We start from the raw sequence: 72,089 nt of genomic DNA on the forward strand, positions 1-72,089 counted from the left end.
CATGTGGACATGGGGTCAGCTCTATGATATGATGCAGGCCATGACCTGGTGCATGGTGCGTGATTGCATGGCCTATGAGATGCCTAGAGTGGTGCCACTGGTCCTCTGGAATGAGCCAGTGGCAAAGAAATGCAGGGCAGCCAGGAGAGCCAGGGCAGCCAGGAGCTTCACATGTATCCTGATGGCATATGAACGCATGGTGGTGGGGTGAAAATCACCCTCCCATTCCTGCAACATGTCCAGGATGAAGCAATACCTTCTGTATATCTGAAGACCCGCTCCTTCCGTCTCCTCCTCCTTTCGTCTCCTCCTCGGCTGATGTACGGCAGCAGCTGAAGCAGCAGCATCGTACCATTCCTGCACATAGAGTGCTATTGTCAAGTCACATGGGAAACATTTCCTGAGAAGGAAGGCATGGGGTGGTGCTTGTTGTGTTGGCAGGGGGTGCCTGGGGCCCCAGCCGTCGTTCACACGTGCGCTCACACACTCACACAATGAGCCACGACGGAGACGTGTGATTTGCTCGGGTCCCCGGCGGCAACTGCCAGCGGACCGTCTTTATTATCAACTGCGCATGCGCGAGCCTCGATCCCGCCCGCGCATGCGTAAATTGGCGTATTCACTACGCAACAGTGCTGTGTGCCTTTATATCAGTACATGTGGTGTCATGATGTGCGTGTTGATGTGTATTTGTTGATTTATACATGTTTGTGTGGGATTTGGATAAAGAACTGTGAATCTAAAACATGTATCCTTGTGAATAGCCCAGAAGAAGCTACAGGGCTGAGGAGCCAAAAAGGAAGGCAAGTAGAATAAGAAGAAATTGCAAGTGGTAGCAGTCTGCAGCAGGCCACTATCTCTACTGCATTGGAAATACTGTTGGTCTATCAGTCTCTAAATTGTTGTGTTACAGTAGCAAGAACACTTTTCCTTAAACAGAAGGGGACACTGTGTAGAGCGAGAAGAGATCCACCTCCTTGCTTGTCATTAAAATCATGCGGAAGCCGCCAAGGGGCAGCAAAGTCGAGTGTAAGTGAAAGCAGTCCGCAGTCAGCAGGATGCCGGAGAGCCGTACTGCTTCAGTATCCTTGATGGGAGAAACCTCCACATGAGTACTTTTCCATCCGCATCTCCTGTAATGAATCCAAGAACACATCACCCCATAATACGTTAGAAATGGCCCGAGACCCATTATGCCAAGATGAGGGCATGGAACTAACCTCCCTCAGTGATGAGCATACGGGGTAAAATGTAATAACTGGATGATCTCGCAAAAACTCACCGGTTGTCACAGATAAGGTTGTTACTACAGATAACTCTGCTGTGCCTGTCCGTGGGTCAAACAAGATCACCCTCCCTACTGCTGTATATACATTTGGGAAATGGACTAATAAAGGGCTACGAAAAAAACAAAAGCAACCTTCTCCTCGGTCAGTATGGAAGCCTATGGGCCTTATCCCAGCAAACCTATTGTCAAAACAACGCTTTTTCTACTGCAGATCGGATAAGAGAATGGAACTCTCTAGTGACGCTGAGGGCGTTAAAGATGGATAGAGGATCAGCGCTCCACCGCCTGATCACAGTCCGGAGAATGTCGAGGACTTGTTGGCTAGTGCCACCCCTGATAGGGGAGGAGTGTCGTAATCCAAGATGGAGGTTATCCAGGTTGCTTCTGGGAGACTGACTATACCCCCTGTCCCTAAGGACAGTGTAGGGGAATGTCCGAAGCCAGGTCGATGATAGAAATACCACCACTCGGGAGTATGTGGGTATGCCCAGTGCTTTGGAGTCTTGGGCTCTTGACATTGAAACTTCCCACAAAAGGGCAATGCTGGAAGAGCAGAGCCTGTGCCGGGCCCCATATATGAGTAATAAAAGGGCTAAATTGACATTGTAGAAAAGCCCTCAAGTAAGCCCTCCCAGCTGCCAGAGCAATAACAAGCACTCCAGATCATTGTTGACACCAGAAGCCACCACATGTCTTCTGATAAAGTTCTTTCGGATGAAGACCTCCTATTACTCATGTCAGCTGCTCAAGTGGAAGATCAGTCGCTACCGAAGCTTACGATTGATGCAGGTCTGACAGCAGCTTTTTCAATCATGATGGCGCCTTTTATGAAGCTCTATATAAATCTGATCAATGACCAGACAAATGTTGTAGTGATGCTTCACTCAACGGTTCTATTTGCTGAAGGATTCATCACAGCATTACAAGGAAATCTGCACAAAGATTCCGAACAGGGGTGGGGGGCGTGGCTAGTGAACCATGTGGGAGGACGTGCTTCCTCTGGGGCTCCTGCAGATCCCACTTTCATCCAACATAAAACCGCAAAAAAATGTACACAGATATTCATGCTGCTTAAGGACCATGCGTGTGAAGACACATGGCGCAAGAAGTTCCATTGTGGCATTGGTGATGGGAGCGGTTGATATGGAGAAAATTGAAGGAAACTGCCGGGGACCGAATGCCGCGGTGAAGAAAATGGCAGATGCCTGAGCACAAAGGGTGAAACAGCTGATCCGGGAGGATTGCGTCCCCGGCTGCAACAGACAGTAATAAGCCGCAGAGGAGGTGTATCAAGTAGGGTGCGAGACATTGTCAGAACGCGTGGCATAGAATGATTACAATCTGCCACTAGTAGCGGAGGGCAGGTGTTGTTCGGACCATGGAAGGGTTCACTTGCTGACACTGCAGCATTCGCAGCTACGAAGCCCCTGGAGCGGACGCGACTGAGGTGTAAATGGAGCCGGGCCTCGCCAGTGGAACATTGTTGCAGTGGCGGAACAAGACGAGGTGAGCGGGCTGGAATCACGACGCCTGAGCCTCAGCGAACGATTGAAGGCTGTGCAACATTTTTGATACGGTAGTATCCTTGAACACTTAATCCAAGCAGGGCTGGTACGCTGTGGGGTGTAGAACACAGTTACATGCCACGGAGAGGCAATCTGCTGCAGGTTGTGCAGGGTGTCTGCCTTGCACAGTGAGGCCCTTGAGTAACGGAAACTGCACATTGGAGAGACGGCTTGCCTGCACACGCTTACCGAACGGATGGCACTGGCAGGGGGAGAGGAATAACTTGCTAAGGTGCCCCAAACAATAACATTAACCGGAATTGCTTTACAGGCCTGGAGCATATGAGGGCACATAGAAGACCAACTCAGGAGGGCTGGCCATATAGGTGTGGTGGCAGTTGGAAGCAATACGAGCAGTGGCTTTTAGCTGATGGTCATCCATGATTGGTTCACTGGAGTATCCCCTGTGGTGTTAGGTGGCTAAAGGGAGCGGGTGAGGCCTCGAGTCCCGACGAGGCACGACAGAGCATTAAAGCCCTCACCCATTGAAAACTGAGAATTACCTGAGTGCCCCTCAACACAATCTGGCGTCCCACAGAGATGGGAAGAGGATAATGGATGCAAGGGTGACAGGTGCACTATACCCTGAAATAGGGCTGTAACAAGATACGAGAGATTCCAAATTGTAAAAGACACAGGAGAGGTGGGCACACGGAAGGTCAGACAGGCAAAGACAAGACACGTAGGGCGCGAGCCGGAGCTCGCAAGCACGACCACAGGTGAGGTCGAAGTGTACTGCAGCTGAGCTATTTCTGCCACACAAATGAGAGGTGCACCATGAGTTGACCATGATATACAAGCAGGTGGAAAGAACATCTATCTGCAGGACCTGCGAGCGACGGAAGCGGATATGGTGACTAAGATGGGCAAAGTTAAAGGTAAACAGTCAACAATGGAAGAATTTACCAAGGCCTCCCCTGCGCCAGAGGGAGCAAAGTCAAAGAAACAGGACGTGCAAGTGGAGGGTCCTCAGACATGGAAAGACCAGCGGATCCTTGATGCCATAGCAGCGCTGAAGACTTCCTGGGCAAATAGGATGGACGTGTCTGTAGCGGAACTGAAATCCTCATTGGAACAAAAAATAGAAGCAGTCTACATGGACGTGAATCTCCTGCGGCTGGATGTCAGAAAATTGGCAGAACGCACCGGGACACTTGAAAAAGACGTGGCAGTCAATACGCATACTAGTGCAGACGACGCTAAAGAAGTTGCGATACTCCGGCAACAAGTGCACAACCTGGAAAACAGGGCGGAGGAAGCAGAAGGGCGGGCACGTAGGGACAATGTCCGCATTATTGGCCTGCTGGAGGGAGTGGAGGGCTCGGACCCGACGAACTATGTAGAGACCATGCTACTGCAGGAGATTGGTGGTGGCACACTTTCTCAGGGATTCGCAGTAGAAAGGGCACACAGGGCCCTGTTCAGGTGACCGAAGCCGGGGGCCCCACCCAGGCCACTGATCGCCAAGATCCTGAACTATAGCGATCGGGAGAGGATATTGGATAATTTCCGGAAAGGTGGAACTAACAGCAGAGGGTCCGCGACCATCGCGGCCTACCCGGACTACACCTTTTTAGTACAGAGGCAACGACTGAATTACGTATTGATAAAAAGGAGGCTTTGGGATACAAGATACAAGTACATGTTGCTATACCCAGCGAAGCTGAAAGTAATACACAACAGTAAGGCACACTTCTTCGACGCCCCTGAGGAGGCAACGGCATGGTTGAATGCACGGAACTGCCCAGCAGGTGCAGATGATCAGATGGAGGGCAGAACAGACGGGTGAACATTGGAGGTCTCTCTGATACGTTGTAAATGGCGTATGGGTAGATATGCCGCTTTTCTACATAGTTAAATGTCATGGCCCAACTCTTGTAGGTCATGTTAGAGACACGTAAAGGACCATATATGTTTGACCCTTTAGATGGGAAGTGAGGCGGGTATGGGAAGTTTAATGCAGGAATGCAGTTGAAACGTTTCATCACCCCTAGTAGCTTAGGCTAGTAGGTTAGAAGTTAGGATATTAGTAGGTTAGTATCACCCTGCTGAGTTCTGAGTATCAGTGTGAACCGCAGAAAAGGGCTAGATGCAGGGGAGCCTGAGATCCAGGGATGGAGCTGGGCACTAGTTTGGGGAGTTGGGGGGGTTGAGGGTGGGGGTAGTTTTGTTCAGGGTGTGGGGGGCAGGTGTGGAAGTTGGGGATAAGGGAACAGAGACAGCCTGGACTCACGAGTCAGTTTTGGAAGCCAGGACACAGGCCTGCATTCACAAGCCATGGGGGAGGATAAGAGGTGGAGGAGTGGGGATGAAGGGAGTAGGGTATGGTTAAATGGGAGACCTAAGAATAGTGACCTGGAATGTGAGGGGGTTGAATTCCTATATCAAACGTAACAAGGTGATGATGTATTTGAGAAGGTTGAAGGTTGATGTGGCACTATTACAAGAAACTCACCTGATTAAGGAACGGATGGAGGTGGTAATAAGGAAATGGAAAGGCACGACTTTAGGAGCAACATATTCGGCTTACCCAAGGGGGGTCCTCACATGGATTGCACCACATGTCCCGTTCCGATTACTGCAGTCCACCGTAGATAGTCCACCGGCAGCCCCCTCAGCTAAGGGCCCCTTAGGCAAAGGGTGGCTCCTACGGTTCGGCTCCCTGTGTGTCTGCAGGTGTCCGCAGGGGACGCCCGGCGCCTGTACTTCTATCTCCACCTTCTCCCAGCCCACCCCTTCTTTCCTGGTCACTTCGTGCCTGCGTGCTCTTGTTTCGTCTGTCTGCCCCCCCCCACTCCCTCCTACTCCATGGTGCTCTCTATCTCGCCTATCTTCTCTAACTGCTTCTCTATTGACTATCGTGGTCTCCTCACTAAATCTGGTAGGAAGAAGTTTAAAAAGGACATCCTGGTCTCCAACCCAGGCCTCCCTATCGCTGACACCTACACTAGTGCCTGCTCCAAGGAAACTCTTACTGACATCCTCTTTTTCGTGCCTTCGCCTGACCTATGGACCCTCCATATGGTCTCTGTGCTCTCTCCTTTCTCCTCTTCTCCCATTAATGGTGGCACCGGTTGGGATGTCCTCTTGGCCTCCTTCCTCCTTCTCTAACTGCTTCTCTATTGACTATCGTGCTCTCCTCACTAAATCTGGTAGGAAGAAGTTTAAAAAGGACATCCTGGTCTCCAACCCAGGCCTCCCTATCGCTGACACCTACACTAGTGCCTGCTCCAAGGAAACTCTTACTGACATCCTCTTTTTCGTGCCTTCGCCTGACCTATGGACCCTCCATATGGTCTCTGTGCTCTCTCCTTTATCCTCTTCTCCCATTAATGGTGGCACCCGTTGGGATGTCCTCTTGGCCTCCTTCCACTCCTCTAAGGCCATCATTAATGTCTACACTAATGGGACCATCTTGGTCCAAGGTCCTCAGGCCAACCAGAGGCTAGACAGATCAGATGAGAAGGTGGGACGGCCAGCCCCTGCTGTCAAAGCTCTAATTACCCTGTTGTGTGACTTTCAGTTGGAGGATGTCTGGAGAGTACAACACCCGCAAGATAGGTGGTATTCACATTATTCTGCCCCGCAGCACCTAAGCACTAGATTAGATTATGTATTTGCTGGATCGGAGTTACTAGACGCAATGGCAAAGGCAGAATATAAAGCTTTAGTCCTCTCTGATCATGCGCCACTGATGGTGATGTGGAAGATTTCACCCCCTAGGGCGAGAGTCCCAACGTGGAAACTTAGAGCAGAGGCCTTGAAAGATACAGCGTTCAGAAAAGGCCTGAGGAAAGGCATAGTGGAATATTTTCAAATTAATACTGGGACCGTGGAATCATCTGGGACGCTGTGGGAAGCGTTCAAGGCGGTGGCAAGGGGGTCAGCTATATCGAAGGCAAATGGGATACAGGGTAGCATCATGAGTGACCTGAGTAAAGCAGAAAGAGAGCTAGAAACTACACTACTGGAGGTGGGGAAATCCCCAGAGGTAGCAGAGATATAATCCAACTACAGCAAACATGAAGAGGGCACTGGGACAGGCTATGTAATCTGAATTACAAGAAGTACATAGAGAGACAACATGCTGAAGGTGATAAACCAGGCAGTCTGCTGGCATGGTTGTACAAGAGCGAGGCCCCACGGCAGGTCATTAGGGTGGTTAGAGGAGCATATGGGCAGTTGCAAGATACCCAAGAGAAGGTGAATGAATGTTTTTATGAATATTATAGGGAACTGTATGCAGAGGTTACGGATGAGGGGGGAACCAACATGGTGGAAGCTTTGACGGAAATGACCTTGCCACTGTTGGAGGAGGCAGAAAGAGAGAGCCTAGAAGCGCCTGTGATGCTAGACGAACTTACATTATCAAGACGCTACCCACTAATAAAACCCCTGGAGCAGATGGCTTACCGAGCAAGTTCTATAAGGCATTTCTGAAGGAGTTGCTCCCTCCCTTGTTGGCCATGTTAACCAAGGCTTTCGAGGCCGCTGTACTGCCTACATCCCTTCGGGAAGCAATAATTATTCCACTGCTCAAGCCTGATAAGCCAGAGGTGGAGTGCAGGTCCTCCAGGCCGCTCTTGATGCTCAATCAAGATAGCAAAATATTGATGGCGGTGATGGCAAATAGATTGAAGCCCCTGCTACATAAACTTGTTCATCCGGACCAGACAGGTTATTTCCCGGGGAGGTGCATATCAGATAACCTTAGGCGGCTACACCATGTCATAGACCAGACTGAGGGGAGCTCGCTGGAGATAGCGATAATCTCATTAGATGCAGTGAAGGCATTTGACTCGGTCAAGTGACCTTGGCTGCTGGCAGTTCTGGAGAAATATGGGATAGGGCCAGGATACCTTAAATGGGTGAAGCTGTTATACAGCAACCCGTTGGCCTGACTCAAAACAGGGGCGACTATATCAGAATGTTGGCGATTGGGAAGGGGCACCCGACAAGGATGCCCTTGGTCCCCGATGTTATTTGTCCTGGCACTTGAGCCTCTTGCAGCGTACCTTATACAGCAGTATGGTGAGGTCGGGATCAGTACCAATGGGAGGCAGCACCTAATCTCACAGTATGCAGACAATATGCTGTTATATTTACATTACCCTGAAGATAACCTACAGTACATTCTGGAAGTCATGGAGCAGTTTGCACTGTTGTCCGGCATAACAGTAAACCCTGGGAAGTCCAGCATATTTCCTTTCGGTAGATACTAAGGGGTACCAGTGAACAGACTTCCAGTACTGCAAATCAAGTGGGAACTCGAGACATTCAGGTACCTAGGGATTAACATTTATCATAAGATCGAGGCAGAACATGAGCAGAATACGGTAAAAGCAGTGGCTAACATTAAAAACAGTATTATATTCTGTGCTAAGCTGCCATTGACCATGATGGCTAGGTTGGCACTGCTGAAAATGGTGGTACTACCTAGGTTGTTGCATTACATTGATAATATTCCATATCTGATACCAAGACTATTCTTTGTCGGTATACAGAGCATGTGTAGGTTTTTTTTATGGCTCAACGCCAGGAATAGGATTGCGCTGTGGAAGTTACAAAACCTGTATGAGAAAGGAGGGGTCCGTCTACCCAATTTTGAAGTGTATTTCTTGGCCGGCCAACTCCAATATGTGGCGAGGTGGTTAGCGGACGATACCACGTCCAAATCCAGGTTGCTTAGAGAGGAGTGTGCCCCTCACTTTTTGAATGAATGGATGTGGTTACCAAAAGGGAAGTGGAAAAGCGGGTCGAAACTGTTAGATGTGGGGAGTGAAGTATGGCAGAGAGCCTGCCAACTACTAGGTAATCCAGAGCCATGTTCCTCGCAAATGCCATTGGTAGCGTTAGATGGGATTGATCACCAGATGAGTGGGATACTTAGAAGTCAGTGGGAAACTAAAGGTATAGCGATGCTAGGAGATATATGACAAGAAGGTATAGTGATACAATTTGAGGAGCTGTTGAGAGATACTGGACTACACCGAGGTCAGTACATCACATACACCAGGTTAACAAAGATAGTTAAGAGTAAATGGACCGGGACAGTGTTGGCTCAGCAGCCCGACACTGTGGTGGAAACATTCTGTGATGTGTCAGAGGGAGGGCACGAGGTCTCTCGGATATATGAGTGATTGATGACCCGAGTGGGAAAGGAGGTAACTAAAGTAAGATGCGATTGGGAAGAGAAGGGGGGCAAATTGATGGGAGATGGGTTGTGGCACAGAGTGCAAGGGTATCATAAAAAAAGTCTCTAGGAATGTAAGGCTACAACAAATTCTGCTTTTTGTAACCCACAGGGCGTATATGACCCCCGAGAAGATCGCTAAGTTCAAAAATGCAGGACCACAGGCATGCCTGAAATGTGGAGAAGTGAACGCTGGAATGGCACATATGTTCTGGACATGCCCCAAAATCATGAGGTTCTGGAGGGAGGTGGCGCACCTACTAGCTGAGAAGGAGATAATGCTGGACGTAGACTCCCCATAGGCGGGGATGCTTGGCGGGTTCCCATGACCACGTAACCTTAAACATGTAAGCAAGCTTAAATATCTGGTGTATATACTGGCAAAACATAAAATAGCTATGAGTTGGAAATCAAAGAGGAGGCCGAGTGTGGAGGCCTGGTGGCAGGATCTCCAGAAGTGGGCAAATGCCGAAACAACAGTGTTGCAGGAAGCCACGAACAGAGGGGCGGATGAGGAGGCGCATGCATTGGTAGATTGAAGACACCTAGTAGCATCCCTGTTTGAGGGCAGAATGGATGACTCCGGGATGGAGGGCTCCTCAATTGATGACACGCCTATAAAAGTGGCTGGGAAAGATCGAAGTGAAGAGCAGGCTATGGGGGGAGAGCAGTGAGGGGTGAGAAAATGGAAAATTTGGTTATATAATGCAATTATAATGCAATGTTCTGATGTATGATGTTTGTGTTAAACCTAACAAAAATTGTTTTAAAAAAAAGATTCCGAACAGATCACTAGCATTTTACATAGCATTATTGACCCAATCATAAATGAAAAGAACAAAAGAAGGTCTCAACACGACAAACAAATCACAGAAATTGACTGAGAACCTGACAAAATAGGGAATAGCGTCCACTTAATAAACCCAGTTGTAAAGCCTGATGATATGGTGTAAGTGGATACGCTGCTGGTGAAGGTCAGGAAGGACGAGCAGGGCATGCATGTGAGGCCCTTGGCAATTACCCCTCTTAACATAACTGAGATTGACATCAGTGATGGGAGGTGTTACAAATATCGGGAAACTGATATCACAATGGCCCCAAATGACAAAAGTACATCAAGTAAGGTTACTCAAGAGCTAGGTCCTCCATATATGCCCAAGGAGCCGACTCTGGCAAATCTCTAAAATAATTTGAGGTATTTTCTAGACTGGTGGAAGGGAGGAAGACCGGCCATGAATGTGAAGAGTCCCTGCAAAGTAAGAGAGCTCATCCTTGATAAAAACTAAAACCAGGGAAATAAAGTAAAGAGGTGCATATAAAACTCAAGTGTATCCGGGTAAATGCCCATTTCAGAAACCTGACACTCCCATGAAAAAACAGGGAATCTATTCAGACACAGAATGAGAAGAAACAATTAATTGCTCTAAAAGAAGGCAAAATCAGGGGTGGTCGTTTGGGGACATGACAAGGATGTTCCGCCAAATGGAGGAAGTGAGGGAGGAAGAGGAGAATTTGGAATTCAGACATTTATCAACATACTCATTTGAGGAGGAATATGGCAACCCAGAGGAAGGGGTGATTTAGGATGGAATTGCATCACAGAGGGTGGGGTGGGAGGATCTTTCCACAGAGGAGGACATAACCATGGGAAGGATACTGACGGGGAGGCAGAGGATGAACGATTTGATGACGAGCAAGAGGAGTGTGAAGTCGTCAGACCATTTGGAAACAGGGTCTGCCTCACGGGGCAAGGAGTGGTGGGGCCCTGAGTGGGGGTGAGTATCATTCGCCGATTCTCCACTGTAACCTCTATCCAACAGGGAAAGAAAAAAAAGGAACCTGGACAAAGTGGTCTCATTCAAGATTCTTGAACAAAGGAGGAATGACTTGGTCAATCGAACCAGTGTCAAAAGATCACTCAACCCCTTGGTAAACCAAAAATGGGACAAGTGGGGGAGGCAAGAGACTTGAAGTATTAAAGAAAACAAATGTGACACGTTCAGAATGCTCTTGTAGAAAGTACAATACATAAACGATGAGCCAATTCTGAATAGAGTGAATGTACTACGTCTTTTCCATAGCATACCCAAACAAAAGGAGATCAAATCAAAGGACCTCTACCTTATCGAATTTCCTGAAGATGCTCGGTTAGACAAAGCAGTGATCTATTTATCCTCAGCAGCGATTAAACATCTATTACTATCATAGGTGGCAAAATTACTACCTATGGGCTTTCTACTAAAGAAATTTGATTTAAAAGAATATAACCTACAGAAACCACAAATGGCTGGAAGACAGAGGCTTCTATCAGCATTCAGAAGTCGGAACACAAAGTTCCATGAAAAGGGGGAGAAAACAACATTAATGGATCCTAAGTATTCCCACCACACATTGACAAAAATCTAAATTATCACATTGTGGTGGAAACCAGTGGAGCACCAAGGGACAAGAGATATATGACAGGGCAATGGCCGCAACTACTGGAGGAAGATAGATGGAGCTGGTTAGCTGGCGCCCTTGCATCTGGTCATCACGATCATAATGCTCAAAGTCAAGGGAAGAAGCAGAGCCCCACCAAATGGCCCTAGGTTGCTGGAACACCAGAGGCTTTACTCATCATTTTGGTAAAGGGGACTTGGACTTCAATCACTATGACGTTATCTGCCTTCAGGAAACATGACTAAGGGAGTCTCTGGTTTTGGAGGGCTTTACCATTCACTTAAATCCGGCTGAAAAGGCCTTAGCGGATGCCCAATGGCTGGACTCCTGATTGCAATAAAAAATGGAAGTGGTCTCAAAGTAATTTCTTACAAAACATAGGGCTGGGGGCAGGCGTGGAAAGGTGGCAATATACAATATTAAACAAAGACTGAAGAAACCACGCTATAGACAACGCAGTGTGTTGTCATTGTTCATGCTTGTTATTTTGCACATTATTGTGTGCACACAGAGGTCACATAATGTGCGAAATAACAACCATGAATAATTACAACACACTGCGTTGTCTTTATCGTGGTTTCTTCCATTTTTGTTTAATACTCAAAGTAATTTCAATCAAACATCCTACACCACTGATAAAGGTTTTGACACTAAAAGAGGGATGCCCTCAGGATCATACAACATGGACCGGGATGATACTCAATCTATATTGGAAATATGGAACATGGAAGTCAGTCAGCTTTGTAAAAACAGTCATGGACTTGATAGATGATGCTATGGGACATTGTTTTGTGCAGGTAATTTAAATGGCCACTGCTTCGACGATGAGTCAAACTTGATAAAAGACCTCTCACCTTCTGCAGCCCCTCCAGTTACGATAGGTTTACATTGAGGGAAGAACTTGCCCAGAGGAACATTAAGCTAGTCAATGGACACATTAAGGGGGATATACCACCTTCCCTGATGTGGAAGAGAGGCCAGGAGAAGAAGGTTTTAGACCACATCTTCGTCTCTGACAATCTACACAAAAAATTGCTGTGTCTGGATGTTCAAGAAACAAAGTTCAGTGATCACAACATTTTAAAGATGACTATAATAAAACAGAATATAGCCCACCCTGGAAATACTCCAGGCAAAGATCAGAGTGACATCAGGCAAAACCAAGCTAAAAATAAATCCTGAAGGTATTTTGGCCCTTACAAAGGCTTTTCATGGGAATTCCTGGGAGAATCCAACCTCTTCCTCCCAGATAAACCTCGATTATACAATCAATTTAACCGCTTATGCAAAAAAAAATACCTGTAGGCTTGAGAAGAGAATTTTCAACTTGCACAGGGTTGATGTCGAAGTGGCAACAAGAAAAAAGCTCCTCAATAGACTAGTTAGAAAATGAAAAAAAGGCTCAAACGAGGCAGCGAAAACCGTAAAAAAAATTGAAACAACAGTTCAAAAACTGGATGAAGCAGTATAAATCTAAACTGCTACAGCAAGATGCAGAGACGATGTTAAAGATTATGGCTTCAAAAAACACCTCAGAAATGTGGAGGATTTTCAATGAGATGAGTGCACCCCAACTTTCTCTGCTTTCAAATCCAGTGCCAGCTGGAGTATGGGCGGATCATTTCAACCGACTATTTGTGGCCCCAGGCAAAGCAGCATAGTGGAACAATGAAGTAACTTCTAGGCCCCGATCATTCCAGATGGAGAAAAGGGAAATCATTACCTTAATTAAGAATGTTTCCATCCCTGTCTTGATCAATACAAGTTTGTACCCCAAAATATGTCACCATTGTGTCTGAGCCTCACTTCTGCACTCTTAAATATATTGTCAGGAGTGGGACCAGACCTGGCTGATACAAAGTGGGGGACCCTTACTTTTACCAAACTTAGTGAGCATGCTAGTACTCCCTCAGTGGCCACTAAGGAATCAATATGATTTGATCTCTCCAGTAGTAGGGAAGCATATGTAGAACCTGGTAAAAGACAATTGATACTCACAGATTTAGTACTGATACCACCCTCTGGGACTTATATCAGCTTGACCTCAAAGTCAGGTCTGGCATGGAAGTATGGCTTAGATATAATGGCGGGTCTAATAGACCCAGATTTTAGACGGGATGTCAAAATACGTCTACAGAATAACAGTAAACAAACCTAGCATATTAAGCCTGGGGATAACGTAGCTCAATGTATTTTGGAAAAAGCCCTGTTCCTCAGAATAATAGAAAAACTGAACTAGAAGATATTGAGAGAGGAACAAAGGGTTTGGGAAGGCAGATATAGAACCGGTAATTATCCCTGAGGTGGGAAAGATTCCCCCCGGTGAAGATGACACCAAAATCATCCCTCATTTGGCCTTCGCACAGTGTAATGACCCCATGTTAGCAGAGGCCCTCCTCAAAGTCCTTCCTAAAGAAGAAGGAAGAACCAAAGAATGTCATTTGTTTTTTCTTACACATGGTTTACTATATAGGGGTGATGTTGGGCTAGATGGGACTCCCCGCTCTCAAACTATAGTACCATGCAGCCATAGGGGAATGGTTCTAGAAATTGCTCACACCAAACCTACAGCTGGAAATGTTGTGGCCTCTAAGACACACGCACAAATATGTATTCACTTTTACTTGCCAGAGGTATATGCAGAGGTTAGAAACGGTGTTCTGACTTGTCCACTGTGTCAGAAAACCAGTACTCATACTCCCCTACCAGTCCCTTTACAACCACTCCCCATTATTGATATCCCTTTTTCAAGAATAGCCATGGACATTGTTGGCCCTCTGAAACCTTTAAAACTGGGCAGATGATATATCTTTTTGAAAGTAAATTATGCCACCAGATATCCAGAGATGTTCCCTATGAGGTTTGACACTACACAGCACATCCTCAAACACCTCCTTCCCCTCTTGTCAAGTAGGTTTTCCTAAAAATATCCTGACTGATCAGGAAACCACTGTCATGAGCCGGTTTATGGCCTAAATAAAAGATGTATTACAGATGAAAACCCTCAGAACTTCAGTGAATCACCCACAAACTGATGGGTTAGTAGAATGATTAAATAAAACCTTGGAAACTGTCCTTAAAACGTTAGACGAAGCCGATGGGAGAAATTGGGACACTATGATACTGTGAGCTCTGTTTGCTGTTCAGGAAACCCCTCAAGACTCGCTAGGTTTCTCACCATTCGAGCTTCTTTATGGATGAAAACCTAGATATGTTCTCGATATGCTAAGAGAAACATGGTAAGAATGAGAAGAGCGCATTTTGCCCCTATCCCAGAGCACCCAACGTCTAAAGGAACATATGGCCATGGTAAGATCTCTAGTACATCCGCATCTTAGTAAATATCAAGAACATCAAAAAGCCAACTATGACCGTAGCACCTCACTTATCCTTTTCTGTTGGTCAAAAAGTATTTGTACTCCTTCCCACCTCAAAATTCTCTCCCGTTGGCAAGACCCATATGAAATTCCTGAACAAACAAGACCATGTCATTATCGGTTGTCACAACCAGATAGAAGGACCAACACACAGATCTATCATGTCAACCTGTTCAAGGATTGGAGGGAAGAACCAGATGAAGCAAGTTCTGGATTGATGGGCAGTCTCCTGGCCAATGAAGTAGATGGGATCAATTTACTTCCTGTTCATCTGTCATCCAATAAGAATCAAGACAGACAAACCCTGTTAGACCAGTTTCCAGATGTCTTTGACAGCGAACAAGGAACAGTAAAAGTTTTTTTTACTACATCCGTACTCCTCCTGATAAAGTTGTCAATTTAAAAGCCTATCGAATTCCAGAGGCCCGTAGAGAAATAGTCCAACAGGAAGATGAAAAAATGCTGCCTTCATATATAATAGAACCATTGCAGAGCCCCTGGTCCTCGCCAATAGACTTAGTAGCAAATCCGTCTGTCATGGAGATTTTGGGCCTCATTACACGGAAGGCGGTAAACCATGGCGCTATTAGCGCCATGGTTGCCGCCGGTACCTTACCGGGTCCGCCTTGGTGGATGGCGGAATTAGCGCCATATTCCAAGGTGTGTGGGGGCGCTAATTCTGCCATCCACCATTGCCCCTTCACCATTGCCAGTTAGCCCCATAGGGCTCCATGTTAATGGTGAAGGTGCTAATTACGGTACCGCAAATTGCGGTACCGTAATTAGCACCAAGGTCCCTTTGCGGGTCCCGTACTTAACGCCTGTAAAAACCAGGCGTTAGGGGAGGACCCACAAAGGGACCTCGTAATAAGGCGGTAAGGGTTTACCGGTACCGGTACCCTTACCGGTACCGGTAAACCCTTACCGCCTTCCGTGTAATGAGGCCCTTTGTATTTACTTTAGGAAGTTAAATGCATTGTCCAAGTTCAACAACTATGCCATCTCTAAGATAGACAATCCTATTGATCGACCGGGATCTGCAAGTTTTCTCTTCATGATTGATTTAACTGAAGGCTATTGGCCGGTACCAGTGAATTCACCAGGCAGGAAGGAGTCAGCATTCTCCACTCCTGTGGGGCTATTTCAGTTAAAGTTTCTACTGTTTGGCCTCCACAGGGCGCCTGCGACTGTCCAAAGATTAATGGGTCAGATCCTCGGGCCATTCTCTGAGTTTTGTTGGGCCTACTTGGATGACAGTTTTTCATAGTAGAACTTGGGATGTTACAAGGGTCCTGAGGAAAGCTGGTATTAAGGCCAACCCCAAAAAAGTGCCAGCTGGCCTAATCTGCCGGTAAGTATTTGGGGTTTTGTGTTGGCAATGGGCTTCTGCAATTCCAAACCAAAAAAGTTAGAGCAGTACAGGAGACGCAGGTACCCAAAGCAAAACGGGACCTTAGAGCCTTTCTTGGATTGGTGGGGTATTACAGGTGTTTTTATTCAAACTACTCCTCCATCACCTCCTGTCTTACTGAAAAGCTAAGAAATGCAGAACCCCAAAAACTCAAATTGAATAAAACCAATCAGCCCTGCTTTAATACCTAAAATACATCCTTTTTAGTGCACCGGTATTGTAAGTACCCAATTTCACCAAAGAATGTATTCTTCAAACAGCTTCGAAGGTTGGCCTAGGAGCTGATTTGTCCCAGGAGTATGAGCGAATAGAGCATCCAGTATTATATATCAGCAGAAATCTCTTCCCTAGAGAAATACATTTTGCAACAACCAAACTAAAGACTCTAGCCATAAAATGGGCTTTGGGGTATTTGAAGTATTATCCGACTGGTAGAATGTTCTGGTTAGTTACTGACCACTCGCCCCTCACCTGGACGAGTTTCCATGAAGACACAAACCCTATAATTATGAACTGGTTTCTTAATCTCCAACATTATTGCTTTTGTGTAGAACAATGGAAAGGTAAGGAACAGATCAAGTCAAACTTTTTGTCCCAATATCCACTTGGAGAGGAGGAAACCAGCAGCATAAGGGGATAGGTATGTGACAAATCTGAGGATGTTGTCCCTTCTTCTCGAAGGGGAGACCTTTCCCATGGGGCTAGGGCAGATAGTTCATAGTACAATAGTCGTCCTCGGGTGGTGCACAAAGGAAGTATCACATGAAGATGGAATCCTCTTATGCGATTGGGAATGACCATTGTCAGAGAACACGGTAGACACCCACTTGAATACACTCAACCCCTTCTCCAATGCCAAATCCTCCTTCCCCAACGTGTTCTGTTGTCAAGTCAGTTAACCTAATATATGTGACAAGAGTAAAATACTTGAGAATACAAAGTATGCTACATATGGTTTGAAACAAGTACAGTGAAAAAGAAGATGTGACGGAGAGGATCACTCTAGAGAACAAGAGTGAGTGGTCTAGTTTATCACAGTATGTGATTGGCCCAAAGCAATACAACAATTCAGCATGGGAGTTTAAAGACAGCTCAGCTGGGACGCTAAGAGAGACCTATCCTCCTCCGAGGAACTACTGGAGCTGTGCACCAGGCGATCAGACAAGAGCCGAAAAGGAAGCCATGAACAGAGGAGCAGGAGAACTGGAACATGGTACAGGATGGAAGCAGGGACGTCATTTGGGGGTCGCCGGGGGTCGCCTGCGACCCCTGTACTCCTGTGGTCTCCCTTGTTAACCCTAAAAAAGAAAAAGAAAATTATATATATTTTTTTAAATGGAATACCCTATGCTGTGACCCACGCCATGTGGCTCTTTATTTCTGGGGTGGCTGGCCTCTTAAAAAAAAGGGGGGGTTCGCAAGTGTAAGCAGTGACCCTAAATAAGAAAGGAATAACAAATAATGGGGGTCATTACGAGGTTCGAGGTAGCTATTAGCGCCATGGCTACCCCCTTACCGCATTCCGGGTCCGGGTTCCCGGAATAGGCACTTACCGGGTGATTCCGACAATGGAGGACCTGGTAAGTCCCCATTCCGTGAACCATTCCCCATTCCCATTTGAGTCCCCATAGTGCTCAATGGGAATGGGGATGGAGCTAATAACGGGCCTGCTATCAGCAGGCCCGTTATTAGCTCTGAAGTCCCTTAATGGGTCCCTTCCATAACGCCTGGTAAAATTAGGCGTTCCGGAAGGGATCCGCTAAGGGACCTTGTAGTAGGGCGGTAAGGGATTATCGGCATCGGTGCCCTTACCGGTGCTGGTAATCCCTTACTACCCACCTCGTAATGACCCCCAATGTGTCATACTGGAAGGCTATACAATAATTGCTACAATCATTAAAGGTGTATTTCAGCACACTTCAGGGGGTGAGTGACTGATTTAGTCTCTTCTTATACACCTCAAATTCACAATGAAGACAAAAACTTCCCAAAAACATTTAGAGTAGAATAAGCATCAATTTCGGACTATGTATTTTGCTTTTCGCAAGTTGCAATTGTAGCATGTTTTTTTCTGCTGTTGTCTCTGTTACGATCATCACAAGGCATTCCATCTCGGTGTCCTCGGTCACTTGACAAAGTCCATGTACCTAAAAGCTTGTGTACAGTGTAGAAATGTTTGATCACAGCACATTAAGTGGCACTTGATTTCATTGTGCCACAATGAATACTTTGATGTAATGTGTCTCTTTCCTATATCCCTGGAATGCTGTGCAGGATGGTTGTTTGTATGTATGAGGTAACAAGTGTAAACGGGATGGCTAGTGAGTGCAATGCTTTCCCTGCGCTACTCTAAATTCTTTAATGCACAGTTATGCACCCTCCCAATGGGGTGTATTTTTCCAACCTCTGAAGCCTGAAAAGTAGATCCACGCAGGCTTGCCATGTGGCTATCTTTGCACCAGACCTGCAGAAGAACTGGCCTGCTGTTAAATCTGTTACCAGTTGAATGCTATCCACTTCAGAGTGTAATCTGCTTTCTGACTTGAGAACTTTCAGACAAGTAATTGTTCATTTTACTATATCCAGTAAGATCGCTATAGCCGGTAAGATAATTCAGTGGGTTGAGCGCTCGCTGCTGTGATGTGTGTGTGATCTGCATGGTTCGAATCCCAGCAAGGCCAACTCAGCCTTTCATCCTTCTGAGGTTGATAAATGAGTACCAACACAGGTTAGGTGATATTGTATGTATATTTGTTCTATATAAAGCGCTTGAGCATAAGTGTTATATAATAACACACCATTATCATTTGGCCTTGGACGTCTGCATTCACAGTAATTTGGTAATATGGGCCTTTATACACTGATATTAACGATACATATGGTGATCCATTCTTGTATGAAATGTACATCACATTACAGTATGTCGTAACCATATTTTTTGTTTTGTAGTGTACTTAGGAACAATGCTATAGCTCGCCACTTGCTCAAGGGGGGAAAGATCATGTTCCATCACTTCACATGATGTCACTTCGAGGTTGGGACAAATGACATCACTTCCGGTTACGTCATCAGAGATCAAGGGTCGTGTGATGTCACTTCCGCTACCCCTGGCATTTTGGTGAAATGACGTCCCTGGATGCAAGGACAACTGGGGCTGCTGCTGAGTCAAGGTTCCCAGGTTTCCCAGGCCCGGCAAAGCACCTGAGAGAGAGGATGCACAGCCGGTAAGAGTCAGACAACTGCAGAGGACCTGCAGACCCCGCTGAGTTACCAGAATGCTACTGGAGCCTCGAGAAGGGATGCAGCAGCTCGGAAAATGCTAGTACCTGCACAGAAGAAGCAAAAAGATGTGCGGCTTGAATGAGAGGTGATAGATGGTCTGGGGACGGAAGAGGTGAAAGCAGGAGGTGGAATGAGAGGGTCTGGGACACTGAGAAGAGATTGCGAGTTGGTGACCCACACCCATGTGGAAGTCAATGTATAAGAGGGTCTGGGACCCCAAGAATAATCAAGATAGAGAAAGAGGAATTGCAAGTTTGGCAGGAGAGTAAACCAAGAAGATACGATAATGAATTTGGAGTCTGGGAACCACAGCCATATCAGAAGCCGTAAATAAAAGGGTCTGGGACCCTGATTGTAAAAGAAGCAATCAAGGAAGGGTTATCTGCTTGGCAGGGAAATAAACCAAGCAGATGCAATGCTGCATTGCAAAACTGGGACCCACACCCATCACAGAGACAGAAATCTAAAGTAACAAAGAATAAGTAACAGTACCCTGTAAGAGAAATAGAGACAGTCAATGAGAATACAGTTACTTGGCAGGAGAGTAAACCAAGCCATTCAGAATGTTGTGAGTCTGGGAACCGCAATCACATGAGAAGTTGAGAATAAGAGGATCAAGAACCCAGTAACTGAAGAGAACTACTGAGAGTCTGAGAAGAAGTGGGTCAAGAGCTCTGGAACTGAAAATTACTAACTAGAAGGAATCCTATGCTTGGTATGGATGTGTGCCATGTTGGTGGTATGAAGAACTGTGAATCTGAAATGCAGATCTTTGTGATTAGTCCAGCGACATTTGCCTAAGAGGATATGGGGCTCAGGAGCCCAAAAGGAAGGGAAAGGAGCACAACCTTATTCTTGGAGTGTTATATTTGTGAAAATTGTTTATTTCATCTGTTTTGATTTCCCGAGAAACTGGGGACTTTTAAGTTGGTTTGAACTACCATGAACACTTTACTTTGGAAAGAGGTCATCTTTGCATAGTCGATTTAAGTTATCAGTGTTAGGGACAGAGTTAGGCTTTTGAGACACGACAGTGACAGACTTTTTAGTTTTGTACATGCTGATAATTTCACTCCTTTTCTTCAAGGTAGGGAAACCCCTCTTAGCTTTAAAAGTGTGCACCCAAATATATGCCACCATTGTGTCTGCACCCTTACACAATGTTCACATATAAGTAATGGTTCCAATGACTGGTAAATGCAGATTCTATAATAACTATTTTTCTAACCTGGTTCCATGGAAACATCCAAAGTAGGGGTGGACATTATGAAATTTGCCAAAATAAATAAGCATACCGTTTTTTTAAAATACCAAATTATAACCTATGCAATGGCTATTGCGAGTACACACAGGCTAAAGATGAGTATGACGAGTACAACATTTTAGAACCTATAAATAGCATTCTACTGCATACATTCATATTTGCAGCTAATATTTAATGCCATGTAGCATTACAAAATAAGTAACTGTGTTACCAGGACACTTGTTAAATGTCAAGTGCACCTAATAGATGTTTATTGAGCGTACTCAGCTGTTGAAGTTATGAAACTTGTGAATCTTACAAACCCATTGAACACATATATCAAACGCTGCTGCATACATTCATTTTCAATCAATATTTTTTGCCATATAGCATTATTAAATAAGTACCTGAAGGGGTTGTCTTTAACTGTTTAACAATGCTCACATACCATTCACTGGTAAATGTAGATTTTATAATCACTATTTTACTAACCTGGCTGCGCAGGATGGTCCAAAGAAGGGGTTGACATTTTTAAATTTGCAGAAATAAAATAGGCATACAGTATTTGCTTAGAATACCAAATTAAAAATGATCCATGTTCAACATTATTTATAATAGCAGTGGTGATTTTTATTAAAATGTTAGAAAAGTTTGTACAGGGTACTTACTTTGCATACACACTGGTCACTGCCTTCAATTGAAGTGATTAATATTGTTAATAGGAGTGGTTGACAAGATTGCACATTTGGGCTTGGTTAAAAGTATAAACAACACATGTGTTTTGAAATAAATTAGTTGGAGTGCTTTTGTATTCTCTTTGGTGAATACTATAGCAAGATGGAAGTAGTGGACATTACGCATTCGCTGTTAGTAATTGTTGGCATGTGCTTATATTAATTAAAAAGTGGCAGGTAGTAATTTGTTTTTGAACAAAGTTGATGTTGCAGTTTTTGTAAAATGGAAAAATAGGTCATGAATTGTACAAGGAAATGTGGTATATATTTATAATTTGTATTTGTATACATTTTTTATTTCTTGATTTGTATTATGTTTGAAAAGTCTTCAAAGCAATTAATAATATGCACATATAAAATTAGTGTATTTTAAATTATGAAAACGCTTGTTGTTTGCATTATATATGTAACATACATTACTCATGTGCTTTCAATTATTATTGTCACGTGCGTATGAGTATTGGTGCAGCATGACTACAGACATGTAGGTATAAGTACTGGTGAAGTGTTATTACAGTATATATATGCCCAATGTGTGTGTAGCAAATTATAGTCACTTTAGGTTTCGCATGTGCAAATGTATAGTGTTTTGTACCTAATTTACATTACGCATGCTTACATTATGTTTTGCGTTTGCGTATGTATAGTGTTACATACTGTGGCAAATCACAGGATTCTGTGACTTCTGCACAGGAGGGAGCCTTTCCCTGCCAGGCTAGGAAGGTTTGCCTGCTACACAATACCCTCGCTGGGGGTAGAAGCAAGTGGGAGCTCACTGTGAGACACTCCACCCATGGGGACAAGGACTCCAGTTCTTGAGATGAATGAACACTCTAAGCCACATCCCACTATCCTCATTTTAAGACATTCTGCGAAGAAGAGGAGGAGAAAGGCCTCTGAGATGGTTATTGTCAATTAAGTCCTGTGCTCTTACCATCAATAAAACCATTAAAAAAAACATCTTGAATATTCCTACAAAATAATACTTCTATGATACCGAGATGAAGAAAACCAGAACCACAACGAGCACGTTGACACCCTGGCTGCAGCCATGACCGATTTCTGCAATTGCTCTTCTGCCACTGGAACCTTTGCACTCCCTTGTGCACCCCCTTCTTAAGAAGCCTTCTGCCGATCCTTCCTCTCTGGCAAACTATCGCCCAATCTCCATCACTCCTTTCCTGTGAAAAGTGCTGGAAAAACTGGCCATCTCCCAGTTTAATCTACGTACTGAATCTGTTAGTTGCCTCCATGACCACCAGTCTGGCTTCAGAGCAGGCAGAAGCACAAAAACTGCTCTTCTGTGCACCCGTGAATACTTTCTATCTTGACTCTAACCTTCATTCTGTCCCCATTTTTCTAGCTCTTTCCTCTGCTTTTGACACAATCAACCACACCATCCTGCTGAATCGTCTCTGTGACAACCTGGGTATCTCTGTTCAGGCTCTGGCCTGATAAACCTCCTTTCTCACTGATCGACCCTCCAAGGTCCAACTTGGGTCTTTCCTCTCTTTTAGCTCCCTCTCTACTTGTGGTGTTCCCCAGGGGCCTAACCTCTCTCCCTGGCTATTTAACACCAAATGGCACATCCGGCCCACTGCATCTCTACCTTCTGCTCTAACTTTCAGTGTTATGCATAACTACCAGTCTGGCTTCAGAGCTGCCAGAAGCACAGAAACTGCTCTCCTGAACACCTGTGAAGACTTGTTCTCTAATCCTGACTCTAATCTTCCTTCTGTCCTCATTCTCCTCGATGTATCCTCTGCTTTTGATACAGTCAACCATGCTATCGTGCTCACTTGCCTACGTGACAACCAGGGTATCACTGATCAGGTCCTGTCCTGGTTGCAGTGTCGTAACAAAAGTGTAGAGGAGCACACCTTTTGTAAGTTTGTCCTTAATGTATTCACAAAATGTTCTAAATTTCAGAAGTATCTCCTAAAGATTTAGGTGCTACCAGAGCCAGATCCTGGGCTACAGAATCAAGTCTAATCAAAGGGTTTTTGGGATCACTTTAAAACAAAAATGACCATTGCGCCGTGCACGCTGTCAGGACGAGGTGGGGGGGTCTGTACTTCCGCTCTCTATATGGCAGAGGAAAGGCACAGAGGACCCCAGCCGAGATTCTCTGATATGGTAACGCTGGTCGAGCAATCAAGGCCTAGCTTCTCAGGAGGTGATGCGGGCTGGTTCTTAAGTACAGTGTATCCCCAAGCCCCCACAAAGGAATGTCCACACACTGTATTACTGAAAACACAGTCTTTATATAATTAATATTCAAAGGTTATGTACACTTATCACAATAACGCACTTTGTGCTCCGGAAAATCAACAATGGTAAATATCTACAATTCTAAAGTGGTACCACTAATATTCGATTAGAGTGCATTCAACAAGGCTGTGAAAATGCCACACGGATCAATAGCAATGAAACCAGCAATAGAGAGAAGAGAGAAAGCAGACGGATGAAACAATAGGCAGACGACTGGTCCTCGCTACTGGACACAGCTCTGAGTGGAGATCCCCCCACCTGGGCAACCTGTAAAATAACGATATATAAAACAAGCCCAGTCCATATATTGTTCAAGAGTCTCGTTCTCTCCCACAATGTTTTACCCCCCCAATGTACCTGGTGGAGTAGAGTTCGTCGGCGAGGCGTCGACCGATCCTTCTGGAGTGACTCCCTTTAAGGCAGGAGCCACGGATCGTCGAGAGGCGTCGCGGACTCGGGGTTCGGTGTCGGGGAATCGGCGGCCCTTCTTGAATGTCGCCCCTTTCAAGCGGGAGACACGGGGCGCCGAACGTCCGACCGTGAACCGGGTAGAACGACGTCGATGAGGCAGCAGGCTTTGATCCGAGCGGTGCTCGTCGACGACAGAGCGTTGGCGTCCTGCAAGGAAGGGGCGTGCGGGGCACCTCGGTGACGATAGTTCTGGACCGCAAAGAGATGAAGAAGAACTGTGGCCCAGCAAGGGCGTCGAGTCGTCGGCGTCTCTGCGGTCTTTGGGTGGCGGGAAACCCACCGGTGGATACTCCTCGGCGCGTCGACGGTCAGGCCTTCTCCCACAGGAGACGGCACGGCGATGCAGACGAGAGCGTCCGTTGATCAAGTTGAAGTTCTTAGGCAAACGGGAGCACGGCGGCTCCGGTCGGCGACGGCGGTCGTCGACAGTGGCGGACAACAGTCCGGGTGCTTCGCTTTGGGATTCCTCAGCAGTCCCCGTATCGGGTCGGCAGCCTGTCGTAGGTCTGTCTACCAGGGAGCGTTGGCAAAGGTCAGCTGTGCACGATGGTCCCTCGTAGCTCGGGAAGAGGGCGCCTTACCAGGTCCTCTCTGGGTCAGTCCTTGGAGACACAGCAGCCTTTAGATCGTGAAGGAGAGCCACGGCAATCCTTCTCCTCCAGCAGGGCCTCAAGGTCAAGCGTCAGTTACTCCAGTTACTCGTCGTAGTGGACTTCAGCTTCTGAACAATTTCCAGTGGTGAGAGGTCCCCAGATATACTATTTGGTCTCTCATCCACACTGCTGGCACACACTCAGCAGCCAATCGTACAGAAGGGCATTCATGCAGTCGGTCAGCCAATCAGGCACGCAGGGCATTCAGGCCACTCTTCTCCCGCTCAGACACTCACAACAAGGAATGTGGATTGAGACAAGTACTCAGCCATTCAACTCTACACACTGCATTCAGTCCAGTTTCGGGCAGGGCTGTCTCAGTCTTTGTCTCTCATGGCAGAAACCAGACAGCCACAACACGGAGTGCATATTGGTCACACTCCCCATTCACCCAGGTCCCACCCACAGGCGGTACCCACAACATACAGTCAGCGGGAAGGCTCCAGTAAGTCTAGCTGGGCCTTCACAACAACACCATATACGGAACTTCCACCCAACAGCCAGTCAGGGGGAAGGGACAGAGTCAGGGCTTCCCAGGACTTTGGGAAAACAAGGTATCAGGCGATAGAAAGCAAGAGGCCACCGGGGCCATCTTGTTTCCTATCAGGAATCAACTGATTCCAATGGCAGGGCCGGGGTACCCTAAAATGGCGGATACCCAGCGCACCTGTCAAATTCAGCATGTAGCTGCCACCAGCCCATACCCAGCTCTGTGGGCCACCCACGGGTGCCCAAAAACATACCCTAGGGGCACAGGGTTGCACCCCTACCCATGGGTGCCATAAGGGTATCCCATGGGTCTGTTCACCAAACCAAAAGAGAGAGCTGCACCGCCAGGAGTCCCGCATGGACTTCTGCGCGGAAAACACGACAGAACACACGATAAGAACAGAAAAAGGACAAGGATACGGAGGCCCTGTCCCTCCGATGCATTTCCAGCATCACAGTCGCCCCCCCCAGACTGAGGTTAGGGTGCCTAATCTCCCACGGGATAGACACCCTCATCCAGACGGTCAACATACCTTCTGGAAAGGCCATCTGCATTATCGTGACTCTTCCCTGGTCTGTGCTCTATGGTGAAGTCTAGCCCTTGCAGGCTAATGGACCACCTGAGCAGTTTCGGATTTTCACCCTTCATCTGCATAAGCCATTTCAGGGGCTTATGATCTGTTTGGACCTTGAAGGTGGACCCCGTAAGGTAGGGCCTAAAACGCCTAAGGCTCCAAACTATACTAAAACATTCCTTTTCAACAGTAGCCCACCTAAGTTCTCTACCCTTGAGTTGTCTACTGATGAATATGATAGGATGTTCTCTCCCTTTGTCATCTAACTGGGACAAGACAGCTCCAATTCCGGTGTCGCAGGCATCCGTCTGGACGATAAAGGGTCGGCTGTAGTCAGGCGCACACAACACGGGTGCCCTGCACAGACTTTCTTTCAAGCCATCAAAGGCCCTCTGACAGTCTTCAGTTCAATTAACCTTCCTAGGCTGTTTGGGTGAAGTCAGAGCTGTCAGTGGTGCGGCTATGGTCCCATAGTCCGCCATGAAATTGCGATAATACCCAGTGAGGCCCAAAAAGGCTCTCACCTGGGTTTGAGTAGTGGGAGTCTCCCAGTCCTGTACGTCCTGTACCTTACTGGAAAGAGGCTGGATTTGACCCCCTCCTACCTCATGACCAAGATAGGTAACTTTCCCCTGAGCTATCTGGCACTTGGTAGCCTTGATAGTGAGGTTAGCCCTTTTCAAGGCCTGCAACACTTTATCCAGGTGTGTCAAATGCGCTTCCCAGGTGGAACTGTAGACGGCAATGTCGTCTAGGTAGGCCACACAAAAGGCCTCCAGCCCACTGAGCGCATGATTGACCAACCTCTGGAAAGTGGCAGGGGCATTCTTCAACCCAAAAGGCATGACCCTAAACTGGTAGAGTCCCTCTGGTGTGGAGAATGCCGTCTTTTCCTTGGCATGGTCCGTCAGAGCTATTTGCCAATAGCCTGAGGTGAGGTCAAAGGTGCTCACAAATTTGGCAGCACCTATGGTGTCCACGAGCTCATCAGCCCTGGGCAATGGGTGCGCGTCAGTTTTGGTGACGGCATTGACTCCTCGGTAGTCCACACAGAACCTCCAATCTTTGGTACCCGCCTGGGAACTTGCCTTGGGGACAAGGACCACTGGACTGGACCAGGGACTGGTTGAGGGTTCAATTACACCCAGATCCAACATCTTGGCGACCTCAGCCTGGATGTGGTTCTTAACAGTATCTGACATACGGTAGCACCTGCTCTTGACAGGCACGCTGTCACCAGTGTCAATTTCATGCCTACACCACGGTGTACGGCCTGGCGTCAGTGAAAACAGAGAGGCATACTGCTGGAGCAAAGCCCGGCAGGCCCTCTGCTGCTCTGTTGTCAAATCGGGAGAGAGCTGTACTCCCTCCACTGAGCCGTCCTGAGGGTTGCTATGCAGCAAATCAGGAAGGGGCTCACTCTCATCCTCTTCTTGCCCTGAAGCTAGCAAGAGACATGAGACTTCTGCTCGCCGGTGGAAAGGCTTGAGCCTGTTGACATGGAATACCTGAGGGGCTACCCCGGAGGCACCCAGGTCAACCAGATAATTGACTTCGCCCATCTTGGAGATTATCCTGAAGGGTCCAGTCCATTTGTCTGCCAAAGCCCTAGGCTTGGTAGGCTCCATCACGAGGACTTCCTGTCCCGGAGTCCAATCGACCTGCGAAGCTTTAAGGTCATGCCAATACTTATTCAGTTCTTGGCTGGCCTTGAGATTTGCTGTTGCCTGACCCATCATCTGTGTCATCCTCCGTCTGAGGCCTAACACATAGTCCCCCACTTGCTTGGCGGGACCTGGAGGGGTGGCTTCCAAGCCTTCTCGGATCAAGGCGAGGGGCCCCCTCACGGGATGTCCAAAGAGTAACTCAAAGGGGCTGAAACCAACACCCTCTTGAGGTACCTCTCTGTAAGCAAACAGCAGGCATGGCAGGAGGAGATCCCATTTCCTCCGTAGGGGCTCTTCCAAAGCACCTAGCATGCCCTTGAGAGTTTTGTTAAATCTCTCAACCAGACCATTGGTCTGGGGGTGGTAAGAGGTGGAGAACTTGTAGGTTACCCCACACTCTTTCCACATGGTCTTCATGTAACTCGACATGAAGTTGGATCCTCGGTCGGAGACAACTTCCTTGGGGAATCCAACACGGGTAAAAATGCCCAGGAGAGCCCGGGCAACCACCTTGGCAGTAATAGTCCGAAGGGGTATAGCCTCAGGGTACCTGGTGGCATGATCAACCAAGACCAGGATGAACCGATGTCCACCTGAAGTGGGAGGGTCCAGGGGACCGACAATGTCGATGCCCACCCTCTCGAACGGTGTGCCGACCACTGGCAATGGCTGCAGTGGGGCAATGACCCTGCCTCCAGTCTTGCCAGATAACTGACAAGTGGGGCAGGTCCGGCAGTGGGACTCCACTTCCACTCCCATCCGAGGCCAGTAGAAGTGGGCAGAGAGCCTCTGCTTAGTCTTCTTGGTACCAAGATGACCAGCCAAGGGCACCTCATGCGCCAACTGCAGTAGGAAGGGCCTGTAAACCTGGGGTACCACCAACCTCTTGAGGGCACCAGGTTCAGGCTTAGTGGGCTCACTAACAAGGAGCTCACCCTCCCAATAAATCTTGAATGTCCTAGGCACTTCACCTTGTGCCTGGGACAGGGCCTGCGTCCGCAGACTCTCGAGAGAGAGGGACACTCTCTCTGCCCTTTACAGAAGTCCGCCCGGGAGGGTCCCCCTTCAGCTAACAAGCATTGAAGGTCGGGATGATCCTCCGGGTTGAGAACCTCTCCCACAGGAGAGTCTTCTGTCTCTTCTCCCACAGGAGTTGAGTCCGGGTTTTCCACTGGACCCAGCCCGTCCGGAGCATGGATCCCAATGGGTGCTGTCGGAACAGCAGGAAGAGAAGGTGTTCCTCCCACAGAGGTGGCCTTCTTGGTCTTCCTTCTTCGTGCCTTAGGCCTCGCCTTTGGCTCGGGTACCTGACTCACAGCCAGACCCGGTGTCACCTGTGACCTAGTGACCGCAGCAGCAGTCATGGGAAGACCATCCGAGATCAACCCCAACTCTACTAGATCATTACCTAACAGAATGTTAGCAGGGACATTGTCCTGAACCAGGACAGGAAGCTTTGCTGTCTTGTCTCCAATCATGAGTGTGACTAAGGCTACAGGCGATAATTTGGGAGGCCCACCAGCTAACCTGGTGGTTCTCAGAGGAGCACTTACATAGTCCTCTGGCTTGAGCAGGGTCCTGTCCACCACTGTCATGCTTGCCCCAGTGTCTCTCAAACCAGTAGAAGGCTGGCCATTCAAGAGGACACTTCTCAAAAACCTACGGGTGTTCTGCGGGATAGTCGCCAGTACTTCTGCGTACTGGTCCCAGGCCCCAAGGGACACTAAGGAAATCTCTACTGGAGCACCAAATGTGATTCCGGTAGAGGAGGGGAGGACGGTGGCCTCCACCTCAGACACGGGGTAAGGGTAGGTCAGGCTGACAGCCTGTACTCCAAGTGCCTTACCTTTACACTTGGAGTCACCCCTTCGGTGATCCAGAGCCCCACAATCCCAACAAGTGCTAGGAGTGCGAGGTACGGTACTGGAACCACTGGGAGCCTGCTTTGCAGCAGGTGGACCACTACTCTTATTCCCACCCACAGAGGACTTATCCCCACTAGATTTTTGGTTCTTAGGAGAGGAAGGTTTTGTTTTATTCGACTGTGACTGCTTGGGGGACTCCTCAGCTTTCTGAGAGGCCCCCTTCTCTTTATCCTTGTCCTTCCCACTGGAGTCCTTAGGGGACACCCGGTGGGAGACCCACTTGTCAGCCAACCTAGCCAGCTTAAAGGGGTCCAAAATGTTCTGGTCAGCAACATACTGACGCAGCTCTGGCGAACAGGCTTCAGAAAAATGCTCAAAAAACAACAGGTGGGATAATTCAGCAAAAGTTTTCACCTTGTACCCATCAATCCACCCCATCATGTTCATGTGCGCAGCACTCACCCAGTCAACCCAAGACACATTCTCTCGTTTCTTAAAATCCCTGAACCTTTTAAGATATTGGGTAGGTGTCTTGCCAAACTTGGCAATTAAAGCAGACTTCATACACTCATACTGACCCCTTTCTTCCACACTCAGTTTCAGAATACAGTCATATCCAGTTTGAGGCACTCTGCTTAACAAACACTTAGCCCAATCTCTTTTATCCACATCATGAATTGCACAAGCCATTTCAAACGCTTCAATCCATTGGAGGATATCTGAACCCTCCAAAAACACACCAACCAAATCTTTCATAAACTTGGTGGCTGGGGACCTGCCACTCTCAATTGGTTTAGCTGAAGTCTCCACTCGAGCTTTCTCTAACTGGATTCTCTGACATTCAGTGTCCTTATCTTTGAGCGCAAGATCCTTATTTTTGAGTTCAAGATCTCTATTCTTGAGCTCCACTTGTTGTGCCAACTCCTCTTTCTTAAGTTCAGCATCGATTTCCAACTTGCGATATTCAAAGGCTAACTTCATCCTTAATAACTCAAGTTCCATGGAATTGCTGGGGTTCGGAACAGAGGCAGCAGGAATGGCGGCATTCCCAGAAACAGATTCAGCGACAACCCCAGGGGCAGAGTCCTCACTGGTTGCATCCCCCCCTTCATCAAGAGTTTCACCATCAGTCTGGTAGTCCACCAGGGCAGCTATCAGCTCAGCCCTAGACTTATCCACAAAGTCTAACTCCCTGGCTTCACAAGCACTCTGGAGAGCCTCTAAGCTCATCCGAGTCAATTTACCATTCGCAATGGTCTCCATCGCTTGTAATGCAGTTATTTGGAACACACCTAAACCTTAATTCAATAAAGTGCAGATATTTTGTAAGTGGCACGGTTATACACTGATTCTTAAAACCATAAGCATCCCACCGCTGCCACCAAGCTTGTCAGGACGAGGTGGGGGGGTCTGTACTTCCGCTCTCTATATGGCAGAGGAAAGGCACAGAGGACCCCAGCCGAGATTCTCTGATATGGTAACGCTGGTCGAGCAATCAAGGCCTAGCTTCTCAGGAGGTGATGCGGGCTGGTTCTTAAGTACAGTGTATCCCCAAGCCCCCACAAAGGAATGTCCACACACTGTATTACTGAAAACACAGTCTTTATATAATTAATATTCAAAGGTTATGTACACTTATCACAATAACGCACTTTGTGCTCCGGAAAATCAACAATGGTAAATATCTACAATTCTAAAGTGGTACCACTAATATTCGATTAGAGTGCATTCAACAAGGCTGTGAAAATGCCACACGGATCAATAGCAATGAAACCAGCAATAGAGAGAAGAGAGAAAGCAGACGGATGAAACAATAGGCAGACGACTGGTCCTCGCTACTGGACACAGCTCTGAGTGGAGATCCCCCCACCTGGGCAACCTGTAAAATAACGATATATAAAACAAGCCCAGTCCATATATTGTTCAAGAGTCTCGTTCTCTCCCACAATGTTTTACCCCCCCAATGTACCTGGTGGAGTAGAGTTCGTCGGCGAGGCGTCGACCGATCCTTCTGGAGTGACTCCCTTTAAGGCAGGAGCCACGGATCGTCGAGAGGCGTCGCGGACTCGGGGTTCGGTGTCGGGGAATCGGCGGCCCTTCTTGAATGTCGCCCCTTTCAAGCGGGAGACACGGGGCGCCGAACGTCCGACCGTGAACCGGGTAGAACGACGTCGATGAGGCAGCAGGCTTTGATCCGAGCGGTGCTCGTCGACAACAGAGCGTTGGCGTCCTGCAAGGAAGAGGCGTGCGGGGCACCTCGGTGACGATAGTTCTGGACCGCAAAGAGATGAAGAAGAACTGTGGCCCAGCAAGGGCGTCGAGTCGTCGGCGTCTCTGCGGTCTTTGGGTGGCGGGAAACCCACCGGTGGATACTCCTCGGCGCGTCGACGGTCAGGCCTTCTCCCACAGGAGACGGCACGGCGATGCAGACGAGAGCGTCCGTTGATCAAGTTGAAGTTCTTAGGCAAACGGGAGCACGGCGGCTCCGGTCGGCGACGGCGGTCGTCGACAGTGGCGGACAACAGTCCGGGTGCTTCGCTTTGGGATTCCTCAGCAGTCCCCGTATCGGGTCGGCAGCCTGTCGTAGGTCTGTCTACCAGGGAGCGTTGGCAAAGGTCAGCTGTGCACGATGGTCCCTCGTAGCTCGGGAAGAGGGCGCCTTACCAGGTCCTCTCTGGGTCAGTCCTTGGAGACACAGCAGCCTTTAGATCGTGAAGGAGAGCCACGGCAATCCTTCTCCTCCAGCAGGGCCTCAAGGTCAAGCGTCAGTTACTCCAGTTACTCGTCGTAGTGGACTTCAGCTTCTGAACAATTTCCAGTGGTGAGAGGTCCCCAGATATACTATTTGGTCTCTCATCCACACTGCTGGCACACACTCAGCAGCCAATCGTACAGAAGGGCATTCATGCAGTCGGTCAGCCAATCAGGCACGCAGGGCATTCAGGCCACTCTTCTCCCGCTCAGACACTCACAACAAGGAATGTGGATTGAGACAAGTACTCAGCCATTCAACTCTACACACTGCATTCAGTCCAGTTTCGGGCAGGGCTGTCTCAGTCTTTGTCTCTCATGGCAGAAACCAGACAGCCACAACACGGAGTGCATATTGGTCACACTCCCCATTCACCCAGGTCCCACCCACAGGCGGTACCCACAACATACAGTCAGCGGGAAGGCTCCAGTAAGTCTAGCTGGGCCTTCACAACAACACCATATACGGAACTTCCACCCAACAGCCAGTCAGGGGGAAGGGACAGAGTCAGGGCTTCCCAGGACTTTGGGAAAACAAGGTATCAGGCGATAGAAAGCAAGAGGCCACCGGGGCCATCTTGTTTCCTATCAGGAATCAACTGATTCCAATGGCAGGGCCGGGGTACCCTAAAATGGCGGATACCCAGCGCACCTGTCAAATTCAGCATGTAGCTGCCACCAGCCCATACCCAGCTCTGTGGGCCACCCACGGGTGCCCAAAAACATACCCTAGGGGCACAGGGTTGCACCCCTACCCATGGGTGCCATAAGGGTATCCCATGGGTCTGTTCACCAAACCAAAAGAGAGAGCTGCACCGCCAGGAGTCCCGCATGGACTTCTGCGCGGAAAACACGACAGAACACACGATAAGAACAGAAAAAGGACAAGGATACGGAGGCCCTGTCCCTCCGATGCATTTCCAGCATCACACACGCTTTTGGACATTAAACAATGCAAAATGATATTTACAAAGTTCTGTTTCAACATATGTTTGTTTAATCATTCTTAAAAAATAAACCTAAACATTCATCAATTAATTTGACTTTCGCTTGTTGCAGAAAAACAATGCATAGACATAACAATTTTTAGATAGAGCATTAATTCATGCTTCATGATAATTAATTAAAATACAAAAAAACACATAAAGAATTTCCCTTTAAGTTATTGTATCACAACGTGTAGTGTCAAGTTCTGTTCTGAAAAGAGTCAATTTCCTATTTTTCAAACAGCACTAGTCCTTATGTTTCAGAGTTGACTATGCAACTTCTGCCGGATTGCCTTCTTTTGGTATGACTCTCTAATGCACAATGCGTTTCAGGCAATTGACGCCCTTCATCAGGTGTGGACAAGTGGCTTTTTCAGTAAATCCTTTTCTGTAAATTAAATAAACAAATGTTCTTATCAGTGTTGTTACTCAACATATTTCAGATATTGCTTAAATCTTTGATTTTTCTGAAAGAAAGTTTATTTGTAACTTTTTCTCTGACCTGGATACCAATGACTGTGAAGTTCTTCTCTTGTTGCTTGAAAGTTATTCCTGTAAGGTTATCTTGTTGGGCCTTATGCCTACTACAGTTCTTCAGATGGAACGGGGGTTTTTAGCCCAATCTGTAAGTAAATAGGTAGTGAAATTTGTTTGTGCTCTACCCACTGACATAGTGGGTTTTGTACTGGGAACACCTGCATTCTCATTATCACCTCCTGTATTGTGTTTTACAATCTTTCATTTGTGATGCTCACCTCTGCCGGAGAGCTGCGGTAAAAAGCCTTGAGCTTTATGGAGTGTCTCTGTCCAAGGAGGATATTGTGGTTGAAAGCTCCATGTCGCTGTTGTTTTAGATGTTCTCTTCCTGCAACGTGATCGATTTTGTGTAAAAATTGTGTTCATTGCTAAACTACTGTTTACACAAGTTAAAGTCATGTTCTCAACTTCATTTGCTTAAAAAGTACCTTGGTGGTTTTTTCTACGGGTTTCTGTTGCTTCGCATCCCGCTCATTCTTCTCATTACTTCTCTCTCCTTCAAGTGCCGTCGGTCTGTCCCTGTTCGTTTAGAGTTCGTTGTGTGGCGTGTTCCCCTGTTAATCACATGTTTAGTGAGATCTTCCTAGCTGTCTCCTAAGGTTCATTATTCTTTCAATCTTTTTCTGGCCCCCTGTATCTCCTTACCTTTTCAGAGTTCCGCAATCTGATTCTTCCTCCCTGGGGTTTCGCGTACTGTGTTATTCAGGTCGTTATGGCAACCGTGTTGAATTTCCTGAGTCGTCTCTCCCTCAGTTAGAGGAGATGAATTACTGCTTATTCTTGGTGGGTGCCATCTTGTAATGTCCTAGTTCAGCAGTTTTACATCAGTTTTTGTAATAAAGATCTTGGATAGTCTCTTGATCTTGAGATTTGAGCTTCCAAAATCAATCTGATTTAAATTTCTTTCACTATACTGCATCTCTTCAGGTTTTGACGTTTGTAGATGCTTTACAAAAAAGAACTTAGATCCCAGTCTGCATTCATGCCATTTGGCTGCATGGAGTTAAGGCTTTCTATCCAGTAAGTTTCTTTTTGAAGCAAATGTTATTGATGTTGCGTCCCCTTCTTGATGCCTTTACTTGTTCCAGAATGATTAATCTTATCTGGGCAATGTTGTGTTCCTCTATTTTGAAGTGTTGTGTGACTGGAGATTTAATTGCACCCGTCCTTATGCTTGCCTTATGTTCGGACCATTTTGTTTTTACCTTTCTCGTTGTAATTCCTACATAATATATTCTGCATGTACATCTTATTCCATATATTACGTTCTTAGAGTCACATGTGGAAGAATGGTGGAGGTTAATCTTGTACCCTTTGTGTGGATGGGTAATACTGCTTCCCTTAATTAAGTTGTTGTAGTTATTGCAATTGTATCAAGGTATTGTTCCTTTGTAATTTTCCTGAGTTTGTCTTTCAGCTAAAAAATCTGCTTTGATCAAGTGCTCTTTGATGGATTTGCTTTTGTTATAGGCAATGAGCGGGGTGCTCCAATTTCTTTTAACAATCTTCTTAATTTTGTGACTCTTTTGGGAAAAGGTAGTTACGTATACCAGCTTCTCTTCTCCTTCCTTGCTTTTAGGTTTTAATGCATCCATTCTGCGTATCTTAGTCACTTTTTAAGCACTTGTACTGGTGCTAATTGATATCCTCTTTTTTTCAAATTTCCTTTTCAGATCTTCCGTTTTCTTGTTGTATTCCTCTTCTTCCGAAATAATAAATCAGTATCTTAAAAATTGACTGAACGGTATGTATGCTTTCTATTCTTTTTCTCAGGTGAAAGCTGCTAGCATGCAGTATGCTAGTCCTGTCTGCCTGTTTTGTGTGTACTGTGGTCTCTAGTTTGCCTCTTTTTTTGTGCGCTTGCACATCCAGAAATTCAATTGTTTCTTTGCTTGTCTTTGTTGCCAATTTTATCCTGGGTGCCATTGTATTTAGGTGTTGAAAAAATGTTTCCAGCTCTTCTTGTGAGCCATTCCAGATTCCAAATATGTCATCAATAAACTGGAACATACATTTCAATTGTTTTGTTAATTTTTTCTCATTAAAGAGGTTTATTTCTTCCAAGTAAGCCTCCTTTGTCACTGACCGACCATCACAGGTCCAACTGGGACCTTTCCTCTCTTCTATTTCTCTCTCTACTCGTGGTGTTCCCCAGGGGTCTAACCATTCTCCCTGGCTATTCATCCACTACCTTGCACATCTAGAACCCACATTTTTACATTCTTTTCTAACTTTCAGTTTTATGCGGATGACACCCAGCTCTCATACAGGCTCCCCTCACCATCTCTGGTCCTTCCCTCATAGCAGACTGTCTGGACACAATTCAGGAATGGTGTGCTGCCAATGATCTCTGCCTTAATGCCAGTAAGATCAAGATCCTCCTCATTGGAACACCTGCTCCCTCCTTTCCTCTCTCTCTCTAGCCATCCACCGTGGGCCCTTTTCCTGCTCCTTCCTGTGAGGCTAAGAACCTTGGTGTCATCTTTGACTCCACTCTCTCCTTCTCCCCTCACATCTCTGATGTCTCTAAGAAGTCACACTTTCAGCTTCACTTCCTCAGAGGTAGTCTTCCTTTTCTCACTTTCCCCCAGAAGCTCACTATTTCTAGAGCCCTGGTGCTCTCCACAATGGACTATTGCAACAGCCTCTTTCTAAATCTGCCTGTCTCTACTCTTCGACCTTTACAACTCATCCAGAACAGGACTGCAAGACTTGCCCTTGGCCTTAAGCCGAGGGATCGTATCTCTCCATCTCTGGAATCTCTGCACTGGCACCCTGTGGCTGCAACAATCAATTTCAAGACCCTTTGCATTGTCCGCAAGGCTTTCTGGGGCCTGGGACCGCACTACCTCCAACTTTCTCTTCCTAAACATCTTCCTTCTCGAGCTTTCCGCTCATCCACCTCCAACTCTCTGAGGGTCAGATGCATTCCAATCAGATAATGGGGGGGCGCATCTCTTTCCTCGGCTGGGGCCTTCCTATGGAACAGCCCCACTGCCTTTCTCAAACTTGAATAGAACCAAATCTGTCACCGGAAGCAACTCAAGACCTTCCTTTTCACTTCTGCGTTCTCTCTTCCTCTCTCCTGCCAATATCCCTGATAGCTCTGCACAATGACCACCTGGCCAGCCCTGAACCCGGACCCAAGCTCCCTGCATGTCCAGTTGCCCTTGCACTGCCTCTTGGCTCCCTCAGCACCTAAAGGTCTGTATCGGTAACCCTACAGTCCCTTCTCTTTGCACTTAAGAGCCACCCTCTGGCAGCACTTATTGAGTCACTTGCACTTCTCCTGCCCCCCTATCCCCTCTTGGCACTTCTCCCCTCCCCTCTTCCCCACACTTGCACACTCTGAATGACACAAAGCCTATGTTAAGGATTTCAATCAGGCAATACACCCGGGTCTCAGCCTAGCATACAATGAAGAAATGAAATACTTATTTATTGTGTTTATAGGTTCAATATTCTGAGTGATATACCACTCATATCACACCCCTTCTCAAAATACCCCCAGGTCACAATGGACCAGGAATCAGGCTGGTTGGTAAAGGTAATATTTATTCATTTATTTAAAATTCAAATCAAACATATGTTTTAATATGTATGGGGCAGCAATCACCCATGTGGTGACAATACAAATCAGAAAGTAGGTAAGGCAGTTAAATTCACTTATAGCAACACAGAATATAAAACACAGAGAAAAAATAGTTTTGGCTTGTTGAAAAGATAGCGCTTAAGTTAAGATTTCCCCCTGCAAAGTTCTCAATTCACAAATGAGCAATTCTACACAGATGTGAGTAAGCAGCAGGTATTCAGGAATGTAAAACAGTGTATAGGGTTTAAATGCAATCTTCCCTCCCCAAACAAGAGAGAAAAACGTTTTGGAAATGTAACACTTTTTAAAATGACATTTGAAAAATGGCTGAGCAAAACAATGAAAAGCTTGCAAAAATCCTTAAATTGATATAAATCTCTATGGGAGCAACATGAAAAAGATCCTAACACACATAAACTATATTTTTAGCAACAGTACACACTTTGAATCAGAATGGAAGTTTGGAAATACTTTGAATGGGAAAACACACGTGGAAAACTTTTGCAAAATTGCGAATTCCCGCCTTAAACTAAATTAATGGCTAAGAACAGAGAATGCTACCTGTGATTCTCCACAGTTACGCACAGCCGCTTTTAACCCTTCACGTGGCGGATACTTCATTTTTCTTTATGGGAATTACTTTACTTAATACAAATCACTAATGGCTTATGTTCAAGCAAAACAAAAATAAGAAAATCAGCGCTAACACCAAGAATCACGGATAGAGTTACAAGACTGGTTCTGACAATATTATAGATTCTTAAGTTAAAGATGGGATGGTTGAGAGATAGGGTAGGACAAGGTAAGGCAATATACTATGGTTTACTATGATTCCTATTGATACTTACATTCCACTGTAATTTAAGATTGGACCGTCAAGGGTTCTGGTCATCTGGATTGGGTCTACGAACAGCAGGGCACTTCTGGCGGGATAGGTCAACTGGGCGGTTCTGGTCAACGGACTGGCACCTCAAACAGGACTGGATTGGATTGGCCCTTCTGGTTGCTGGACACTGTAGATCAGTGGGATGGTGGGTTTCAGCAGGCAAGCATTAGTGGTCAGACTAGATCAGAAGTATTTCCCTTAAGTTTTGGGATGATTTCAGGATTTGGGCCTAGCTGAGAAGAGCTCAGCAAATGCTGAGGCCTTGGCTTGGTAAAGAAATCTGGAATCAGTAGCAAGATGAAGAATTCAGGAACAGAGTGTCACACAGAAATCAGGATGGAGTCAGGAATCAGTGTGTGTGTGTGTTGTGAGGTTCCCTTATTTATCCTGCCAAATGACATCTCTAAGTTTATGGTAGGGGCAGACTTATAACCCACCCCCACAAGGCTATGATTGGTCAAAGGCACAGTTCCCGCCTTGCTCTTTGCTGGTAGGATGACAGAAAGGTGTCATGTTTTATGATGCGACTTGGCAACCTCCCATAGTTGTTAGGCCCAAAATGTAACTTTCCCACAAATACATATTTATATAATTATGCCGTCTAATAAAATCGGACACATACATTACATAACATATTTTGTGGTTTACATTTACATCCAACTCCCCAGTTGGTGAGACCTGGTGTTGACTTTCTATTGAATTTAAGCAATTCCAACCATAAAGGTTTGGCCTAATAATTCCTAATTCGGTACATATATGTGCAATCACCCCTAGAATATGGGTACATAATATTATATTTGCAGCATGAACAGTTTCTGCGCAATTAGTCTTTTTGCGTAACTTTTGTTCCTTACGCAGTATCAAATTCTACCAAGTCTTCAAATAGCTAGCATAAATTCAAATTTACATGTATGTACTTTTCACTCGTGTACTTATTCTTGCCGCAAAGTTAAATGTCATGAACTTCTGAGGCAAAATAAGCAAATTAACTCCAAAAATCACAGGTCTGTTTTTTTTTCTTGCTTCCCAACTGTGAGCAAATGGCCAGTCCTTTGAAGTTCAATGAGAAGCCTCCTCTTGGAGTGTGGAGCATACTGCCATTGTCTTCTCCTGGGTCAAAAGACAAATGTCTAATGAGGTCTTTTGTTATGAGTATGCGAGGACTCCGAACAGCAATTAGGCCTTCCTGCCAGCAGTGAAGTGTCCCCTGAAGTGCCAACCTTTACCAGACGGAGGACTGTCAAGCAGAATTGTTTTTTCTTTTAAAATAGTTAATTAACTCCAAGCTGAGCTTAACTTTAAGTTTCACCTATTTTTCATTAAACATATAAAATGAACACAGTTTATAGGTGGATTCTTACATTAGCAATCCTTTGACATTACTTAAAGATTTAACACTTTAAACAAAAACATGCTTTGAAAACAGTTGATTTTACACTTCATTCCTGAAAAAGCACATTACACTGAGTCCCTTAAATCAAATTTTCCTCTGCAGCACATACACAGTTTATTCAGCATTAGGTATTCCCCTCTGAGCCACACTGGATTATCCTGGGCATTGCAATACCCTTTTACTCTCAATGATTCAATGGAAATTAATGGATCTAGTGCAAAAGAGCACTTTTTAAGGTTGCAAAGCTAACATTTTAAAGGCAATTTCAGTTTTCAGCACAATTCTGCTGTTTTGCTCCATGTTGAATGTGGCAGAGCCCACTGGCATGCTCCTGCAGTGATAGATAACTCTGTTGTTCACACCCCCCTGACTGTGTGTGGAGAATGTGCAGCCTTTTCTGGTGGTGACCCCAAAGCAGTTTCAAGATTTTGGCGCGCACAGGAGTCAGCGCATCCATTTTGGGCTGTTTCTTTGCAATTTGTGAAGTGATGCAGTGGGGCACATTGGAATGGGTCAAAATATCCCACACCTAGTAAGATCGTTGTTTGTCCTCCTTTTGTTTCCCCCTCCTTGTCTTGTCATGCCTAGAATCACTTGTGTACAGGTGCGGTTTAAATGACTTATCATATGATATCATATCATGCAGATGTCCCACAGCTCTCCTTCAGGCTTCCCTCAGCCTCTACTGCTCCTTCTCTCATACCTGACTGTATGTCGCAATTCAGGAATGGCGTGTCACCAATGATCTCTGCCTCATTGCCAGTAAAACTGAGATCCTCCTCATTGGGGATCCTGCTCCCGCCTTCCCGCTCTCACTCTGGCTGCCCACCCTGGGCCCTCTACCTGCTCTTTCCAGTGAGGCTAAGAACCTTGGGGTCATCTTCAACTCCACCTTCTCCTTCTCTTCTCACATTTCTGACATCGCTTAGAATTCACATTTTCTGCTGCACCTCCTCAGAGGTATTCTTCCTTGTCTCACTTTCCCCCAGAAGCTCACTGTCTCCAGAGCCCTGGTCCTCTCCAGACCGACTACTGCAACAGCCTCTTTCTAAATCTGCCTGCCTCTACTCTTCGCCCTCTACAACTTATCCAGAACAGGACTGCAGGATTTGACCTTGGCCTCAAGCCCAGGGATGGTATCTCTCCAGCTCTGAAATCCCTCCACTGGATCCCTGTGGCTGTGAGGATCAAGTTCAAGAACCTCTGCATATTACATAAGGCTTTCTGAGGCCGAGGGCCACACTACATCCAACTTTCTCTTCCTAAGCATCTTCCTTCTCCAGCCCTCTGCTCATTCAACTCCAACTCTCTGAGGGTCAGATGTTTCTCCAGGCATAGAGTGGCAGGTAGATCTCTGTCTTCATCTCAGGCCTCCCTCTGGAACAGCCTCCCTGCCTCTTTCAAAGTTCAGCAGGACCACCTAATGTTCTGGAAGCAACTGAAGACCTTCCTTTTTGCTTTTGCTTTCTCTCTCCCTCTCCCTTGCTGATCTCCCTGTCTGATGCGCATTCGATTACCTGGCCACCCACTGCACTTACTGCACTTACAGCACCAGGATCCAGCATGACCGGTTGCGCTTGCACTGCCTCCAGGCCTCCCATCCACTTAAAAGACTATGGCCCTCATTACGACCCTGGCGGATTTCGCGGTGCTAAATGCACCGCGAAGCACGGCGGAAAGCCGTCGATAGCGCCATGGGGGTTGGCGGATTTACCACCCCATGCCGACCTTGGCGGAGCGGTAAATCCCCAATCCCCATTTTACCCTTCCCCATTCCCATTCTTGCCCCATAGGGTATAATGGGAGTGGGGAAGGAGTTAATTACGCCGCCGTAAAGTACGGCGGCGTAATTAACAATGAGGTCCCTTAGCGCCATGGTTTTCTCCGCCCGGTAAAACCAGGCGGAGAAAACCTCCATGGCGCTAAGGGAACTCGTAGTACGGCGGACGGGTCCGCCGCGATTAGCGCTGGCGGAAACCCACTCCGCCAGGGTCCTAATGAGGGCCTATATCTATAACTCTAGAGTCCCCTTATTATCTGCGCTTATGAGCCACCTCCTGGCTGCACTTACTAGCTACTTTGCACTCTCCCATCCCCCATCCCTCCCTGGTATTTAGCCCCCTCCTACTGCCCCGCACTTGCGCAATCTGAATGACACAAGGCCTAGTAAGATTGTTGTTCTGTCCTCCTTCTGTCCTTCCTTCCTTGTCTTATCACGCATAGAAACACTTGTGTACAGGTGCAATAAAATGACTTATATCATATCATAATATGAATCATGCTAGAATAAAAATAAATCGATGATTATATATACATTTTTGGTTGAAAATGGCCTACATTGGATATTTCACCACAAATAAAATCATAACAATTTTTAGAGTTAATGGAGGGCATTTAACCAATGAGAGGAATAGTTAATTTGTAGGCAATATGATTGAAATATGATGTAATATTTTGTAGTGATGGGCTGCTTTACTTTTGACTGTTGTAATGTTGCTTCTTTACATTTATATGGTGTATTCTATAAAGTGTTATGTATTTCCTTGCTTTAGCATATGTTGTAATGTTGTTGCAGCGGGTGGGTGAAGGGGTGTATGTTACGTGTGTTCATGATAATGTTGGCTGCATTTTCTCGCTTTACTGGCTTGCAGGTTTCATATTTGGCATGGAGTGTCTGCGGTAATGTTTATGCAGTGGCTGTGTGTGCGTATGATATGTGTGTTTATAATGTCTGCATTTTTTTGCATTATTATATGGTGTGCAGCGTATGCAGTTGTAGTGTGTGCGTATGGTATCAAGGCAGTTTGTTATATGGCATGTGTTGTTCTTGTAATGTGTATGCATTGGGATGCATGCTGCCTGTTTTTTGTTTTTGTTGATTCACTTTGTGCTGTACTGGGCCGTTTGTTTTATGATGTGTGATGTTCTTGTACTGTGTATGCAGTTAGGGTGTATGAGCATGGTTGTGTGTGGTTTTTATGTTTGGCATACGTTGTTTTTATATTTTGTTTACAACAATGTAATAGTTTGCGTGCATGCATCATATATAGATACATATTAAATCGTTAATATCTCAAATTTGCTGAGTTGATTTTCCCAATGAAATTTCAGTGGAACAATTGCAGATGAAATCTAGGTGCATGCCAAAAATTGAGAAAATAGAAGCGCACGTTTGGCCACATTTCTTTTTCCTATGGGAAACCCCCATGTTAAAAGCTGTTAAAATATTTTTTTAAAGAAAGTTGTACTATGAAGCCATCAATGTACAATTTTGAAATTTTACATGCTCAAGTGGCAGCCCCGAAATATCACTGAGGAATAATCTCATATTTATGCATCCAAGCGTTCGGATGTTTTTGCCAAAAGTTATTTTCAGAAAATCCACGTAGCCTTCATCTTAACCTTAACTATGCCATGCACTAGCAGGATTGCATAATGACATATTCGTCTGCCTAAGGAAAAACCTTGCCATACTTTTAGCAGTTATTCATAATAAAACTTGACCTGGTGTGTTATCAAGCCTAGAATATGTTTATTATCTGCTAAACATATACTATCCAGAGTAGGCTTACTTTAAAAGAATGTTAAAACGAATCTGTCCACAAACCTACGATTTCATTATTTTTCCCTTTTCATCTGCGATATGCTACAAAGAAAGTTCCTTCATAAAGGAAACAGCAGAGGAAGCTGCTTGCATATTTCCCAGACAGGGCATTTGGCAGTTCATAAAAGAAAATGCAGAACAGGAGGGGACACGTTTGCCAAAAATGAGCGCCAAAGAAAATAAGCTAAAGGCAAACGCTGAAGCTGAAATTGTTTCTTGGAATGTCAATTTCTTAGTCAGATTAGGAAACACGGACTTGCTGGGAAGCATTTTAGCTTTGGAACGCCCTACGGTTCAGCATACAGCACTTTGCATCTAATGTTTTGAGTCAAATGGTATCTGCTTCCACAGTAATTATCTTAGCCTTTCCTCCAGCTCTTAGCGCCAAAAGGACCATGCTGCAGGAAGCCAGGGGCTGCATAAACATCCAAGCATAAACAGACATATAAAAGTATCTATCTACACGTCAAGGGGAAGCAATTTCAAATCTATCCCTATGAAAACTTTATAACTTTTAGTATTGTGCTGTGCAAAACTGTAATATACAGTGAATATTGTTACCAAAACAATAGGTGTTAATCACCATATTAACATGTTCTTTAAGAGGGAGAGACGTGAGGCCAATCAAATGCCTGGGGCATGAATCAACACTTCAAGGAAATTAAACGTGTGCCACCGGAGGAGCACTCTTTCTTTTAACCTTTCTAGCAGTGCAGTACACACAAAATACACTAGAAGGAGCTTTCGTGCATTGCAATGTGATTTCTGCATTTTCTGTGTCCTGAAAACGTTCCAAATGATACCTCACCATTGACCAAGTTGGACATCATCACCAAGTCCATAATTGTTATGGACATGATCCATATGGCTGAACAGTTAGTTTCTTGCCGGCCATACCTTTCACAGATCCCCACTGGTCAATTTCCATCATTTGCCCTGCATAGTGCAAAACAAGGTTGCACATTCAGGTATCATCACCTGTATGCCTTTGTTTTTGCACTTGGCAAGTCGGGTTTAGCCTTTGGAATCTGCCTGTTTTTCCTCCTGTAAAATACAGGCAGATTCCAGAGGAAAGAGTTGATTGTATGCTAGCATGAGCATGCCAAGTGGCTTTCAGAGGCCCTGGGGAAAGGGGAGGTGGACTCTTTACTCCTGTTTCATGCACCTCTCTGCCTCCCAAACTACAAACATGACCCAGGGTGTAAATGAGCTATTAAGGTAGGCGTAATACCTTTACACCTGCCCTAAACACGTTTATTTAGGCTCTGGTAACTTGGAAGAAGTGCTACACAATGTTTTAACACTTTGGCTGAATCCACCCTCAACAAAAGCTGATTTGTTCCTTACAAACCGATTTCCTGCTGTTTTCTAAGTACAAATTTGAAGTTAAATGCAGACTAAACATAATTCCATAGCAAGCTAACATTGACAATGCCAATATATCCGGCTTTTTTGTGAATATGATGGGTTAAATTAATGCATAGGTGAGCAGGTGAATATGATTGTGTTTGTGGTTGGGTGAGTGGAACAATATGCCTGGGTGGATGCTTGAGTAGGTAAAAATGGTTGGATGAGTGTATGAATACGGTTTTATGGGTGGATAAACAGCCATTTTGGGGCAGTTGGGTGCAAAGGTTGCTTTAGGGGATAAGCAATATTCGGGTCTCAGCAGAACAGACTTCCACTGGGTCTTTTCTAAGGAGTTTCAGAAGCTGCACAGATATCTCTTCAAAAGGCAAAGATTCAACTTAGCTATTTTATCAGGATTCAAGCAATGGCCCTCCTTGTTACAAAGATTTCTGTGGCAGGCGAATACACCTGCTGAAAACTCTTATCTACCTGGATGAGTATGTCTTTATTGAGAATGTCCTGCCCATGTAGATGGGGTGTAATGCTGGGATGAACATACATCGTCCCAGCCGGGCAAAAAGGTTCAGGCTGAGAAAAACCTATTAGAACGTACCATTGTGTGAGCAGGATGGGTTCTGCATGGCAGAAGGCAAATGTATTGTTTTTAGATGTTTTTACATGATGCTTGCAGGCATCTAGCAATCCCATTGCAAGAAAAACAAAAAAAAAGATAATTAAGCTGTCGCTGGCTGACTCCTTGTATTATGTCTGCTCAATAGTTAAGGTGGTTTGAGTGAAGAGGGGGGAATCAAATCCCAGCACCCGCTTATATGCAAACCCACAAGTAGATACGATAGATAGGTTAAACAAGTGAATAACGGTAGTCCTTCAGATTATTGTGATGAGGTTTGCAAAAACAATTATTGATCCTTACATTGGCCCTCATTACGACCCTGGCGGAAGGGGTATTACGCCAGCGTAATGCATGGCGTACCCTTCCGCCTTACTACGAGTTCCCGTAGCGCCATGGCGGTTTTCACGCCTGGTTTTTAAGGGCGGAAAAATCCATGGCGCTACGGGACCTGTTGTTAATTACGCCACCGTAATTTACGGTGGCGTAAACGCCTTCCCCACTCCCATTATACCCTATGGGGCAAAAATGGGAATGGGGAAGGGTAAATGGGGATTGGGGACTTACCGCCCCGCCAAGGTCGGAATGGGGTGGTAAGTCCGCCAACCCCCATGGCGGAGTTGGCAGCTCTGCGCCATGGTCCATGGTGCAAATTGCACCATGGACCTCCGCCAGGGTCGTAATGAGGGCCATTGTCTTGAAAGATTATAAAGAGTTCTAATGCGCTCAAATGATTCCTTTTGTGCTTACTTTTTATTAGTTACTCCTCCACGCACTGTTAATAAGTGTGCAGTATTGATCCTCTAATATCTGATGGTAGTGCTCTAATAGCTGATGGTGTGTGGTCCTCTACACGTATTTCACCACTATTTGCGATAGCGTCTCATCCAGAACAAGAGAGCGTGTAGCTCTGGTGCTAGCAGATTTTTGGAGATCTAGGGTGATCTTGATGTTGGGTGAGTTCTTGATTAGAAAATTCCAATATTTTCGGTTGGTTGTCGCCCCTGCTAGGTTAAACTGTGGACTGGAAGCCTTTCCTATCAGTCCTGATGCGAGAAACACAGATCCTGATGGACAGTTAGGTTTGACACATATTAGATACTCGCATATAGCAACACAGAAAGAGCAGCACACATATTAATGTTGCAGTTGCAGAGTTGATTGATAGGGCAATATTATAGGCTCTGTGTTTAGTTGTTGCATCCAAAGTTATGTTCTTAAGTAAGGTGTGTGGAAAAGAGTTGAAACAGGTTGAGGATTGTGTCAGATAGGTACTGTGGTGGAAGCGAGGTCGGTGTGTTAACATTGCAGACGTGTCGCCATATTGGATGTTAAGGCTTAGTACATGATGAACAGAATAGAACACGGGCCCTGATGTGGAGCTAGGGCTCTGTTTAGCTCAGCTGCAAAACCAAATCCCCTTTCCCGTTCTGCTGGGGAGACGGTGAGGTCAGAGGCACTGAGGTGCACATATGCAACAGTAATTGTATCCAGCTGCAGGGCCTGGACATGGTGGGAATGGAATGTTTACTGTGGGGAGAGCAGAAAGGGATGCGCCTTTTGAATGGCAAATTCATGAGAACAGGGCATACGGTTTTGGCAATGAGATGATTTAGCACACTATTGTGCCCATCCAAGGAGCGGTCATCACTTTTGAACTACAAATAGATGCACAACTAAAGCAAATAAATCCCTGAAATTCAGACACTAGAGCAGTGCCCCCATCACGTCATAACTGGGCACCTGGGCCTTGAAAGAGATAAGGGGGAGCCGTGTCTGGAACTTTCTGTAATTTTGGATAGGAGGAACAAAGGTGATGTCAATAAATTCAGCACTAGGCATATTGTCTTAGCAAAGCAGAGTTGGCTTCACAGTTTACTTTGATCGTAACTCGATCAGACCTGTGCACATCACGTGATGGTCAGAATTGAATAACATGTCAATATGTTTCAACAACCAATCTCGTACCTGGATTCAAAAATGATGATGTAGTGGGGCATGTGTATAGGGGAATGGGTTTAGATAAGGTGTGGCCAATCAGTCTAGGGACTATAGCATGTTGTATAGGTGATAGCCAATGAGGGTGGAGGGATGACATTGTAATCTACGTATTCAGATTCTGTGGTTTATAAATTTGAGTATTTAAAATCGCGCCTTAGGCCCGAAGGCAAACGGGCGCACTGTTTTGTAATGTCTTGGGAAGTAATGAGCTCCATGTCAGTTCAGTTCTACTAGGCCATCTAAGACCTTTCTGAATGTAATAAACCTTATTTTCTCTTTCAAAGACGTGTAGTGATTATGTGGCCTTTGGTTTATTTTTACAGATGGGGTTTTGGGTTGCCTTCCTCCTTAGCGTAATCATGACATTTTCAGAAAACATTTCTCCTCTTTTCCTCTTAATGTGTAAGGGCTGTTCCTGAATTTGGCTGACTCTAGAAATGTTTGGCTTTTTAGGCCTTGCGCAGTGTTCAGTGGCATCCCAAAAAGCATTGCTAAATATTGCAGAGCATCGGATTTCAGGAGCAGTGCCGCTTTGATGATGTTATGCACACAATGCATGCCAGCATTTCCACTCTGAACAAATTCCATGGTGCAACTCCCTCTCCCCCACTACACCCATTGCATGTGTGTGCATTGCTGCACACACACATACACACAATATCTCACAATAACACAAACATATAAATACAAAGACTTCTTTGCACACTTGAAGACAGTCACACACTGCATTAAAATCACATGTTATGACACATCCATACACACTATTTTCAATGTACCTACTTGACACAAGGACGGCCGTCATCTGCTGCTTGAGTCATCTTGGCAGGGGAGCTGGAGGAAGGAACGGATTAAGCAGTGCTGTGTCCCGGAAGAATTGGAACACATAGAGCGCTTGCCAGGAACACACTTGGTTGCCTAGCAACTCTGGGGACGGCCAGTGTGTGGCAGGCTCGCTTCTGTGGACATTTGCATTTTATATTATGAAAACTAAAGTGTTTATTGGAGTTACAATGCATATTCAGAGTGAATAGACAGACTCCATATTATAAGCTGAGTGCCAGGCATCACTTACCAATGCCATCGATGAGTGTCGTTTGTGAGCTGCTTTGCCAGATATTGCTGGTGAATGTCTCACACACATGTCACATGTTCACCTAAATATGGTTAGGGGTTGTGACTGCCACACAAATACGTACAATCAATGAACTGTTAGCTGCAGAGCACATACATCATATGCATGAGGGTTATGAGTGATTCATTACAGCCCAAAACCAAAGAATGTTCTGTTATTATGCATTTTAAGTGTAATAATAGACAGTAATTGGTGTGCTCTATTTTATGTGCATTTTTTTTAATGCAAACAATTTAGCTTTTACTTGGGTTTTATAATGTGTGACATGCAGATCTTCTTCTGAGTGTCGGCAGCAAAAGAGGGATTGGGGTGGACAAGGAAGGAGAAAGGACGAGTAGGTGTCCATTTGTCCTACATATTGATATTGATATTTTATTTCTATCGCGCTCCTACACAAGTGTTTCATAGCGCAACAAGGCAATGCAGGGAAACAGGGGAGAACAAAACAGCAATCTTACTAGGCCCAGTGACATTGAGAACGCGCAAGTGCATGGGATAGGGGAGGGGAAAAGTGCATCGAGGAGGGGAGAAGTGGAAAGTGCGAAGCAGAGGAGAAACAGATAAATATTAAATAAATAAATACTTAATAAAGGCAACAAAAAGTGGTAGTGCAGCCAGCAATTTGCAAGTGCTAGGTTTAAGGCAGCAGACAGGGTAGGTCTGATAAGTGCAGAAAGACAAAGGGGGGGCTGTATGGGTACAGATACAGACCCCAGTGCAAGGGGTGGCCCGGAGGCAGTGCGAGAGGGTGGCAGGGTGAGCAGGTACCTGGGCCCGGAGGACAGAGGGTAACCAGGTGCACAGTGCCAAGAGAGAACAGATCAGCAAGGGAGAGGGGAGCAAAGGCAGAAGAAAAGAGGAAGGTCTTGAGGTGCTTCTGGAACCGGAGATGGATCTCCTCAAGTTTTAGAGTGGCAGGGAGGCTGTTCCAGAGGGAGGCCCCAGCCGAAGACAGAGATCTACCCCCAGATTATTTCTTTGAAAAACGACTGACCCTGAGGGAGTTAGAGGTAGAGGAGCAAAGAACTCAAGAGGGGAGGTATTTGCGGAGGAATAGCTGAGGCCCCAGAAAGCCTTGTGGACAATGCAGAGGGTTTTGAATGTAATCCTTTCATCCACTGGGAGCCAATGGAGAGATTTCAGAGAGGAGAGATACGATCCTACGGCTTGAGGCCAAGGACAAGTCTCGCAGTCCTGTTCTGGATTAGTTGCAGAGGGCAGAGATTAGAGGCAGGTAGATTTAGAAAGAGGCTGTTACAATAGTACAATCTAGAGAGAGCAAGAGCTTGGCATACCATGAGCTTCTGGGGAAAAAGAGGAAAGGCAGAGTACCTCTGAGGAGGTGCAATAAGACGTTTGACTTTTTAGAGACCTCAGAGATGTGGACAGAGAAGGAAAGGGTGGAGTCAAAGATGACCCCAAGGTTCCTAGCCTCGCAGGTGGGGTAGCAGGAGGGCCAAGGGAAGCCAGCCAGAGAGTGAGGGGAAAGAATGTTGAAGGTGTGCCGATAGGGAGGATTTCAGTCTTGTTGGCATTCGGACAAAGATCATTGGCAGAACACCAATCTTGAATGGCAGTTCGGCAATCAGAGATGAGAGTGGGAGAGGAGGTGGCTGAGGGCAGCCTGAAAATGAGTTGAGTGTCGTCAGTGTAGCACTGGAAATTTGAGCAGAAAAAGGCAATGAAGTGGGCGAGAGTTGCCAGGTATTGGTTGAAAAGCCAGGGCAAGAGGTTAGACCCCTGGGGAACACCACAGGTAGAGAGGAAGATAGATGATAGGAAGGATCCAAGTTGGACCTGGGAGGGTTGATCAGAGAGGATCATGGAGACGGTTGAGCAGGATGGTATGGTTGACCATGTCGAAGGCAGAAGAGAGATTGAGGAGGATGAGGACAGGGAGATTGTTAGAGTCAGGGTTGGAGAGCAGATCTTCATGGATGTTCAGGAGAGCAATTTCTGTGCTTCTGGCAGCATTGAAGCCAGACTGGTGGTCATGGAGACAGCCAACAGAATTGGAATGAAGGTTAAAATGAGAGATGGCCAACTTGATGGCATTTGTTTGAATCATTTTAACAACATAAAGAAATATCTGAGGGTCAGTCAGCATCCATACATTAGTCCGGGGGTCACATCACCATTTACAGACAGTCTGAAGGAAGGACCAAAATATATGGGTGAAATGGAATGTGTGGGTGAACAGAAGAGTCTTGAGGTTCTTTTGGAAAAGGAAAATTCATTTCGGTGTCTCAGATTCTCAAATGGATAATTTTACCATTTTGGGACCCAGGTGCAGAGGAATATCCAAATTGGAGCACCCCCTCAAGTGAGACATGGGGTGGCAATAGTGCACAATGTTTGGACGCAATTCCACAAAATGCTTTATGGATCATGCACAAAACCTTAATGATTATCCTATATTCCACCAACAATGTTCATGATGAATTTGGGAGATTAACATATACCGCATTGTTACAATGCAAGATTTTCAATTTTAGATGAGCTGTGTTTAATCAACCATTTTTTAAAAAAAACTTTTTTTATAATGTTTTATTGGTTAATCAGAATTAAACCTTTAACATTCCTCCATTATCAAAATCATCATCATTAAATTCATGTCCAAATCTATGGAAATGCGAAGGGGTTTCCCAAAACCAGATCGCTCAGTCTATCCGACCTGCTGAAATTTGCTCACAATTCGGGACCGTCCTCCTGATCCAACTTTAGGGATTCGACAAATTTTAATGCGTCTAGTGTTCGGCCACCTTTATCGGCCGTCATTAGACGCTCCCAATATTCCTCTTCCGTCACCTCAGAGATGTTAATCGTGTAGCTTCCCATGTACACCTGGCGTTTCAATGCCAGTTTCGGGCAGGTTAGCATCACGTGCCTGACTGATTCTAGTTGGTCCTTGTTTTTACAGAACCTGCAGTATGCTGTCGATTTATCAATGAGCCTTCTTCTCGATTTAACCTCTCGGGAATGCCATATATTGAGTCTGCAACGCATTAGCAAGTCTCTGTAATGTTTTGATGGAAATTTCAACAGGTACGGTGGGCGCATATTTAGGACTTTGCATTCCCAGATGATATTATAACACAGGTTTCGTGACAGTCTATTCACCTGTGTTTCCTCCCAGTCCTTTTCCCGGATAGTTCTTTTGTCGTTATCTGGGTTACACTTCAAGGCGTCTTCCGAGACATCTAACTGTTTCAAGGTAGCTTCACATCTCCTTTTCCATTCATGGAGAATCTTATCTCCATTTGGTACCCTGGTCCGTGCTAGGGTTTTAAATGGCTGGGATGGATTGTCGAGGATATACTTTCTGTAGCGGGATAAGGTTTTCCATAGCGCGATTGAAACCATGGATTGGAGTCTTAGTTCTGATCTTATGAGATCTAGCGGTAGTGAATTCGGGAGGCGTAAGATCTTTCGCCAGAAGTAGGACGAACATAGATTCCAAACTTCCCATTTTAGGGCTAGAAGTGCCTCCGCTTCTTACGTGATTACGGCCACCACCTTTTGCTTGTAGAAAGTAGTTATCGGCATCAGCGAGAATTACCATACCTACGGTGTAGAAGTATTCCTTGGTTGGTCAAGGCTGTTAGTTTTTCTCGAATTAATGCATAGTGTGCTTGTTCATTGCCGTTTTTATTTATCCTTATCCCAAGATATATTGTGGCATCCACCTCCTCCAATTTTTCCTTTTCCAACGACCACGTCTGAATTTTACCTGCTGATTTTCTTCCACGGCATGATCTCATGGTTAGGACCATGGATTTTTTTATATTTATTTTCATGTTGTTGTCTTTTGGGTATTTATTAAAGGCATCTATCCGTCACTGCAGTCCTATTGGCGTTTGGTCTGCGAATACAGCGTCATCTGCATTTAACATCCACGGTACCTCAGTTCCATTTATCTTCGGGGGGAAGGCACGGATCAGGTCTTGAGTTAACTTCATGTCTGCCATGTATAGGACAAAGAGAAAGGGGACTAAAGCACATCCCTGTTTTATTCCCCGGGAAGTTTTGATCTTCCTAGATAGCCCTCCATTTGCAGTAATTTGTATCTGTATTGAGGTGTCGGTATACAGAGCTTGGATATCTTCCAACAGGTCCGTTGGGCACCCCCAATTCCTCAGTTTTAACCACAGGCGCTCTCTGTTTATTCCATCGAACGCCTGTTTGAGGTCAATAAAGGCCAAGTAGGTCGTTGTTTTCCCTTCCAAGGCCTTTGCCTTCAGCAGGTTGACCAGAAACAGATTAAGGGAGGTTCCAACGCCAGTTACGAAGGCTGTTTGTCTCTCGTCCAGGATTTTAGTTTGAGAGGCCCATTTTTTTAGGTCCCTTAGCAGGATGGACGCGAAAAGCTTGCTGATTGAATCTAACAACGCAATCGGCCTGCAGTTTCTCGGGTTCCCACAATCCCCCTTTTTGTAAATTGGCACGATATAAGCCTCAGTCCACGTGGTTGGAATTTGTCTAGCTTTTATTATTTGTTGGAAGAGTGCATATATCAGGTCGGACCAGCCTTCACAGTTTTCTTTCAGCATTTTATTTGAAATACCATCTGGACCAGCTGCCCTGGAAGCACTAAGTTTTTTAATTAGCATTAGTATGTCATCTCTATCGAATTCCAGGGCCCATGGGGTGGCATCCAGCCTCTTATCTGTGACTTTTTCCTTGGTTTTCGCTTCATACAGAGAGGCGTAGTGCTGAGACCAGTTTTCCTCCGAAACTTGGTTTACACCTATTGCCGATTGGTTCAAGTCTCTGTTGTTAATTAGGTCCCAAGTACTTCTTGTGTTATTTGTTGCTATTGCGGCTAACATTTTCTCTGCACCTCTTTGTGTTCTCAAATAGCAAGTTGAGCGCAGCCAGTTTTTATAAGTTTGCCGGCACTTCCTCAGGAGTTCACATTTCTCTATGCAGTTGGCATTTTTTATGCGTATGAGGTCCGCTCTATGTTGTTTTTGTCTAGAAGCTACGAGTTCATCGTATGCATGTTTTTTTTCAATTTGCTTCACTTTAGTTGAATCGTGCTTGACCACAAAGGCTTCCAACAACCATTTATACACAACCACCTTATCACCTTTCTCTGTGGCTTCCTTGTAATCCTGTACCAATTTTGGTATAGCCTGTTTTTTCAGTCTCAATCGATTTCTTCCCCATGACACCTCCGTTCCCATCATTCGTTTCCTCCCTGTGGTAGATCTTATGACCCAAGCAAGTTCTGTTTCCAACAAACAGTGATCACTATTCGCTTGTTTGGTTATTGTGAATGAATTTATCCAAGCAAGCATGTTGCCACCTCCAAAATATTAGTCCAGACAAGCTCCTGATTTTCCACTGTGCCATGTATTAGCACCCATTAGATCACCTCTCGTCTGACTGTTGAGCATTCTCATATCACGAATACGCATTTCCTTCATCCATTTTTTTCTTTTCCTAATAGATGTTCTATTTCTTTGATTTTGCCCTCTTTGTCCAAAAGCTTGATATTTAGATCCCTATTTAATAGTATCTACTGATCTTTTTCCTCAGTCATAGATTTGTCTATGACGTTCATGATGGATTTTAGATGGTTCACCTGACGGGCATATTTTCACTCCAATAGGTGTTAATCAGTATCATCTTTGCCGGCTCCTCTTTTTCCTCTGCTTTAAAAGCTATTTTCACTATTTGCACACAGGGGTTTGGAATGTAATGTTCAAGCACTTGCAGTGGACTATCCAATTTCTTCAATATCATAAGTACAGCAAATGGTCTTCCTTTTGGGCCCTTTTTGGCCGGGTTAATGTAGACTTCATAACCCTCGCACACTGGGGGGTCGCGCAGCCAAGATTCCTGAATGCAGATAAGGTCATATTTGGCCAAGAAACAACAGTCCTTCGGGGAACAGATGTTGAAAGCCTCTGGTGTTCCATGAAGCACAGTAGACAGGTCTATACTGGCCCTCCTCACTCTATTGTTTCTTATTAGAGTTACAGGTGCTCTCCATCCATGACCAGTCGTTTGTTTTGTTTCCTGCTTTATTCGGGTTCATTTTCCCCTTCCTTATGTTCTCTGAGTTGTCCACCGTGAACCTCAGGGTTTTCAAATTCTGACATTTTTTTATAGTGGATAGTGGATGGGTATGCTTTTTGATTCTTATTCCCCTCTTTTTCATTTTCTTTTAAATCCTTTTTCATAACATCCTCACAGTCTGGTCTATTTTTTATGCACTTTTTGTCGGTAGCTTTTTCCTCATTGCACGCTGAGTTCTCCTCCTTGGGTACTCTTCCTTCCTTCATTGCTGTTTTTGGATTGTTTTGCTTGAAATCAACGTCCAGATCCTCTAATCGGAAACCCTTTTTTTTAGGGTATCATTAGCTGCCAGGAATTTCTACTTGATTTCATTGGAGGTGAGATGCAATATTACTTGATCCATCCTCTGTTCCCTTGGGAATTTCACTACTTTTATATCATCAGTTGATATTGTGCGTAGGGCTGAGGTTTGATTGCAAAGAGACATTACATACTCCTGTTTAGCAACGCCCTTCTAGGGCCATTGGACATGGTTTCTCATTTTAGATAGCATCCTTTAGGTGGAATAGGTTTCCTTGGCATTGGTGGAGGTGACTTTTGCCTTTTCTTGGCTTCCGTATGCTCCTTATCTCTGTTATTGTTTTTTTGTTTTGGTCGGGAGTTCCCCTGTTGAATTTGTGCATTCAATTCTTTACTAGCCAGCTCTTTCCTTTTTTGTTCCAGAGTTTTAAAATGAGTGAGCTCTCTTTCAGCATCATTGACGGGATCTCTTTCCAAGGGGTCAGCTCTTCTCCCTGACTTCCTAGCGATCTTGGGGAGAGTCTCTCTTTGAGATTTCTTACGATCTATAGGATTTGAGCACAGATCGGCGGTATCCCAATTGTCTATAGTTTTCCATCCCGATAGACAGATGCTTTCCCAATCTTCCTCATCATTGTTTTTGTCCATAAGTTCGATCAGGTCACATAGATCCGCAGGTTGCTCCCGCTCATCCCCTTCCACATCTGCTGATGGAGCAGTATTTTTAAGCTCATTTTCCCTATCAATCTCGGGACTATTCAGCTCACACATTGCCAGTTCTCTTCTAGGTTTCTTTGCACATTGTAGATTGTCCCTTCTGGGCGGTGTTCTTAGATTCCTCAAGAATGCTCTTGAGCCATTTACCTTCTGTTTTAGGACTTCATTTTTTGATTTTTTCCCATTTTCGTTTATTTTTTTAGCAACATCCTTTCCCTTCTGATGGGCCTGGTCCTTGGGAGTTCCTCCTGCAAAAATAGCTAAATTGGATTGCTCCAGCTGAGATGTTAAATCACGTTTTTTCTCCCCCTTTTTCCCAGGGGAGATAAAAATCACTTCCTCAAGTGTTAACTCTGTTTGTTTAAGATGGGTACCGTTTCCTTGTCTCAGTTTCATTGGGCCTTTTCCTCCGTTGGGTTTATCTGCCAAATGATCCTCATAATTTTTCTGTTTATACAGGCTTCTCATCCATTTGCAGTCCTCGAGGACTGCCTCCATCAACAATGATTTGTCATTTGTATCCCTTTTCGCTAGTTCACTGAGGCGATTTTGCCAGAGCTGTGTTAGTTCCGCTTCTTTGTTCATCCGTGTGTTCAGACTCTGCAAGGACAAGTCCATTTGCATATTTGCCTCTTTTATTTGTATGTTAGTGGTAGTCACTTCTTGAACGGAGTCTTTTATCACCTCATAGAGTTTTAGAATAGGTGCCAGTGTGATGTTTAACAAAGCCATAACCAGTTTTTGAATGTGTTCAGTGTCCTTTTCTCTTCCAAGTTTGCAGGCTTCGCTAATTATTTGTGTGATTTGATCTTTCGATAAGTCTCCTGGGCATTGCTTTGCGTCTTCCAATAATGTTGTTTGAGTCATTTCCATTGCCGTTTGAACCTCACAAGCTGGTGTTTGTGATTTTAGGCCTTTCAATGTTTCCTCTAGCCATAGATTTTCCTTCTCAAGGGTTGATGTTTGAGTCGTCTTCATTGACGTTTGATCCCCCTGTTACTTTTTTGGTATTATGACAGACTCCTCAGCCTCAAAGGCTTGCTCCTTGTCTAATGCTGCCATCCTCTCGTTTATTAGGGAGAAACTCTTCCTTTGCTCTCTTTCAATTTTGCCCGTCAGTAGCGTTATGTCTTGCATGATTTTATTTGCTAGACTTGATTTACTCAGGCTAACTGGTGGCAGAAGTATATTTCCAATGGTTCCTAGGTTTCCTGATGGAATAGCCCTCTCTGAATCCCTCTGGGCTGGCTTATCCTGACGCACAGGGGTGGGGTGCGTTCCAATCATTTCCTTGAGGGAGCTCAAGGGTAGACTTCCTTGTTCCCCAAAGTTTTTTGAAGTCATAGCCATTTCATCATTTGCTTTTTTTATTACCATTGTCCTTAGAACCTTGGTTTCGATAGTCATCCCTATATGGTTGGAAGATATCAAATATTACTGGGCCTGCCTCTATGGAACCTGAGTATTGCAATTTTTCTCCCATGTCGATAGTGGAGTCCTGTAGGGCTTTTTCCCATTGCTTCAATTCAATCACGTCCCACTGGTCTCCATGTTCCCATGCGGCCTCTGATGCTAATACTCCACTTGTGGTTCGGGTAGGGGGTATTATCACATGACTGGATTCCTTTGTGGGTATCTTTGAGGTCTTTGGAGTCGCCCTTAGACTGCTCTCAGTTCTTGCCTCTGCTGGACAGTCATGGTAGTCAGTCATGCCCTTACGCATGGCGGGTATGGCCAGATTTGGACTTTCGGTTAGTTCGCAATCCGTCTTGTCCAGGGAATGATGACCCCCACTAGGGGGATAGAGGGTGGGACCGGACTGTGCCGGTCATTCCTCTCACCAATTTTACTTCTTGACTCTGTCTTCTCAATCTCAAATTTTGGTCTCCGATTCTCAGGAATGTCAACAGCTTTCTCAAAGGATTCCCCCAAAGGTGGACTAGGTTGCTCCGAGCTTTTTTTGAATTACTTTAAGGGAGCAGGACAGTCACTTGGGGTGATTTTGTCGAATTCCCAGACAGTTTGATCGGCCACGTTCCCCTGATCTGTATCGCCGTCTGGCAGATTAGATAGTACAGGGGCTATGGGTGGTTGGCTCATAGTCCCTCCTGCAGTAAGGACTGTACAGGCCATGGGTAACTCAGGGGACTTTGGTGCCAACCGTAAGGAGTCCTCATTATCCAAAGACAGCAATTGGTTTTTATCCATATCAGTGTTCGCCGTGTTTGCCCCCACAGATAGGCTCTTGCGCTTTTTAGTACAAAAGGGTAAATAGGACTTTTTTAACATTGACATGTTCAGTGTGTGCTCAGGACTCCCATTAACCTCTGGAAGAGAGGCAAATCTTTGCCTTACCTGGAGGCGAGTTCTCAGGGCTGTTGCAGATAGATCCGGGTGAGCAAGGGCTGGCTTCATACTGTCGTGCAGCTCCTCTATGTGGCGCGTATTTGTTTTTGGACAATCTCAAATGTCTGCCACCTGCAATTTGGATTATTAGCACAGCCACAGCAAACAACCAAACAGCTCAACAGTGAGGTAATCAACCCAGACGATGCCCTATGCGCGCTCGGGCTTAGCGCTGCAAGGGTGTCTGGGTGGTTGCTAAATAGCACTTCCTTCCTGTGGATGGCGCCCATAGTAAATAAAAGTCTATTGCCCCAATCATGACAGCTTCTAGTAAGAGTCCTTTCTCTGCCTCACCACAATATTATAGGATGGCAATATTATAGGTCGGACTCCCATAGCAACCCCATAAAATTCTATTGTTAATAACTTTTGATTTGAAAAACGGATTTGACTGACATTCCGAAAGTGATTAGGGATTTTCGCTCCCCTCTCCCCCACCACAGACTGCAAATCTTTGTAAAGATACATTGAAGAATAAGAAAGTTATGAAGAAGACAACATTTTTTTTGTCCAAAGTTGCGTCCTACTTCCCATTTATTTTCCCATAAGACAGAGAAGGTCAATTTTTGTCAAACCGCACAGCCCAAACCACTAACGGATTTGGACCAGGTCTGAAACAACTTGGGGATGAAGCATTGACTCGTGATCGATGCTTCGTTTAGGATTATTCTGTGCAGTAGTTCTTAAAAAATATTTGTTGGAAAAGGGGGTGCCCAATTCTCAAAACTAGACAGCTATATCTCTGGGATTTACCCAAACCCAGATGTTTTTAGAAATGAAACAGCCACCATCTTGTTTTTCTCTCGATGCGGGAGATAACCGCGGTTATAGCAGAGGATAACGGGAAGTAGTTAAAAAGTTATTTGCAGGTTCATAATTAAAAATGACTTTAGTCTACAGGTGGGAAAGTTGCTGAGGACACCAAGTGAAATTTGGGAATTATAGGAGGTCCAGGGACTGAGTTTGCATCATAAAGCTTTCTGTAGCCGCGGCTACAGCCTCAAATAGCCGATATCTCGAAGCAAACTGTGTAACAAAAACAGCATGTGTTGTTGGGGGAAAGGGAGCAGGCAGGGGAGATAAGTTATGATGACAAATATGTACTAGAACTATTAGCACGAGCCACAGCTTTAGATCCTGACAATGGGAACTCTACAATAAATAATGTCAGTAATTGGGATGAGTTAGCCCAATTGAAGAAAAGGTTAATTAGAATGGAATTGCATGGTGTAATCATGATTGAATACCGGTACCTTAGGAACGGGACTCTACCCCAAGGATTGGTGGTAAGAAATGAACCAAGATTTATTTTTAGATAACAAACAGTTCATACAGCAATGGAGTTAATTTGCAAGTAAATGTGGCCGAGATTGGATTATACTAATCATCGACACAGCTAAAGAAATGACTGACAAACTTGCAGCTGAGCTACTAATACTAGAAGACGAAATTAAGAAGCTAGTATCTATAGATATATATAAAAATTGATGAACTCAATAAAGAAATAGATGAGTTCAAAGATTAAACCACTCGAGATAGGGTTAGAAGGATGAGAAAAGATCTGATTAATTTCTCTCATGAGAAAGCATTCACATACACCCAGGAAAACTACAAACCAACCCAAATACGAGATCAACCGCGTACAAGAGGACGAAGAGTTAGATTTGGTAATACATCATACAGCTCACACGGCTCCAGTGATGAAAACCTGCAAGATGGTGATGACTACTACTTTAACAATAGAGGGATTCCAAGAGGCAGAAGAGCTAGCGGGATGAGACGAGGTCAATCACAGAGACCACAAAGAGGGAGAGGGAAAGGCAATAAGAGACCCACCTCTGCTTTTTTAGACCAGGACCAAATGAACTGGGATTTCGCACCAGACAAACAAGGAGCAAACCACCTTATTAGTCAATCTATCGAACTACCAATTGAATGAAGCAGAGAAAATTATACTGGAAAAGGGCTTTAGCTTTGTCCCAACGGATCGCTATGATGCCTTTAGAAACAGAACTGATCTGGAAGCACTGTTTAGGAAAATCCACCTTAAACAATTCTTCTCTATGAATACATACACGTTTGAGACCAATGAAACAGGACTACGGCGTCCCTCCAACTTCAATCCCCCGACTACTAGCCATACACCAGAATCAATAGTATTCGAAAGAAGAGTGATGAACGATCTGGAGAAACTTGAAAACAGAAGTGGCCTTCGCAAATTTCAAAATGTTAGTAAAAAAGAAAGAGAAGCTATGCGTACATTGAAATCTAATCCGGATATTGTGATAAGAAAAGCAGACAAAGGAGGTGCTATAGTGATCCTCAATAGACAAGACTACATTAATGAATGCGAATGGCAATTAAGTGACACATCATTTTATGAGCCGCTTACCACTGATCCCACACAGAGGCTCCAGACTCTAATTAATTGTAAAATCACCAAAGCGGCAGGAAGAGGCTGGATATCCAAACAAGAAGCCGATTACCTTATGCCTCCACATCCCAGTGTGCCAAGGTTTTATACCTTACCCAAAATACACAAAACTCTTGTGAACCCACCAGGTAGACCGATTGTATCAGGTTGTAATTCCCTTCTGGAACCCCTATCTAAATTTGCTGACCACTTTCAAAATCCATATGTCAAAGAAATGGCATCTTGCATAGAAGATACTACTGAGGTAATTAGACTAGTGGAAGGCATGCAGATTGATAAAACAGATATGCTGGCAACTTTAGATGTAGTCTCTTTATACACTAAAATTCCTCAACAAGCCACACTCAACATGGTAGAAGAGAAATTGTTAACATCTAGGACCACAGGGATAACCCCTAATTCATTTATCCTTTGGTGCACTGAAATGTCACTTTGTGAAAACTATTTTGTTTTTAATGGACAATTTTTTAAACAAATTCATGGCACTGCTATGGGATCAGCAGTGGCACCTACTCTAGCTAACCTGTATGTAGAAACTATTGAAGTAAATGTCATAATGACCGACTGTAACCCTTATAGGAAACACATCAAACTATAGAAAAGATTCATAGATGACATCCTATTGATCTGGACAAGTGATTTATTGACTTTTGATTCATTTGTACCATGGTTGAATGCACAAAATCCTTTTTTGAAATTCACTAAAACCATAAGCAATGATGCAATTAATTTCCTTGATTTTACAATTTTTGTGAACAAAGATGAATCAGCTCTATATGTTAAGCCATTCCACAAAGAGACTGATAAAAACTCTTTATTACTCTATTCGAGTTTCCATCCTAAACATACCAAACAAAACTTGCCCTTTGGACAATTCTTACGTATTAAGAGAAACAGTAGCACTATAAAAGATTTTGTGCAAGAAGCCGAGAACCTGAGATGCAATCTGACTAACAGGTGGTTACCCCAAAAAAGTTATTAAAACAGCATATAAGAGAGCTTCCAATAGCAACAGAGAGGCACTATTAGAATACAGAGACAAAAAAGGTAATGATGATAAGATTGTGTTTGTTAGTACATACAGTACACTATCAAATGAAATCACGAAGATTATAAGACACAATTGGCATGTGCTAGAGAAGGGTGAGTGTCCCCTAGGAGCACCAAAATGCGCTTTCCGAAGAAGCAATAACGTAAAGGAACTCACTACTAGGAATGATGTGTTTAGAAAACCCACCACACAAACCACCATTACAGAACAATGGGGGCTCCCAAAAACTACTGGCCATAGTCCATGTGGCCAGTGGAGTTGCTGCGCACAAACCAGACGGACAAAAGAAATTGACCTGGGCCTAAACAAAAGATGGGAACAAGGTGTCCTTACAAACTGCAACACCAAGATGGTGGTGTACGCTATTTGGTGCCCTTGTGATCGACTCTATATTGGTAAAACAGAAAGGAAGGTCAAAATCAGGATAGGAGAACACAAGAGCTGCATACGGAATAATATCCTGAATGCACCCCTGGGGGGTCATTTTACAAGCCTTGGACACAAACCAAAAGAATTGAGATGGACACAGCCGTGATGAAAATTGCCGAAACTCATGACTCGAATATTGATAAGCGTACTCTGAGTATACAAGAGCAAAAATGATTTTTTTGACTAAAAGGTACCCCTTAGGATTAAATGAAAATATCGACTGGAGTGTGTTTATCAACTAACAAAAGTAACTTCTCTATACGTATCAGTATGGAGCCATTTTCCTTGTTAACCAATAATATATACTAATGCACATCGTATTCCTAATACTCCATCAAATATTTAGTGTAATCATTTAGTATGGTATCAGATAGTCTCTTCTTTTAGAATTTGGTTGCATCTAATTTGGACAGGAACTCACAAGACATTAGTGATTTTATCTATAGCTCGATTTGATCTCAATTGAGCTTGTACATGTTTTTTTTTTTAAATATTCTTCCATGTATCTTGCAGTTGGATGATTTTATTCCTTAGCAGGATAGGGGTACAACTAGATGAGTCTTCAAGTGCATTTTGCTCCTTTCCCTGATTGAAATGGTGACTAGCGTGACCTCTGGCAGCGCATGCGTAGGGACGACATCGACAGCACTAGGTAATGAGTAAACTAGGCTACAAACGGAGCCCTAGTGCGAATGCAGTTCCAGCTATCATAAGCCATTTTTACCTCGTTTCTATTTTCCTTACAAAAAAATCCCTCTCTTTTAAAATTGGATTATTCACCACAACTTTCAATACTTTTAACAGGGGAACACGTACTTGGTGCTTGTCAACATTCTATCTGATGACGAGTGCACCATCCTCCACGCATGCGTAGTGACGCCCGCCGTCGTGCTCAATACGAGTGAGTTACCGTAGCTGCGGTTGCTCACACGGCGTCCAACTGACAACTCTAGCAGTCAGACGAACCCAGCGTCTGCAAAGCTCACCCGAATTAGGTAAGACTATGCCGAATATTGTCACAACGCCTGTACATTTATCTTGTTGAACCAGGCATAACAATGTACACATGTCTACAAGTGCGCTATTTGAACGTTTATGATACGCTCTTTACAGCCAGCATTGTTAGTGTTACTGCAACCCACGGGTCGGTCCCGCCGATACTAATACCTCGTAATATGCCTCTCCAGATCGTGTGCCTTTGAATAATTTAGCCCACACTATCTCCGTAGGGACATATTCCGCGTAGCAATACTGAATTTAGACTGTTCCTAACTTTTACATGTTTTGAGCAGATAGCTATGCTCTGCTCGAGACATTTTCTATAGCCCTGTTGTATTACAACACAGTGCTAATTTGAATCTGTTGTTTTAGGACTCATCTATCAGCCATATCTCTGTGACTTGTGATTAAGAAGAGCACTCACTGACTACGACTTCGTACTATGTAGCTGTGAGCTGCCTGCCATAAGTAAGTCAGTTAACTCCGAGACCTTTTTTAGTCACTTTCTTTCATTTACGCTCCCAGTACATTTTACTTTGACACTATTAGAGAGCTAGCCTATATTGAGCGATGAGAGACGATGGGAATACTTGTCCTGTGTTTTGTGTATCTACAGGGCTTCAGAAGGCGTTGACACTGAATATTCAAACAGCCTTTGAGGAGTGTCCTTACTGACACTAAGACACGGTAAGCATCTCCTCTCCCAATACATCATAATATTGTTAAAAGTATTGATATATTATAGAGACCACATGTATTAATAAGGTGTGGTCTGTGTGTTTTTTTAAGGTTTGGCCTGGATATTCCCTTTGGGACTGAAACCATAAGGGTGAAGACAATTACGCATTAGAATTGCAATTTGGGAATCAACATTCTACCATCCACACTGCTACGACAACGCCAACTTGTCAAGTTCTTCTTTAGAGACCACTGCAAGACAGGTTTAAGGCGTTGTTATGCCCCGGTTTATCTATACCCCTGAGGAAGTTCCTTATAGTCATTCTAACCACTAGAGGGACGAAACATGTTGGGAAATTTGAGATATTAATACTAATATAAAGCATTAACAAAAGCTTAAGTATCTTGAATAGGTGAAACTTAGGTATTGACTAACCCAGGCATCTAGACAGGAGGTACTCATTGTCAACAACTCAGTATCACCTGTTGTAATATCAAGTGGTTCAATCTTATTGTAAAAATGGAGACTTGAATAATTGAAAACTGTTCATATTTTTCTGCATATTTGAATTGAGATCTCTTAAGGAGAGATACTATGAAATTACGTTTTTTGTACAATTGAAGCACATTTTGCACATTAGAATTGTTGTGATGAACATCGTCCTGCACTTTAGAGCACTGGACACTTTGTTATGTTTTATGTGATGATTTTAACAACTTTATTTATTAATAACTGTTGATGCTATTTTAATATTGTTCTATGAAGTCAGGTTGTATTTTCCTTGAACTTCCACTTGTCTTTGTTTGAATTGTTGGTCACTAACGTATGGATCCCAAATTCATCCAGTCAACTACATGCCATAAACCTAATTTAGGTGTGGGAGCTTTGTTGTTCTAATTAAATACAGGTCAGGTTTGCTCCCCCACAACCCATTAGTATACCTGATTTCCCCCACTTTTGAGAAAGGGGAGATGAGGAGGTCATCTGGGTAGTGGGGTGAGCTGGCACAGATGAGTGGAGAACTTGGTGAGAGCCTGGGGGGGCAGGAAAGCATTTTCTTTGGCTGTTGTTCCGATATTTGTGGCTCTATTCGAGGCTATGCAGCACTACAGATAGCCATGGGTATCAACAGTTCCTTGCCTGTGGCTATTGATTTTGGGTTGTTTGCGTTATATTTCTTTTTAAAAGTTATTTTTATATGTATAGTGATGTTGGGGGTGAAAAATCACTGGTTATGGGCAAAGGCAAATGCCAGTGACACAGTAGGTATTTGGGATTCTTTTCTATTTTGGCAGTGTGCTTTCAGACATTTTTACTTGTGAGTCTGTGGAGAAAAAAGAAGAAACATGTTTTAAAAGATCAATAGAAAAAGGAACCACCCAACTCTAGTTTTAGATGCCCCATCCGCTGTATTTCAGCCTGTGCATGCTCAGCCACGCTATTATATCTTGTGTAATTTTGTAAATTACACGGCCCACGGTAGTGGCCGTGTCGTTATGGTTAAATTGCTAATCCCATAGGAAGAGCACTTTTTGGGCGTCTTATAGCTTTGCTCCCCCTGGACGAATCAACACCAAACTTTGCAAAAAAAGCACATGGCCCAACCTGAATTTATTTGCAAAGTTTAGTGAGGTTTGGTGCAGGGGGGGCAAAGTTATAAGTGGGGACCCAAAATGTATTTTTTTCCCATAGAGTGAATGGGGAAAAAACATTTCTCACGCCTACAGCTCAAACCGCTGGACGGATTTGCACCAAATTTGCGACAAGAGCAGTGGCTTGATCCCCAAAGCATGCTTTTGTTAATTTGGTGGAAATCCGTCCAGTAGTTCTTTTCAAAACGACCAAAACGTAGGTTATGTCCGCTCCGCTGACACATTTTCCTGTTCGCTCCGCAGACAGGACACCAATTGGCCAATCGGCTAGCATCATGTCCGCGGACATGCGGTGTGTTCGCTGATTGGCTGGGATGAAGCGAGAAGTGCATCTCCTTGTTTTGATGTGCCGCCATCTTGGATCCACGGACAGCGCGGCGATGAACGGGAAAAAAATAGAATTTCAGGGAATGTGTTGGTGTGTAAGAGTGCTTGGGGAGGGTGGGGAAGTAAGAGATGGGTCAAATGCTGTATTTGTTGAGATGGCAGGTGCCCCTGATGTGTTTGTCATGTCCGCAGTCTTCACGGATGTCCACGGACATAACAAATGCACTACTGGCTATTTTACTTTAGTATGGTATTGGTTTTGGGTTGTTAGTAGAGCGTCGATTGTAATTAATATCTCGTATAAGTAGCCTATATAGCACAGTTTCAATTTTTGATTGTATTTGTATTTATTTATTTATTTATATTGCGCACCTTGCCCAGAGGCTTGCGGGCGCATGTTTAGGAGGAGGTTACAAGTTACAGAAAGGAGGTTACAGGTTGCAGAAGGGGTGATACAGTATACTGTTAGAGGTGATATTAACATAGATATTAACAGCAAAGTAGCGGCACCCGGTTACAGGAGAAGGGTACAAGCTGTGAGCAGTTGCAGGTAGCAAGAAAGTATACATTAGATCCGTTTAAATTACAGTAGAATCGCCAGGCAGGCGAGCCTAAGCGCGTTAGGCAAATGTAAGAGCCGGAGTGACAATGTGCAGACAGCCGAGCAGAGACAAATACTAGCCGCTGAAGGATGCAGGGGTGGAAGGTGCGATATCTTGTTCTCGTAGCCAAAGTTTAGCTTTGGCTTTAAATTCGAGGCAGTGCGGAATGTTCCTTAGGGCATTAGGAAGTGAGTTCCAGAGCTTGGCAGCAAGGACAGGAAAACTCGACCCTCCCGCCGAGCGTAGTTTGAATCTGGGGATGTCCAGTGTGTGAATCTGGGCAGATCTCAAGGGTCTAATGGCTGTGTGTTGCGAGAAACGTGATACTAAATAAGCAGGAGCTGCATTGTTCTGAGCCTTGTGTGTGAGCACAAGTGATTTGAGTGATATGCGATGGGAAATAGGTAACCATTGGATGTTGCGTCAAAAATTGGAAATGTGGTTCCGTCTAGGTATGTTGAGTGCTGCCCTTATGGCGTTGTTTTGCGTGACCTGGAGTTTGTCCAGATTTCTTTGGCTGGTCCCAAGGTAGAGGGCGTTACAGTAGTCGATTTTGGACAGGATGAGGGTTCTCGCGAGGGTCAGGCAGTTGTCCGGAGTCAGGAATGGTCTGCAGGCTGTGATCAATTTGCAGGTGTAAGAGGAAGCAGAGACAACTGCATTAGTTTGTCGAACGAGGGACAGTGTGGAATCCAGGTAGATTCCTAGAGTTTTGGTGACATTGGCCACTTTAATGTCATTCCCGTCAATAGTGAAGGATTTATAGTTGGAGTCGAGTTTCGAGAGTTTAGTTTGGGAGCCCAGGATGATTAACTCCGTTTTTTCGTCGTTAAGGTAGAGCCCGTGATTAGCCATCCAGGCCTGGATGACGGTGTAGACTGTATTGAGAGATTTTGAGTCGGTTACAAAATCACCTGTGATAGGGATGAGTATCTGGGTGTCATCCGCATAGTTAGTGTAAGAGACACCCAGATAGTCAAGGATATCAAAGAGTGGTTTAGTGAACACATTGTAGAGTGTGGGAGATACACAGGATCCTTGTGGGACTCCACAAGGGACGTGGGATGGGGCAGCCGCTGCTAGTGGAGAGAAAACCCTCATGGTTCTGTTAGCAAGGAACGAGCTGATCCAAGAAGTGGCTGCGTCTGAGAAGTGGGCGGCATTGTATGGGTGTGTTATGCTGCAGTGGTTGTGGCAGGGCCTAGAGTCTTGGGTGCATGGCCGAAGGCTGTAGATGTAGCCTTCGGCCATACACCCAAGACTCTATGCCCTGTCCACAACCACCACAGCATAACACACCCATACAATCAAACATCCATCAAATATCTACAAATCAAAAGTTTGTGTACTGTTTGATTTGTAGAATTTGTATGTGAAGTTTTGGCTAAGTCATACAATTAAGATTGTAGAGTTTGGTAACAAGCACTGCAGTATAACATATCCATGGAAGTAAACATTTTTGGATTGTGGTGTATGGTTAGATGTTTGCTTGAATGGTTGTGTTATGCAGCAGTATTTGTGACCTGAATTATTATATACTTAATGTTTGACTTTTTGTGATTAGATTTTTCATGACTTGGGTAACTGGAGCAGATTTTCTTTTTCAATTTGTGTGATAAAAGAAAATATCACATGTTAGTGTAGGTAGTTCATTACGAGTTATTGCATTGCATAATAGACATTTCTGCATATTTAGAAGTACTATATTTCAAACCCGTGTACTGTGCAATTTGCTCAGTTTCGTTGTTTGTTTTCTAAATCATTGGGTATGTGGGAAAAAAAATCCATGGCAGATAACATTTTTTGTTATGGTACAATATATTTCTTTCTTTGTTTTCAGTGCTTATTTGTTGTTTTTGGATAATCTTTTATCTGTTGGCTTGTTGCAGATTTTTTGGGGCAGTTAGATACCTGTTGGCGTATTCTAACTGCTTATAATTTTTATACTTTCAAGTTATTCATCTATCTGTTGGGTTGTTGCAGATTTTTGGGGCAGTTAGATACCTGTTGGCGTATTCTAACTGTTTAAATTTGTCTAATTGAAGTTTTGTTAATGTTTATGCACAGATTAGTTATTAAAATTTGGTTTTAAGAATATTAAATAAGCGTTTATAAGATTTGCCGGTAATCTCTGATTTAAAATAATGGTACTATCATTCAAACCATCCACAATTCTTTTTTATGCATGCAGTGTATTGACCTGCATTGGTTGTGGCTCCTGCATGGTAGATTATACTTATTGTTGTGAAGGTTTTCTTACCAAGTGAAACTTGATCATGTGTGAATCCAGTCTGCATGCAGTTTGGTACCATCTGGATTCACAGTTAGGTATTGATACATACACAAAGCGTTTATTTGGGATTTGTTCCTGTGCTACATGGCTGCAGAGAGTGCATCTATGTTTCCACATGTATGAAATCTGAAAGATTTCATTTATAGGTATGTTTTTGTTTTCCAGTGCTTGTAGTAAGTACATTAGAAATTCTTGTGGATCCTCTTGTGAGTTTATAGTGAATTTGACTATTCCAGCACAGTAGTCTAATTCTTGTCTTATTCCATGAATACTGTAGGTGTTGTCAGGATTGTTGGTTGCATTTCTGAGAAGGACTAACATTTGCAAACACAATTGGTCTGTATTGTGTAAGTAAATGTTGTCAATAATTGGTGGCAATTGGAATAGAATATTTATTGCTACATTTGTATAGCAATTTACAGCAGTTATATTTGAAAATTTGAATGGACCTGATAGTTCTGTGTCCAAGTCATTTTTTTGGAGTGTGTGTTGCTTCTTTGAAGAAGTACTTGAGTTACTTTGGGCAGTAGATTCTTCTTTGGTTGTAGTAATTGATGAAGTATTAGTTTCTTTTACTCTCTTTTGAGGATTTGCACTGAGATCCTGTTGCGTTTCTTTTTGAAGTAGTTTTCTTTTACAACGTTTTGCTTTTTGTGGAACAGGATAGGTTTTTAGATTGGTGTGTACAGTGAACGTAGTCTATTGTATTCTAGAATGCAAGGCAGCATTTACTTTACTTGCATCAAAATTGATTAGAAATAGTCCGTCAAATGTATTAAGCGTGATAGTGCCGCGTAGCTCATGCCTTCTTTAAAGACTGTGTTCCCAATATCTATTAATGCTTTATCTAGGGTAAGACCTTGTGATTTGTGAATGGGAACTGAGTATGCTAGAGGTAGAGAAAATTGTTCTCTGTGTACATACATGTCTTTGAAAAGAAGGAATCGGGCTATTGAGCGTCCTATCCTTTTAACTTCCGATAGTTTGTCAAAGAGAATATTGACAAACTAAATGTTACTGTCACATGGGTATGTTTGAAAGCCAACAACTGTGCCAAGTGCTCCATTAACTAGTCCTTGCTCCACGTCAAGGTTACATTTAAGCATTACTCTAGAGTTTAAAGATAATTTTAGCATTTTTTCTAAACCATCTGTGTTAGATAGAGATTTTTCTAAGGTAATTAATCTTGTTGTGGCTTGTTGACACATGGGTGGTGTCATACCATGTACGTCCAGTTTGTCTGTGGAGCAAATTTCAATTATTTGTTGCATTTCTTTTTTTAACATTGTTTCATTGAATTTGGAACAGCTTGCAAGAGTTGGCATCAAGGACATACAATTGACATTTTTGTGTGCTAATTTTTCCATTACATCAGTAGCACATGAGTTATGGCCATAGAGTACATGGATGTGCCAGGTTTTTAATATTGATTGTGCTTCTTGAGATAGTACCCCAACTCTAATACGTTTTAAAATGTTGGCATATGTGACATCTGCAGACTGGCGCATGTTTTCTGTTAATTCTCTGTATTGGAAATGTTGCCAAAGGTTGACATTGCCTATGCTGCCAAGAGTTTTACGGCAGAGTTTGTGCCCCAAGGTTTTAAAAATAGGTTCACCTTTCACTGGTGTCAATTGAAGAAGATCTCTGAAAACAATAATGTGTTTTCCTCCAAATAGCTCATTGTAGTCTGTTTTGAGTACCTCTTGTAATCTGGGGTGAATCAAAGCCAACATTAGGTTGGAGACTATGCTCACTTCATCTATTAGTAGCATTTTCATTTGTTTCAAAACTCTGCATAGCTCCATTGCAGCTTCTGTAGAAAGTTTAATATTCTAATTTGTTTTGGTGTTCTACTGGAAGGAGTAGTAATCGGTGCAAAGTGACACCGCTTATGTTGTAGGCAGCTAAAACTGTGGGGGCAGTTACAACAGCTGACAGTTTTGAAGGAACTGTTGATGATTTTGATTAAGAATGTTTTTCCTGAACCAGCTTCACCACTGACGTATAGCAGTATAGGTTTGTAGTTTTGGCAGGTACAGTTTTTATATTCATGTTGTACACCATGTTCAGTTTGTTTTGTTACTTCTTGGAAAATGCTACGCTGCTCTTTGTTCAGTTTTGATTTCAGTAGAGTGAAGTCTTCTGTATTCTCTTCATAGTGACACATGGGGCCTCATTACACGGTAGGCAGTAAGGGTTTACCGGTACCGGTAAGGGCATTGGTACCGGTAAACCCCTACCGCCTTACTACGAGGTCCCTTTGCGGGACCCGACCTTAACGGCTGGTTTTACCAGCCGTTAAGGAACGGGCCCGCTATGGGACCTTGGTGCTAATTACGGTACCGCAATTTGCAGTACCGTAATTAGCTCCTTCCCCATTCCCATTGAGCCCTATGAGGGCAAAAATGGGAATGGGGAAGTGCCTTAGTAAATGGGGAATTACCGCCCCCGCTCACCTTGGAGTAGAGAGGTAATTCCGCCATCCACCAAGGCGGACACGGTAAAATACTGGCGGCAACCATGGCGCTAATAGCGCCAAGGTTATCACCTACCGTGTAATGAGGCCCATGGTGTTTTCTACTTCTGTCATACCTAATTCGGCCTCATTTGTAATTAGTGGTTGTCCCAGTGCTTCTTGGCTTCCTGTTACAGAAGGTTGACTACTATCGGAAGTGTCCTCATCTAGTTGGGCCTGGAGTTCATCTTCGTGTTGCTGTTCATTGTGCAACATTGTTTTGTACTGTGTAAAGTTTACATCTGTTATAGTGCTTTCATTTGATTTGAAAGCATCTTCATAGGAGTGATAGATATCTAGTAACTCTTCTTCTTTTCTCCATGGTTTAAAAAGTTGTAGCAGGGACATGTGATATAGTTCTTTATGTTGAGTAGTTTTTAATGACAATTTGATATGATTAATTAAGCTTCGTTTGGTTAGTTGTGGACATCCCGGACACCGGGTGTGTTCTAAGAACAGTTCCATTTTGATTGCGGACAGTATGGACACCCGCCATTTTGGTCAATTGCAGACATTCTGGACACCCGCATTGTCCGCGGACACCTTAACTGTTTTTTTTTACAAATGAATACACAAAGGGATAAAGTAACAACACATGTAATATTTTATTAGTATATACAAATATAACATTGATGAAAGAGATGGGGAAGCAGAAACTGACACAAATACAGGTGAATTAGGGGTTTGGAGAGGATGAATGGGAGGGGATTAAGGGATGAAGTCTCATCATAACGATTTTCTTGGTGGTGAGGGTTTGAGGATAGTTGAATGGGACATGGAGAGGGGGAACAGGTACATGTGGGACAATGATATTTAATCTTTCCTTTTATGTGGTCCACCACAAAATGTTTTAAAAGATTGAAATTTTCCATTAGCATATCCTTTTTTTGTTCCATTCGCTGTAGAGCATTTTCTAATGTCCCTTTTGTTATATTATTTTCACAGTTTGTATGGTCTATTAAAAAAATGTGTTAAGTACACATAAAGTAAAGGTTATTAATTGGCTTATATGGAGAAGTGTGTCCCATTAGTATCACTGTCTTCACTCTTTTCTTCACGTGGGAAATGTTTTTCAAGCCATTCCAAAGTACTGGACATTTCTGTGTAAACAAATATATTACGTTTAGTGTATCTTATACAGATAATTTACAAATACATAGAAAAATGAAGTTTACTTACTCGTTTCTGGTAAGTTTTGTTGTTATAGTTGTGTAGGTCTGCTGTTGCATCTTGCTGTGCAGTTTATGTGAGGTAATTATGTTGGAGGCATAT

The sequence above is a fragment of the Ambystoma mexicanum genome, chromosome 3q (genome assembly GCF_040938575.1).
Source record: "Ambystoma mexicanum isolate Mex_15411 chromosome 3q, UKY_AmexF1_1, whole genome shotgun sequence".
In the NCBI taxonomy this organism is placed as follows: domain Eukaryota; kingdom Metazoa; phylum Chordata; class Amphibia; order Caudata; family Ambystomatidae; genus Ambystoma; species Ambystoma mexicanum.